Raw genomic sequence first — 72,089 nt, 5'->3', positions numbered from 1 at the left:
CTTTGGCAACAATTCATTGAAACAAACATTGATTGAATATTGTTTACACACCCATTGATATCCTAGATGCGAGGCTAACATCGATGACCAAAGAAAGATTTCTGTCCCCCACCCTCCATGGAGCTTATATTCTAGCAATAAAAACAAAGAAAAAAGTAAACATACTATAGGTAAATTACATAATATTTTTGAAAGTGATTAAGTACTAGGGGCTAACAGAATGGGATAAGGAGAATCTGGGAATCCAAAGAGAGGAGTGGGGGTTCATGATATTAAATAGAAATGACACTGGAGAGAGGCATGAAAGAGCTGTGGGTGCCAGCCAGGAGGATATCTGGGGGAATATCCTTGCAATTAGGGAAACACTCAAAATCCTGATGCCAGAATCTTCTGGGGCAGCAAAGGGGTCAAGGGCATTGGAGGCACGTAGTCAATACTAGGAAATGAAGAAGAAGGAAAGTTAACAGAGAGCCAAATCATGTAGGGCTCTGCAGATCATGAAAAGGAACTTGTTTCTAACTCTAAGAAAAATACAAAGCCAATGAAGGATTTGGAGCAAATAAATGATATACTTGGCTTTATGGTTTCAAGGGATCACTGTTTCTAGCAAGGCAAAGAGAAGTTCAACGATAAAAGCTAGAAGCCCAATTAGGAGAGACAAGGTGGATTGGATGAAATGTCATCAATAGAAAGATAAGAAAAGGTCAAAACTGGATATAATAATAGCTTGAAAGTAGAGCCAACATTATTTGCTGATAAATAGGATTCAGGATTGTGAAAGAAAGAAGACTCTGGGTTATTCTAAGGTGTTTGGTCTGGGAATCTGGAAGGATGACATTCCCATCAGCTGACATGAGGAGAAGGTTTGAGGAAGAAGACTGGGAGTTGAGCTTTGGATCTTTACATGCCAGTCTGATGATCAGGAGAGACACCTGGGCTGGAAATACTTATTTCAGGGTTGTGGGCATACAGATATTACTTGAAGTCATAAGAATGTGTGAGATCACAGAAGAAGTACGTATAGATTGAGAAGAGCAGGTGGCAAAGAATTCAGCTCTGGGGCACCAGAACATTAAAAGGTCAGAGACAAGGAGAGGAACCAGGAAAGGAGACTGAGATGGAGAAAGCAAAAGATGGGAGGAAAACCAGCCAAGCAATGTATGCTGGAAGCCAAGTGAGGAAATTCCTGGAAGGAGGAGTGGGAGACTAACTATGCTAAATGCTACTCATAGCTTAAGTTAGATGAGGATCAAGAGTTGACCGTTGTTTTAGCAGGGTGGAAGTTTTCAGTGATCTTAAAGACAGCAGTTACAGAAGGATAGTAGGGAATAAAATAAAGTCTTATTGAAGTGGGTTTGATTCAAACCGGTAGATGGAAATCAGAGAAAGAACATGATGATTCCTTTGAAGGAGTTTAGCTACAGAAGGAAAATACAAATTGTGCCTGTCCCTAGCAGGGAGAAATAATGTCAAGGTTTTCTTGTTTTGTTTTGTTTTTAAGTTGAGAACAGTAACTGGATGTTTACATGCTGATTAGAGATGGGGCAAGGTAACTCACGCCTGTAACCCCAGCCTTTTGGGAGGCTGAGGCAGGAGGACTGCTTGAGCCCAAGATTTTGAGACCAGCCTGGGCAACATGGCAAGATCCTGTCTCTACAAAAAAAAAAAAAAAAAAAAAAAGACAAAAATTAGCCAGGGATGGTGGCACACACCTGTAGTCCCAGCTATGTGAGAGGCTGAGGTGGGAGGATTGCATGAGCCCTGGAAGGTGGAGGCTGTAGTGAGCTGTGACCACACCACTACACTCCCATCTGGGTGACAAAATGAGACTCGAAAAATATATATATAGTAGAGAGACACAAATTAAAGTGATGCACTTGTGTGGGGAAAAAAAAGAATGGAATCTTATAGTCAAGTAGGGAGATCAGCTTTAAAGAAAATCACAAAATGTTCCTATGGTAAGAGGCTAGAAGAAAAAAATACATTGGTACAGATCTAGTCCATTAGTAGTGGAGGTCTGAAAATTCTCTTCTAATGGCTTCAGTTTTCTCAGAAGAGACAGAAAAATCATCAGCAGAGAGTAAGGATGACAGAAGTGGGATTGGTGTTTGAGGATACAATAAAATGGTAAAATAGCTATCCATGGAGGAAGGAAAGTGAATGAATGGAGTAGGAAAGTGGAGTATCAGTGGCTACGTGACTCACTAAGAACACATCATAGAGACTTAGCAGTTGTTTAGAATAGAAGTTTGGACTTTCAGTTGTCAAACTAGTTAGTGGTGGGAGTTCTTACTTCCAAATGATTAGAATTGGTCAAACTGGACAACACATAAAAATCAAGAAGACTTTTTCTAAGCTTCAAGTTCACCAGTATTAAGAGCAAGCATCCCAGGAATGCATCCTCACAATGTATGTGATCTTCTGCTGACCTACCATCTGAATACGTTAAGAAAACTAATTTTTTGTGCATTAAATGATACTCAGTGTCTCAGTTGTATTCGTGGACACTTACTGTCCTACTGTTTATGAATAATATATTTCTACTCCTCTGATCATAGAAAAAGAGGAAGTGCTACTTACCCATGCTCTTGTGGGTTTTATCCCTGCTACAACAGACAAGATTCCTGAACTACAGAACTGTTTGAAAATAGGAAGTAAAACAGATAAAGGAATATTAAGTCTCAACCATTTTCTTCTTGGTCCTCCCTCAATTAGCAGATATCCAGCAATAGTCATACAAACCTCCTTTTTAAATTCACATCCTAGGACACAGAATTGTACTTGATGCTGCTCACTTTATTATTTATTTATTTATTTATTTATTTATTTTGTCTTTCCATGCAATTAGTTTTATTCATTTTATTTTTTTAAATTTTTTTATTTCCATATGTTATTGGGGAACAGGTGGTGTTTGGTTACATGGATAAGTTCTTTAGTGGTAATTTGTGAGATTTTGGTGCACCCATCACCCAAACTGTATACACTGCACACAATTTGTAGCCTTTTATCCCTCACCTCCTTCCCACCTTTCCCCCTGAGTCCCCAAAGTCCATTGTGTCATTCTTATGCCTTTGCATCCTCATAGCTTAGCTCCCGCTTATAACTGAGAACATATGATGTTTGATTTTCCACTCCTGAGTTACTTCACTTAGGATAATGGCTTATGCAAGGATTTAATGACGAAGAAGCCAAAAACAAATGCAATAAAATCAAAGATAAATAGCTGGGACCTAATTAAACTAAGGAGCTTTTGCACGGCAAAAGGAACAGTCAGCAGAGTAAACAGACAACCCATAGAGTGGGAGAAAATCTTCACAATCTATACATCTAACAAAGGACTAATATCCAGAATCTGCAATGAACCCAAACAAATCACCAAGAAATAAACAAACAATCCCATCAAAAAATGGGCTAAGGACATGAATAGACAATTCTCAAAAGAAGATATACAAATGGCCAACAAACATATCATTCACTTTTTAAAAATGAACCATCAGGGAAGTAATAAATAATCAAAGCTGAATGAATACATTTTAAAATCAACCCTATGTCTTCTGATTGAATGTTGACCCAGATAATGGAAATGATTCTTCTGACTTTCAGACAGTAATCAGCAGACAAATTTCTTAACTCTCAAGCCAGGACTCTCTGCTGTACCACAAGGCAATTCATCAATACCCATTTTTCATTCAATTTTTTAAGTATCTATAAATGTAACACATAGTTATATATAAGATAATTTTTAGGACTTCATTTGTACTTGGCAAATGTGGTTTCTCTTAATCAGAAAGAGATTTTTGGCCTGGCATCAGGGCTCATGCCTGGCAATTCCAGCATTTTGGGAGGCCAAGCTGGGAGGACCACTTGTGGTCAGGAGTTTGAGACCATCCTGGAAAACATGGTGAATCCCTGTCTCTACTAAAAATACAAAAACAAAAATTAGCTGGGCATGGTGGTGCATGCCTGTAATCCCAGCCACTCAGGAGACTGAGGCAAGAGAATCACTTGAACTGGGGAGGCAGAGGGTTTCAGTGGGCAGAGATCATGCCACTGCACTCCAGCCTGGATGGCATATCGAGACCTTGTCTCAAAAAATAAATTAATTAAGTAATTAATTAAATTAAAAAATAAAAAAGTTTATTGTCTCTAATTGTTTATATCAAGAATTGTGAATCAAAACCACAGCATGCAACCTTCCAATAACCTACAAACAATATTTTTGTCATCAAACACATCTCCAGCAGTGGTATCTAAGAAATAACATACAGCCAGGGGAGTATGAATACTCACAAACACAGCACCCCAAATCGGGTAGCCTGTGTAGAAGGTGAAGAAAAAGTGCTTTTGGACGTGGTACAGGTATTGCAAGGAACCCAGAAAGACACCCAAAGCCAGAATCATTGCTGCATTCAGGATCTGGATGGCCTGAAAGAAGAAAGGGGAAAAAGGCGTAACAGTCATATACTAAAGTGGACACTGAAAACAGGCCATTTTAATTTTCCTCAGAAAGGAGATGTCGGTGCTTGAAATGGTTAAAGTGTCAAGCCTAAATTAACAGAACAAGAGCTTATCTGAAAGAGTTTTTTATTCCACGCTATCCACACCAATTCCAGTGGCAGCATTTCATCTTCACCTCTCCCCCACATTTCTGTTCATTCTCACGAACTCCTCTCAGAAAGTGGCAGGAGAGTAAAACAGACATGATTGGTAAGGTAGATGGAGTCAAAGTCTCTTCCCAGCATGCTTTTGCATCATAATATGATGAAGCCAGACAGAGGATAAGCCATATCCTACTCAGCCTTTCTCTCAACCCAATTTTTAACCCTTCTCTCAACCCAATTTTTAAATTTAAAATATAGAATATAAGCTTCATAGAGCTCAGCCTCCTCAAATGACTGGTCAAAAGGCACAAAACAAAAAATGAAGGGTCTTGGAATCTGTTCTCCAAGGTTTGATGTTTTCTACCATGAGAAAATGCCTTTGCATTTCTGCTCCCCAGATCTATAAGAAGTCCCTGTCTTTTCTCCAATCATTATTAAGTCAGTGATAAATAACTCAGAATTTCCTCCTTCTCAGCATAAGCAAGGTTTTCTACATGATACAGTTGGCTCTTGAACAACACTGGGGTTTGGAATGCCCACCCCTTCACGGTGGTAAATCCACGTAAAACTTATGACTTCCCAAAAACTTAACTACTAATAGCCTACTGTTGACCAGAAGTCTTACTATTAATATAAACAGTCGATTATCACATATTTTGTATGTGACATATTATATACAATAAGCTAGAGAAACTAAAAACGTTAAGGAAATCATAAGAAAGAGAAAATGTATTTACTATTCATTAAGTGGAAGTAGATTATCATAAAGGTCTTCATCCTCATCCTCTTCACGTTGAATAGACTGAGGAAGAAGAGGGAGAGCAGGGGTTGTTCTTGCTGTCTCGGGATGGCAAACAGAGGTGGAAGAAATCCACATGTAAGGGAATCCTCACAGTTCAAACACACATTATTCACAGGTCAACTGTATTTATTTTCTACCCTCTTAAATCAGTGTTTAAACTAAGGCTGACTTACCCCAAGAACTTGTAATTTTGCTTTCTGATAATCTGGTGATCCATCTATGGGCTGGTGGACAGAAGTATTCAGCTCATCTGGTCCCGCCTCACTGCCTGGGGTACCATGGGCAGAGGCTGACCCCAGCTCTGCATTATCAACTTCGTGGGAGGCCATTGGGGTTGTTTATGGCTGTGATAGAAAAGAAATCCAAAGGCTTCATGCTTTCCCTTTTTCCACTAGCTACTAAAATTTTGAGCGTTACAGAAGGGTTCAATTCTGTCCATACATTACAATGACTCTCCACAAATGGGACACCAGGGCAGAGTAACAGAGTTTGTACAATATTCAATTCTGTCTTGCCTTGGAGTAGTAGACATCATCGGGTCATTGTAGTAGGCCTTGGTGCTTCACTTAACTTTGGAATGGTAAAGAGCAATTTCTTTATCATTTTGCATGCACTGATATATAGTCCCTGCCTTTCTTCAAGTCAGTCAAGGGCAACCAGACATATGGTTTCTCTGAGCAGTGGTCTCTTTATAAGAATAATGGCTTTAGTCACATTCCAGTAATAATAGTAGGTGTCATTTATTTAGTACTTATTACTATATGCCAAGCACTGTCTGGATGCTGTGAATGTATTAATATACTTAATCCTGTTATAATATTATTATTATTCCCGTTTCACAGATGAAAAAAATTGAGGTATAGAGAGACTGAGAAACTTACCCAAACTCATATGGCTTATAAATCATTTCAGATTTTACTAAAAACATTCTACTCTAAGGTCCAATATTTTTCAAATCACCACATTATATAGCACTATATAGAAGACGTCTTTCTGAGTACCAACATAGCATGGTAGAGTTTAAGCACTATGGAAGATCCAAATTCAAATCCAGATTTCATCATTTACTAGTTGCATGACCTTGTAATGGGAACCTCAGTTTTCAGAGTTTAAGCACTATGGAAGATTCCAATTCAAATCCAGATTTCATCACTTACTAGTTGCATGACCTTGTAGTGGGAACCTCAGTTTTCACTTCTGTAAAAATGGGAATATTTTAATTTTATATTAACATTGCGAGAGTTGACTTTGATAATGTACGGAATTCTCAACCTGTGAACAGGTGGTATCAGCTTTTAACTTATACTCTGCCTTCTGACAAAAAGGACTTCAAGTTTGTATATATATAAGGGTCACAAAACAACCACCTCAATCATTATAGCTAAAAAATATGTATCACTAAAGTACACACAGAATGCTTACATTGGACTTCTGAATGTTGGGCAAGATAACTTCCTAATTCATAGTACCCTCCTACACAAAATAGTTGTAAAATGCTTATATGCTTTTATAACTGATGAGGGAGATAGCATGAGATGAACCATAAACAAACACATAAAATGATGCTGTATTCTGCCATAACTATCGATTGGGTTAAGAATAAGATCTTAATATAAATCATTCTACCATAAAACACATGCACGTGAATGTTCATTGCAGCACTATTCACAATAGCAAAGACATAGAATCAACCTAAATGTCCATCATTTGTAGACTGGATGAAGAAAATGTGGTACATACACACTGTGGAATACTATGCAGCCATAAAAAGGAATGAGATCATGTCTTTTGCAGGAACATGGATGAAGTAGAAGCCATTATCCTTAGAAAGCTAATACAGGAACAGAAAACCAAATACCACATATTCTCACTTATAAGTGGGAGCTAAATGCTAAGAACAAATGGACACATAGAGGGGAACAAAACAACTGGAGATTATCAGAGAGAGGAGGGAGGAGATCGGGAAAAATAACTATTGGGTACTAGGCTTAGTACCTGGGTGACAATCTGCACAACACACCCCTGTGGCACAAATTTACCTATATAACGAACCTGTACATGTACCCGTAAACCTAAAATAAAAGCTTTTTATTGAAAAAGAAAGTATAGTATCTTAATTTCTACTCTTTGTTACAAATTATATACTAGATCCATTTTTCTAATAACTTAATTTTTTGTCAAGCTAAATACACGCCACTTTCAGGATGTTTACCTTTCTGATACTCTACTCTGGGGGTGTGTATGACCCTCATTTAAGTGTGATGACAAATTTACTAAGCATTGACTTAAAGTGAGAGTCAAGCCATGTTTTATTATTACACTGGGAATTGCTATAAAAGTTCATAAAATTCTCTACCAATACTGATAAAACATTTATTATAAATGTCATAAAATTTTGCTACCAATACTCTTCATCAAAGTTTCCTACCAATATTGATTTTCATGCCAAGATTAAATTACATTCTGTATGTATTTAAGTATGGATAAATGTGAAATGACAAGGAACCCTTAACCTCCCATGTTCAACACTGCACAGAACCCAAGAGTGAGGGAAGATCAATAAAGCTTAAAGCAAACTCTATGTGAATGAGTTCCTAACGTAATTATCTGCAAAAAGTATAAATAAGAATAGCCAAAAAGCCAAGACTTCAAATTTATCCACTGGGAAATTTGTGTGTATTTTGGATTAAATATCTAATGAACTAAGATGCATGCAATATGGAGAATGTTGCTGCTTTATGACCAGATAATTTCTCGCCTACGTCTCCCGCCTCACCCCTCACCCATCCCTATCTCAAAACTCCATCCAGCCTTATTTTCTTGATTTGTCTTCCTTCAGAAGTTCTAAGCCCTCAAATGTCTTCAATCCTCTGTGCTATCCCCCATTCCTGAAAGACAAGTCCCCTCAAGCTTCACCTGGATAATTTCTGCTCTCCTTCCAGACTGAATTTTTTTTTTTTGAGTTGGAGCTTTGCTCTGTCTCCCAGGAGTGCAGAGGCCCAATCTCAGCTCACTGCAACCTCCGCCTCCTGGGTTCAAGCTATTATCCTGCCTCAGCCTCCCAAGTAGCTGGGATTACAGGCGTGCACCACCACACCCAGCTAATTTTTGTACTTTTAGTAGAGATGGGGTTTTACCATGTTGGCCAGGCTGGTCTCGAACTCTTGACCTAGGTGATCCACCCACCTCAGCCTCCCAAAGTGCTGGGATTACAGGCGTGAGTCAATGCGCCCGGCCCTTCCAGACTGATTTTCAGCCCACATGTCATACTTCCAGGACGCTGTTTTTAGTCCTGGCCAACTCTGGAAGAAGCATGCACCCCTTTGGGTTGCTCTCAAAATTTCCTCAACTTTCCTTCTCATACCACTTAATCAGCCTGAGCTTTAATTGCCTGGATACTTGTCTGTTACCTCGTTGTCTACTCATCACTGCAACTCCAGTGCCTAGCTCAGAATCATCAGATGGCAAGCACTCAGTTAACACACATGTTCAATCAGTAACCAGACTTTTGGTCCAGCCCAAGGTAGCCATCCTGATAAATGATGATGGAAAATACCTCTGCAAGCACTGGAGCCTCTCATCTCAAGAAACTCCAAGAGCATTTCTGAAGAGAGCAAATATCTAACCATATTATTTAACTTGATTTGTTTCAAATAATCAAAATAATCAGGTAGAATTTTCAGCCTCCAGGTGAAACAAACTATGTTTTCTAAAATTTGGTTAAATCAGTTATTTATTTTTTAAAAAATCAGAGAAATGGTCCGGGTGCAGTGGCTCATGCCTGTAATCCCAGCACTTTGGGAGGCAGAGGCGGGAGGATCTCGAGGTCAGGAGATTGAGATCATCCTCGCTAACATGGTGAAACCCTGTTTCTACTAAAAACACATAAAATTAGCTGGTTGTGACAGCACGCGCCTGTAATCCCAGCTACTCAGGAGGCTGAGGCAGGAGAATTGTTTGAACCCATGAGGCGGAGTTTGCAGTGAGCCGAAATCGTGCCATTGCACTCCAGCCTGGGTGACAGAGTGAGACTCTGTCTCTCTCTCTCTCTCACACACACACACACACACAAAATCAGAGAAATGTAGATTTTCTAGGAAACTGCCAGTTAAGTTCATCTCTCCAGCTCTTAGTATGTGGCAGGCATTTGTTCTAAGGGCTTTATCCATGTTTACTAATTTAGTTCTCACAACATCAGATGAATGGGTACTACTGCTATGATCCTTTCCATCTAACAGATGAAGAAGCTGAGGAACAAAGAAGTTAAGTAGCTTTCCCAAGCCCACACAGCCAGCAATTTGAGAAGCTAAAAATCAGAACCTCAAGCTATCATTACACTCCACTGTCCCCTGAGCTATGCTAAAATGCACTTTGCAGACCCCATACTTCAGGCATATCGAGACCACCCCTCATTATCAGAGCTGGCAGACAAACTCAGGTGCAGCCAGTGGGATTTAATGTACCTCAGAGGTGCGTGTGCATGTGTGTGTATCCATACCCACATTTTCCCAAAGAAATTGCTGTATTATTATGTCTAACACTTTTTATCATGTCTCCAAAGGAATCATCACATCCTAAAGACAAGCCATGTTCACAGTTAAATGTTCCAAACCTCTACATAGCAACCAAACAGAGACCTTTGCAGACATCCCCAGTAGTCCACTTGGAGGCATTTTAACAAAAGATATAAAAGAAAGGGGAATGTCTATGGAGAGGGAATCTATACCTTGGAGGCTTCAGGCTTTGGCAGACGGCTTTCCTCCCAAGTCCACCTTGTCGCAAGTAGGAGACACTCAGAAAAGATCACTACAGCATCTTTTCCTGATAACGGAAGCCTCCACAGACTTAACGTTATCTTTGCCTTATGCAACACTTTAGAGGACTTGGTGAAAGTGTTTTGCGGGCTGACTGACCAGTGTGCTAATCACATCTGCATTTGGGGCCTCGCTGATCCATTGTGTTTCCCCAGGGCTTAGTAATGATTAGGAAACTGGTGTGAGGGATAACTGTCTTCTGGCTTTCAGATGTTGCTTAACACATTGCTGGAACAGGAAACACAAGCAACAAATATGGGTAGACAAGTGGGAAGAGGTTGTGGGTTGGAGGTAGAACAATGTTAGGTGCATAGCAAGAAGAGACAAAGTCACACTGTAAGAGAAGCATCTGGAGGAGGGAGGTGGTCACTCAGGCACTTATTTTACATGATGTGCCAGCAACGGTGCTATGTGCCTTATATGCGTGATGACATTCAATTCTTACATGCTTAGAGAGGTTAATTACTTTGCCCAATATCACAGATATAATAATAATGCTAATTATTGTTTAAATGTATTAAATGGTTACTACATACAGGTCATTGTTCTGAATGCTTTACATATGTTAATTCATCTCATCCTCACAATAACCCAGGACCCAGGTACTACTATTAACCCGATGTTATGGTAGAGAAAACTATGGTATAGAAATGTTACCCAGCTTTCCTAAAATTTAACTGGAAAAGCCCTGTGCAAAATCTCTGTTTTGTACAATGGTGAAGCCAGAAGTGTGCCTGTTATCCTAATATGATTGTTAAAACCCCTCCTTTCAGTTTCTTTTTTGTTTTTTGGTTTTTTTAGGTTTTTTGTATTTGTTTGTTTGTTTCGTTTGTTTATTGAGATGGTGTCTCGCTCTGTCATCCAGGCTGGAATGCAATGGTGCGATCTTGGCTTACTGCAACCTCCGCCTCCTGGGTTCAAGCAATTCTCCTGTTCCAGCCTCCTGAATAGCTGCAACTACAGGCATGCGCCACCACTCCCAGCTAATTTTTGTATTTTTAGTAGAGACAGGGTTTCACCGTATTGGTCATGCTGGTCTCGAACTCCTGACCTCCGGTGATTCACCTGCCTCAGCCTCCCAAAGTGCTGGGATTACAGGCATGAGCCATCGCGCCCGGCCTCCTTTCGGTTTCAAAAGTGGCCAAATTATATGCTTATCCTTAATAAATGTCCTAAAATAGGTAATAGAAAGATCAGAGCCAAGTGACAAGGAGTAAGGAAGTAGGTAACGTGAAGATTCAAACCACAATCCTTATGAAGGTCACAGGGCCAGGCCTGAGAGAAAGAATGAGGGCACAGCCCCTGATCCATGCCCCAGGGGAGTCTGTGAGACAGAGAAGAATGTTCACAGCAAGGAAAGCGAGGTCCTAGTCCTACAAACAGGAGCGTCAGTGGGGACGTGATCACAGGAAAGAGAAAGAGGGCCAGTTACCAAGACCAAAACATAGTGTGTGGGCAGAGATTGTGAATATGAAATGAGCAGGGGCCCAGTTGCCAGAAAATTTCTGCACAGGTGCTTCTGCTAAGAGAGCTGGCACCTGAGCCCTAGGGCAGCGGCTCTCCAGGGTCTACATTTAGGAGCGAAGGAAGGGACTGATGAAAGAGAAGACAGAGACAGAGACAGAAGTCAGAAGGAAATAGCCAAAAGGAAGGTGGTAAAGATAAGATCCTTCCCTCCCCGTTTTATCCAGAACCATTGCAAATGGAATACTGAAGAAGAAAGAGATGACAAGAAAATGCCTTCAGCGAAGAAGAGAAAGAAATCTGAAGAAGTGAAAGGAAAGAGTGGATGCTTTCAACATGCTCTTTTTGAATTTGGAGCTGTAGAAAAAGCCATGAAAGGAAGTTACTTAAACTCTAAGACTTCGGTTCTCCCATTTGTAAGTTGAAGATCATAGTGCCCACTTTGGGGTATAAAGTGTAAATGACAGAATGCATGTAAAGGTCTTAATAACTAAGATCTTCACATGAGTTCAAAGTAAATAATAAAAATGATTGAGCTCTTTCTTCAATTCCTTAGAGAATGATTGTGAGAAACTGCTTTCAAAGGAAGATTCACAAATAAAAATTTAATATACTTACCATGTACAACATGTTTTGACACATATGTGCATTGTGAAGTCACTAACACAAAGCAGATAATCTACTGATCACATCAGATCACATAATCATCTTTTTTTTTTTTGGTGGTGGTGGTGAGAACATTTAAGATTTCCTCTCTTAACAAACTTCAAGTACATAGTACAGTATTAACTTCAGTTATGCTGTTCATTAGATCTGCAGAACATATGTATCTGACTGTACCTCATTAAAGCTGAGGGGGGAAACAGTAAAATAAATACATAAAAATTATTTTTATTTTTTATTTTATGTATTTATTTATTTGAGACAGAGTCTCACTCTGTCACCAGGCTGCAGTGGCGCGATCTCAGCTCACTGCAAGCTCCGCCTCCGGGTTCAAGCAATTGTCCTGCCTCAGACTCCCGAGTAGCTGGGACTACAGGCACACACCACAACGCCCAGCTAATTTTTGTATTTTCAAGTAGAGATGGGGTTTCACCACGTTGGGCAGGATTGTCTCGATCTCTTGACCTCGTGATCCACCTGCCTCGGCCTCCCAAAGTGCTGGGATTACAGGCATGAGCCACCACGCCCGGCCCCCTATTTTTTCCATTTTTGTAGGTACCTAGTGTATATACTTATGAGGTACATGAGATGTTTTGATACAGGCATGAAATGCATAATACTCACATCATGAAGAATGGGGTATCCATCCCCTTAAGCAGTTATCCATTGCATTGCAAACAATCCAATTACACTCTTTATCTTAAAAATGTACAGTTATTATTGACTACAGTCACCCTGTTTTGCTATCAAATAGTGGGTCTTATTTATTCTATTTTTTTGTACCCATTAACCATCCCCACCTCCCCTCCCAGGCCCCCACTACCCTTCCCAGCCTCTGGTAACCATCCTTCTACTTTCTGTCTTCATGAGTTCAATTGTTTTGGTTTTTAGATCCCACAAGTGAGAACATGTGATGTTTGTTTTTCTGTGCCTGGCTTATTGCACTTGACAGAATGATCTCCAGTTCCATTCATGTTGTTGCAAATGACTGGATCTTATTCTTTTTTATGGCTGATAAATAAAAATAAATAAATTAAAAAAATTTTAAAACAAATTAAAAAGGGAAAAATAGAAGATTCATAGACCTTTTTTCCACTTGCATGCAATATCTCCCAATGGCAAGGAGACATGATCAAGGAGAGACTGACTAGCTTTCAGTGCTGAAATACCTTAAAGAATAATCAAGTTCAAAACTCAAGTAGCAAATTTCCAAGAGGAAAAGGAAATCTTCAAGTGAATTCACCTATAGTCTAGCTATTCATTTACAAGTGCCCCATTTGACTAAAAAGCAATATATTTCTCAAGACTTGCTGGTCTTATCTACTTACTAAATATTATTGCTTGCACTGTCTGTTTTACCCCCCCATACACACTCATGCCCATGTGTGTACATATTAAAATCACATTCTTCATGAAGCAGTACCTTTATATATCTTAACACATGTATAAGCTCTTAAAACACTTAACCACCTAAGGTTTTTGACTTTGGGGTGCATTAAACATGTTTAATTCATAATTTACCAGTTTATAATGTTGCAAAAGTCACAAGTTGAAATCACGTTGAAATGGCATTAGTTACTATAATTGTAAGATTAATAAAAGATTAAGACGGACAAGGATTGTTGTTCCAAGAGGTCTTGAAATAATGAGCCATCAAATAAAATAAAACCAACAATCAGAAACTACCTTTGATTCATTCTTGTTTTGACCTCATGCTGTGTTTTCAAATAAACGAGGAAAATGGACTAGAAATCCAATCTTAGCATTTGAATGAAGGCACTGTTGTTTTAGAGGTCCTAAGAAAACTGGAAGAATTTATCATGTCATTTATTGGTAAACATGGAAATAGCCTAGATAGAAAATGCTAATACAACAGTTCTACTTTCAACTACCTAGTGGAATCTTCTGGGAAGTTTATAAGACATTAAATCAGGATATTTGTCATGAACCCAACATGAAGGTGAACTTTTTTTTTTTTTTTTTGAGACAGTCTTACTCTGTTGCCCAGGCTGGAGTGCCATGGCACAATCTCGGCTCACTGCAGCCTCTGCCTCCCGGGTTCAGGCGATTCTTGTGCCTCAGCCTCCTGAGTAGGTGGGATTACAGGGGCACACCACCATGCCCAGTTAATTTTTCTGTTTTTTTTTAGTAGAGACAGGGTTTCACCATGTTGACCAGGCTGGTCTTGAACTCCTGGCCTCAAGTAATCCACACGCCTCAACCTCCCAAGGTGCTAGGATTACAGGCATGAGCCACTGCACTCAGCCCCACACAAACCTTTTTTTAAGGTCCCAAGGTAACGCTAATGTGAAGCCAGATTGTAGAACTACTGGGTATGTCTAAAAGACCTTTATAACGAGATAGTTGGAAATAAGATAGGAAAGAACAAATGCATTTCTCTAAGAAAGATCACCTCTTCTACTAGGGTGGCCTATGTACTTTATTTTACGGTGTAAAATTGTATCTTAGTTTGGAGTTAAACAGATTTCATTATTGACAGCCATTTTAATGGGATTTCATCCTGATAAGTACATTTTCTATAGTGCAAGATGGGCTTCATGTGTAATATTACAGCTCTTTAATCTTCTTTTGCCTTGATTTGCATTCTCCTCACCAAAGGTAACCATTGAGTTCTACATGAACACATTCTTTTTTTTTTTTTTTTATGGCAAGAGAGACTTTATTTATTTTTATTTTATTATTATTATACTTTAAGTTTTAGGGTACATGTGCACAATGTGCAGATTAGTTACATATGTATACATGGGCCATGCTGCTGTGCTGCACCCATTAACTCGTCATTTAGCATTAGGTATATCTCCTAATGCTATCCCTCCCCCCTCCCCCCACCCCACAACAGTCCCCAGAGTGTGAAGTTCCCCTTCCTGTGTCCATGTGTTCTCATTGTTCCATTCCCACCTATGAGTGAGAATATGTGGTGTTCGGTTTTTTGTTCTTGCAATAGTTTACTGAGAATGATGATTTCCAATTTCATCCATGTCCCTACAAAGGACATGAACTCATCATTTTTTATGGCTGCATAGTATTCCATGGTGTATATGTGCCACATTTTCTTAATCCAGTCTATCATTGTTGGACATTTGGCTTGGTTCCAAGTCTTTGCTATTGTGAATAGTGCCACAATAAACATACGTATGCATGTGTCTTTATAGCAGCATGATTTATAATCCTTTGGGTATATACCCAGGAATGGGATGGCTGGGTCAAATGGTATTTCTAGTTCTAGATCCCTGAGGAATCGCCACACTGACTTCCACAATGGTTGAACTAGTTTACAGTCCCACCAACAGTGTAAAAGTGTTCCTATTTCTCCACATCCTCTCGAGCACCTGTTGTTTCCTGACTTTTTAATGATTGCCATTCTAACTGGTGTGAGATGGTATCTCATTGTGGTTTTGATTTGCATTTCTCTGATGGCCAGTGATGGTGAGCATTTTTTCATGTGTTTTTTGGCTGCATAAATGTCTTCTTTTGAGAAGTGTCTGTTCATGTCCTTCACCCACTTTTTGATGGGGTTTTTTTTCTTGTAAATTTGATATAACCAAAGACAAAAACCACGTGATTATCTCAATAGATGCAGAAAAGGCCTTTGACAAAATTCAACAACCTTCATGCTAAAATCTCTCAATAAATTAGGTATTGATGGGACGTATCTCAAAATAATAAGGGCTATCTATGACATACCCACAGCCAATATCTTACTGAATGGGCAAAAATTGGAAGCATTCCCTTTGAAAACTGGCACAAGACAGGGATGCCCTCTCTCACCACTCCTATTCAACATAGTGTTGGAAGTTCTGGCCAGGGCAATTAGGCAGGAGAAGGAAATAAAGGGTATTCAATTAGGAAAAGAGGAAGTCAAATTGTCCCTGTTTGCAGATGACATGATTGTATATCTAGAAAACCCTGTTGACTCAGCCCAAAATCTCCTTAAGCTGATAAGCAACTTCAGCAAAGTCTCAGGATACAAAATCAATGTACAAAAATCACAAGCATTCTTATACACCAATAACAGACAAACAGAGAGCCAAATCATGAGTGAACTCCCATTCACAATTGCTTCAAAGAGAATAAAATACCTAGGAATCCAACTTACAAGGGATGTGAAGGACCTCTTCAAGGAGAACTACAAACCACTGCTCAATGAAATAAAAGAGGATACAAACAAATGGAAGAACATTCCATGCTCATGGGTAGGAAGAATCAATATCATGAAAATGGCCATACTGCCCAAGGTAATTTATAGATTCAATGCCATCCCCATCAAGTTATCAATGACTTTCTTCACAGAATTGGAAAAAACTACTTTAAAGTTCATATGGCACCAAAAAAGAGCTTGCATCACCAAGTCAATCCTAAGCCAAAAGAACAAAGCTGGAGGCATCATGCTACCTGACTTCAAACTATACTACAAGGCTACAGTAACCAAAACAGCATGGTACTGGTACCAAAACAGAGATATAGATCAATGGAACAGAACAGAGCCCTCAGAAATAACGCTGCATATCTACAACTATCTGATCTTTGACAAACCTGAGAAAAACAAGCAGTGGGGAAAGGATTCCCTATTTAATAAATGGTGCTGGGGAAACTGGCTAGCCATATGTAGAAAGCTGAAACTGGATCTCTTCCTTACACCTTATACAAAAATTAATTCAAGATGGATTAAAGACTTAAACGTTAGACCTAAAACCATAAAAACCCTAGAAGAAAACCTAGGCATTACCATTCAGGACATAGGCATGGGCAAGGACTTCATGACTAAAACACCAAAAGCAATGGCAACAAAAGCCAAAATTGACAAATGGGATCTCAATAAACTAAAGAGCTTCTGCACAGCAAAAGAAACTACCATCAGAGTGAACAGGCAACCTACAAAATGGGAGAAAATTTTCACAACCTACTCATCTGACAAAGGGCTAATATCCAGAATCTACAATGAACTCAAACAAATTTACAAGGAAAAACATTCTTAAGATACCTAAATGCCATTGTGTTATATATATCATGGTCCTCTTTTTCACTCAGCTCTGTTAGTAATACCCAATGTTTGTTTGTTTGTTTGTTTGTTTGAGAGAAGTCTTACTCTGTCACCCAGGCTGAAGTGCAGTGGCATGATCTAGGCTCACTGCAACCTCTGCCTCCCAGGTTCAAGTGATTCTCCTGCCTCAGTCTCCCAAATACTTGGGATTCCAGGCATGCATCACCACACCCCACTAATTTTTGTATTTTTAGTAGAGACAGGGGTTTCACCATGTTGGCCAGGCTGGTCTCAAACTCCTGACCTCAAGTGATCCACCCACCTTGGCCTCCCAGAGTGCTGGGATTACAGGCCTGAGCCACTGTGAGTGTGCAGTCTGCTGTATCTAAATACTGCACTGACATCCACTATGTTTTACCTAACCACCACCCATAAATGAACACACGGGGATTGTAGCTTGATATCAGGAACCTTCTCATACCCATGTTCCTTAATTCTGTGTGAGGATTTCTTTGCAATGTATAATCAAAATCCTAATTGCTGGGCCATAGGATGTGCACATAATTAACTTGACTGAGGACTGCCAGGTAGTAAACTCTAGAATGTCTGCACCTCTATGTGCACACATACAATGCATGTAGCACTCAATATTTCCAGTTACTGCCACCCATGGCACTATTCAACTCCATTTCTTACCAGCCTAAAAGTATTTCTGGGTAAATTTAGCTAAGCTGTAACTACATTTACTAGAATTATCTTTCCTGAACAGTCTTTGGGTTGGTCATATAAGAAATTTGTGTGGGATTTGGAAGGTAGAAAGTAAGACAGTAGCCATGGTGCACCAAAATGCGTTTAGGGTGCAGGTTACACATTTTGTCTCTGGTCCTCTGGCTCACCTCCCTAGTACCGGACTATAACTGGGCCTATAATTTCTTCTGCTCTCACCAAATCTCCTTTAGCATCTCTGAGTCTTGCACCAAGTGCTTGCACAACTCCATGGCAATGGATGCCAGGTCATCCTTGTGATTAAGGTTGGAGATGAGAGGAAGATGTGGTTCCAATGTGTTCTTTTGCTTCCATGCTTCAAGGTCACTTAATTACTGTACAAAACACATAACATAAAATGTACCATCTTAACCATTTTTTCAAGTCCAGCTTGTTTTCCAGGTTGCCAGCCCTGCTGACCTACAAGCAACATCAGGCTCACAATCAGATGCAAAAGTAACAGCCTTCCCAGTTCTCAAAATTAATTACGATAAATCCCTTATCAATATCACTCAATCTGGTTCTGCTTACCTGATTGAACCCTAACTGCTACAAGGTATAAGTATTATATCATGACTCTTTTCTGGTTTTCGTTTCTCTATTAGCTTTTTGGACTTGTTTTCCTTTGAGTCATCAGTAGATTTGTTTGATTAGAACAGTATAACATACATTTCACTGAAACCAGCTTTCAGTTTTAAAATGCCTTTTCAACCTTCTCTGAAGAAGAACAGTAGATGCTAAGGAATTCTAGGGTTTTCACAGAATATAGAATCCCCTGCCCTCAGGATTACTCCTTAATTTTAGGGATGACTTTAAAATATCATTAATTTTACTTCCATTCCATTCAACATTTTAAATATATAGTTTCACATATTAAAGATTATATAACCTTTTGAAATTCTGACTATTTTGGAAGCGTCAGAGGAATACAGGATCTTTATCAAAATAATCCATCTCTTTTTTATGATGTGAGGCTTTTGCTAGCCCTACATCTTCCTAAATTTATATCCAGACTAGAAATAGGAATTGATGTATTTGTGTATCCTAATTAGTCCCAAATATTGATTGAAGATGAATCTGCAGACGTAGTAGGGGAGAGGAAGCCCTGTAGTCACTCACTTGTGGGTCCCACGTAGACCCGGAGTTACTTCTTGTGCTTTCCTCCTGGGTAAGAAGTCCACGTCTAAGACCCAGGTGCTTTTCTAGAGAGAAGCCCACACGGCTGTCATACCTTCCTGCATTTGTGTCCCCACTGTCCGTGAAGACAGATCTCATTCCCAGTGGGCCTAGGTCTGTGCAGAGACTCATACTGACTTAGCTTTTTGCAGCATACCTTCCTTCACGTTTGTTCCTGGAATGAAGACTCTAACTCCATCGCGTCACTAAAACATGATTCTAAAGAAAGAATTTCTATTCTAACCTGTCACCTTCTCCACTTCTGAAGAAAAACAGGGATATATTTTCAAGAAAAAATAAATCAGCATTTAAATATATGAAATACACTAACTCTTTGATGATTTTTAATCATACCAAGTCTAGCTTTGCCTTCTGCAAAACTGAAAACAAAGTGTCTGTTGTTTGTGTGAAATATATTGGGTTTTATAAGTATTCTTGATGAATTCATCCCTGCATAACTTACATGTAATGAAAGAGAATGAACATATACACATAGAAAGTCTCACCAGGCTACCAGCCATGAAGTCACAAACAGAGTACTTAACAATAGAGACACTGGTTATTTTATCATTTGCATCTTTGATTTCTAATAAGGACCGGTAATCATGTAAGCAACACCTCAACCAAAATGACAATGATTTTGAGACTGAAATCTTTGCATGTGATAAATAAACATTTGTTTTTTTAAGACACTGATATTTGAGGTCATGTTATTGTAGCAGAACCTAATCAGTACTGCCTGATGCAGGTAAAGAAACAAATTTATACTGCTTTATACAACTGGCAGTTTGAGACCTGAAATAATTTGAAATCTGAATTAAGTCACTCCTAGGTTTCAGTTGTTCTAATAACGGTCATTGCCCTAAACTACTATTCAAGAACAGTGTGGTGATTATAACTCCCCCAAATCACTTAAACACACACACACACACCGAGAGACAAGTTTTTGTGGGCAAATGGAGGATGGGTCAGAGATGGGAAAACAAAGGACTTGCTCAAATATTTAAATTAATTATAGAAATAGAGATGATTCAAATGTTTACCTACTTTTATACATTAGAATGAAAGAGTAAATACCGTTTAGTAGAATTCAGTCAAGAAAAATAGATCCTACAATCCTATTGCACCCCTTGCTTTCATTTTCTCAAATGCCAGTCAAGGTGGTCCTTGACTAATTATCCAGTTAATTATTACTTTGACAGTTCAGACTTATCGTGGGAAAAATGTCCTATCCTCAATCTTTCCAATTTTAGTAAATATTATTACTGTCCACACAATTGCCTAGACCAGACATCTGGTTGTCAGGCTCGATTTTCACTAATTTCTTACCTCACTTTAAATCCATTTGGAAATATTTTACAAAATACATAGAAAATGAGCCCACATATTTTTCCGTCTTCACTGCCACAAACTCAGGCTATGACAACATCATCATTTGCCTTAATTTTTATAAAACTCTTACATGCGCTCCTGGCTACTGCTCTCATCCATTTTTCACAGGGTAATAAAGAGTGATTTTATAATACAAATCAGATCCTGTCACTCCTCTGCTTACAGTGCCTGCAGTGGCTTCTTATCTCTCCAAGATAACTGTATGTTGCTGCTGGTAGCCTGATGGGTTCCCCATTATGTTTTTATGGGCATGGGCATTGTTTCTTCTTTTGGTAAATGATTGAATAAGAAATTCACTAAAGATAATATGTAAAATCCAGTATAATTCTCATGATCAGTAGATTTTTTTTAGTTTTTGTGGAGGCAAAGCTTGACTTTGTATAATTAAAAGCTACCAAAGAGTTAGCAGTAATGTATATGTTTAACTTGAATTATTTTTGTCTTAAATATATAATATTCCCTGGTTTACTTAGGAGGAAAAGAGAGAAGCTAAATTGAGCTTTGATTCAACCACATAAAATAAGCACTCTCAAATGTTTTAAACTAATATGTACAGATGTAATAGAAATAACTGAATCCATCACAATTAAAGAAGGTAGGAGAATTTGTGAAATGAAGAATGGAACTATATTTATTCTGGCTTTTTTTTTTTTGAGATGGAGTTTCGCTTGTCACCCAGACTGGAATGCAATGGCGGGATCTTGGCTCACTACAACCTCCGCCCCATGGATATAAGTGATTCTCCTGCCTTTGCCTCCTGAGTAGCTGGGATTACAGGTGCCCACCACCATGCCCAGCTAATTTTTGTATTTTTAGTAGAGTCGGGGTTTCACCATGTTAGCCAGATGGGTCTTAAACTCCTGACCTCAGGGTGATCCACCCGCCTCAGCTTCCCAAAGTGCTGGGATTACAGGCATGAGCCACCGCGCCTGGCCTGGCTTCATTCTTAAACGTTTATGTGAATTTAAGACAAATTACTTCCTCTTTCTGAGCCTAACTGGCATCACCTACAAAACGAAATGGCAGGATTTTCTCCTTTTTAAGGGCTAAATAGTATTCCTTGTGTATGTACACCACATTTTGTTTGTTGCTGGATGCTTGGGTTGACTCCATATCTTGGCCATTGCAAAGAGTGCTGCAGTGGACATGGGAGAACAGATCTCTCTTTGACATACTGATTTCATTTCCTTTAGATATATACCCAGTTATGAGATTGCTGGAGCATATGGTAGTTCTATTTTTAATTTTTTGAGGAACCTCCATAAAGTTTTCCATAGTGGTTGTACTAACTTACGTTCCCACCAGCAGTATGTAAGGATTCCTTCTTTTCTACATCCTTGCCAACACTTATCTTTTGATTTTTTATAGTAGCTATCTGACTAGAGTGAAGTACCACATGATCTTACTCATATGTGGAATAAGTAGAATAGTGGTTACCAGAAGATGAGGGGCGGGGAGGGGAGGGGAGAGGAGGAGGAGGGATGCTGAGGGATTGGTCAACAAAGCTAAAGTTAGGAGGAATAAGTTCTGGTGTTTTATTGCATAGTAGGATGATGAAAGTCAAGAATAATGTATTGCATATTTCAAAATGGCTACAAGAGAGGTTTTTGAATGTTCTCATTAAAAGAAATAATGTGTAAGGTGACAGATATGCTAAGTACTCATTACGTGATTTATATATGTATTGAAACATCACTGATAGATACTATTATGTGTAAATCATAATTTTTTAAAAAAAGAAAAAAATGAAGAGGCTTTAGAGCCACCCTTCTAAAATCCAGCCACATCACTCTTTATCTTGTACATACGTATTATCTCACACTCAATAATTTACTTTGTTTTCAGCAACCATTCACCTGCCCAATATTCTCTCAAATCGGTTTATATAAAATAATTTTACTTCTATATTCAAGAGAAACACTATTGCTCAACTTTAAGTTTTATTGAGAGTTGTATAACTGCTTGAATAGCAATTGTTTTCTAGAGAACTAAAGTTCAGCAACTTAAGATGATTCCAAGCAGTAGAGTATAGTGGCTAATGTACAAAGAGAGAGTATAGAGACAGATCTAAAGGCAGATTGCCCTATTTTAAATCTTGAACCAACACCAACAAGTTATGTGACTCAGGCAAATGATTTAACCTCTGTTTGCTTATCTGTAAAATTGGGATAATCATGATATATTTCACTCTTTAAGAAGATTAAATAATTTATCGCAATGTACTTGTACCATATTCTGACCCTTAGGAAGTCCCATAGAAGTATTACCTCTTAGCTGCATGTTAACTGGTAAAGACAGATGTTCACTATGACAGGGTCAAATTCTTTATCTGACAAGTTAACAGCTACAGACAGCATTTAATTGAAAATGGAAGAGTATCACTTTAATTAAAAATAATAATAAACAGTATCTTGGCAAAATTTGCTTCCAGGAGGATGTGGCATCCAAAACATACATTCAATAAGCTATTGAATAGCCAATGGCACAGTTCAATTCTCACCCTTGATATAAGAAATCTACCAAATCAGAAGTATTTTTTGATATATTACATATTTAGACTCCGTGTTTAAAGAAAGGAAGATAGTATAAAGTAGGTGGTAATAAATAATCATTTAATGAATGCTCTTAGGTGGCAGGATAACTCTTTGCTTAACCAACTCAACCATTCACTTATTTTGAGTGTGGAAGAACCATTCGGAGGAACAAGGGAAACCTAACATCAAATTTCAGTTACGGTAGTGGTTACTTGAGCTCTAGAAAATAAATTGAATTTAATTCTAGAATAATCTAAATAGGTTGTCACATGGCATTATTGTTAGGATTCAACTTTACTGATTAATAGGAAAGTCTACATGAATTAAAGTATCTGCACATAAAAGGATTTTGCCTTTCGTGAGAGTTAATATGTTAAATTTTACACTATGCTCAAAGTTTTGCCTCTTGCACATTTATATGTCTCTCTCTATTATTTATTCTTCCTGAAAAATATTAGAACATATTTATTGGAGGTTCTTATCAATTAGATCAAGTCATTGTCTTTGAAGACATATTTCTGAATCTTCTACACAGAACAGAAAGAACTTAAATGTATAATATGAATTACCTAATAGTTAATGTTAAATTAATCAGCCATACCCCTACTGAATACAAATATTTAGAAATACACATTCACTAATCAACTAATCAGGACCTTTACTGAAGTAGGGTTTTTAGAAACCAGAGACTTAAGGAGAGATATACACCAACTATATTTTTGCTATGAAAAAATGAAACTGTTTTCCTGCAAAATACATAACACCAGCTTCAAGTTTCCATTTCTCCTTTAGCTCAGAGCAAGTTTGGACTAGAAGATAATAATCCTAACTCTTCTGCTGTTGTCTGAAAGTCAGCAATAAAAGGACTAGGATCCAATTTTATTTCATTCTCAGTAGAAACTGGTGTAAGCCACACTGATTTCCTAAAGAAAAGGGAAACAGAAAGCAGATAGTGTTGGCACACTTGGGATCAAGTCAGTTTTACCACTGTTTAATATCATGATCATTTACAGAATAGTCATTCAGGAGTATGGCATAGAGCCAGCATACTACGCCTTCTAGATCCTCGTGGACTCTTGGTACAGGATTTGAGCAGATAGGCTTACAGAAGAACTAATTCCAGATAGTCTCCCCATGATTTCTGCATCAAACACTGAGTAGAAAGACGAATGGTCTTAGATAATTTGTGATGCTTGCATTAGAAGAGTACCAATGTACCCAGCAAAACAGACTCAGCCAAATGGATCCTAAGAACAGTAAGAAAAAGCCACCAAAAGCTTAATCTGTCCCACTGTAGTGGTGGCAAAGTTCTATATGTCAATGTGAGTACGGGAATATGAGAGAGAGAGACTACAACATTAAAATTCATGCACCCAAAACCTAAACAGACAACTTTGTTGGCCAAGTCTTCATTTTTTTTTAAGGAAAGTAGGCTTCAAGCAACATAGTAGTTACTATCAAAATAGGAATATCTATTTATCATGATTACTCTGGCAGCCTACGGAAAGGCAGTAGTTCTGAGGCATTAGATCAGAACTCTGTGTTGCTCCAAGCTTTGGGTAGTTCATAGAATTGAAAACATATGTATGTGTGTGAAAGGTAGACAGAGACAAAGAGATGGAGATGGAGAGAGACAGGGAGAAAGACAGAGAGAGAGAGAGAGACAGAGAAACCGAGAGAGAGGCAGAGCGAGAGACAGAGAGACAGACCAGAGAGACAGGCCAGAGAGACAGGCCAGAGAGACAGGGACAGACCAGAGAGACAGGGACAGAGACAGAGAGAGAGAGACAGACAGAGAGAGACAGACAAAGACAGAGAGACAGACAGACAGACGAGACAGAGGCAAAGGCAGAGTGAGAGACAGAGGGACAGACCAGAGAGACAGGCCAGAGAGACAGGGACAGACCAGAAAGACAGGGACAGACAGGGACAGAGACAGAGACAGAGATAGAGACAGAGAATCAAGGGGTGGTTTCTATTTAGAGTTCAGCTATGTTCCTGAATATCACTAAACCCCTCAGCCTTTATGAAAATAAGTTAAAGGGAAGAGTAAAAGTATTATGAAAATACTTTATGAAAATAAGTTAAAGGGAAGAGTAAAAGTATTAACAATGTGAATGGACTTAATGCCACTGAACTGTACACTTAAAATGGTATCTTAGATTATGTACATTTTACCAAAATTAAAAGATTTGTACATTTTCCCAAAATTAAAAAAGATTATGTACATTTTAACAAATTTACAACTTGTACAAATGTACAAATGTACAAGATTATGTATATTTTACCAAAATTAAAAAAAACTTCTGCCTCTCCTTGAGAAAAAGTACTATAATCACATTAAGACATTGCACATTGGCTGAGCTCTAAATTCTCATTTTGATGTCAACTATTTTCACATATTAAGCAAGGATAAAAATTTTCCCGTGGTTTTGAGATAGTTTCCAAGGTTCATCACTCAGATTTATAAAACTTAACATAAATATTTCAATGGCATGGCAAAAAAAAAAAAAGTGTATCAGCATACCTTTCCACTTAGTCTCAAAGTTCACACGAGGCTCTTGGGATTCAATATCTCAGTTCCACAAAATTGCAAGCAAAGTACATTTAATAATTAGGCTGATAAGCTCTCCCTTCATGTATTCTCCATGAGTTAGTATTAAATGAAGGATTGATTTTCTTATGTTTTTAGCCACTTACTCTTATAAGATGAAATTGAGCAATAAAATGTATCAGAAGAAATATTATAAAAGACAAAACATTGAAAGATAATATCAGTGCTTAATTCTATCACTTACTAAAGGTGACAGAGTATTTAACGACTCTGCTTTGTAGTTGAGTTATTATAAAATAACATAGTTACACTAGATTGTCTGTTAGGACCATTATAAATCTATATGTTTTTATTCTAAAATAAACATTACATTCAAAATATTAAAACATTTTAAAGTACTCATTAAAATATTTGTGTAAATACTAATTTGGGGTTTGTTTACAATTATACTTATGGGTGAATCATGTTATATTCTCTAAAATCTATGCTTCTGCAGAAGCTTCTCATAAGCAAAGGTAAAGCTAAAACATTCCAAAGGAATCAAATCTGCTGGACTTACCTAGAGGTGGAACACTCCAAATGGATTTCCTGAGGTTCATGATCTATATTCCTTGGGGTAAAGTACAGCTCGGTTTGAAAAAGGAGAGTTTCCTCAGAAACTACCTAGGAGAGCACGAAGTTTCAGTGGAAGATATTTGGAGTAACAGAGGAGGAATACACACACTTGAATAGGATGTAAAAAACATTCATGATCTCAAAAATGGCTACTGTCATTCTTAAATATAAATAAAGATATGACAACTCACTGGGACAGAAGAGGAGTGTTATCCCTAAGAGTGAATTTAAAATGCCTGGGGGCAAAACAATCTTAATTCATTGCAGCAAATTTAAACTGCCACTTACAGCCATCTTTATGATTCATTAATGAAAAGGTTTCCAACAGTTCTTTTGAGAAAGGTGATTTGTAAGTCAAATAACAGAGTGGTTTAAAGCACAAGCTTCGGAGAGTATTCATCCTGGTTTGGCATCTAAACTACCACCAACAAGCAGTGCATCCCTGGAAAAGCTGGTAAAGCACCTTCTGAAGCTCCAAGTTCCCAATTTCTAAAATAAAATACTTTATTCAAAAATGATTGTTATTATCATTGGTCACTGGCCCAAAATATTTGTGTAGTGTGAATATAAATTGCTTAAATTTGGGAATCTATGAGAAGATAATATCCCAGGATAACAACGCAATTTAGGATTTGTGCCTAGCTGAATGACAAGAGATTTCATTTCAATGAAAATCCACTATATATTTACACAAATCCTCATGGAACATGGATAGATTTCAAATGACCTAACATTGAACATGATGGAGCTTCCCAAGATTGGTGACCTTCCACATTAGAAGAATCACACAAAATTTAAAGCAGTCTGCTAATATTTAGTAAAATATAATAGTAGCCTAAGGGCAACTTAGAATCAGTTCCCTAGCCAATTTATAAATCTGTGATCTAAGGTCCTGTGCACACAGAATGACCCAATATTCAGTGAAAAATAATGATAAATTCCGTTGTCCTCTGCCCATAAATTACTACAATGAGAAGCAAACATTATTTTTTTAAAAGACAATTTTAATACTAGGCATAAAAGTCTGACAAAACATGCAGTATTTTTTACAAACAATCACTGTTCTTACCCTTGTCCTGATGCCACAATCACGAACAAGATATATAAACTCATATACATATGTATGTATCCGATTTGCAGGGCAGCCCATTCCCAGATGTAATTCATCCGCAAATATATACAGATTTCTGCTTTCTGCAATTGGGATAACTGAGACCATCAACCAGTCCAGAGAGCAACTTATTTTCACTGTGGAAAGAACCATATGAAAAGCATCAGAAGGGTGTCTATCTTAAGAAAGTGTTCAAAGAATAGTCAACTCTGCCCTCTGTGATAAATAAAAGGCATTTATTTCTCTGGCAAGGGTAACCATGGCTTAAAGGTTTTCTTACAAACACTATTAAAATTATTTTCCAAAATACCTAACTAATTATGCCCCCATGTAACTAGATTTCAGCAATTTCATGGAGGAGGTGGGAGGATCAACATGCAAGAATAAGAAAAAGCATAAATGGGCCGGGCACGGTGGCTGACGCCTGTAATCCCAGCCTTTTGGGAGGCCGAGGCGGGCGCATTACAAGGTCAGGAGATCGAGACCGTCCTGGCTAACACAGTGAAACCCCGTCTCTACTAAAAGTACAAAAAATTAGCCGGGTGTGCTGGCAAGCGCCTGTAGTCCCAGCTACTCGGGAGGCTGAGGCAGGAGAACGGCGAGAACCCAGGAGGCGGGGCTTGCAGTGAACCGAGATCGCGCCACTGCACTCCAGCCTGGGTGACAGAGCGAGACTCCAAAAAAGAAAAAAAATAAGAAAGAAAATGAAAGACCATAACCGTATAGCCCCTTAATTTTTCCTAAATATTCCATGGAGGGGGATATATTTAGGACAAAACATAAGGGGCAGAAGTGAATTGCAATGTGTTAGAATAAAAGCGATATCATCCCAGTATACTTTTTGGAAAGAGAAAGAGGAGAAAGGGTGGTTCTAGAACAGTAGAATTCTTGTCTAGAGCAGCCAGAACCAGAAACAATCTCAGCCATAAAAGGAAAAAGAGAGAGAAAGCCCTTTATTTGGGATGTTAGCTCCATGCACGTTTTGTTGTAAAACCCATCTTTATCCTCTATATTTAAATCGTCAGTAAGTCAATAATAAGCATTATTTGCAATAGATTCATTTGGAGGAACTGAGTCTTTTCAGCATTAAAAAGTACATATTTAAATTATTAATGAGCAAGTGGCCACAGAGGACTCCACCACCACTGGAGCTTGGAAGTTCCGCCTTTAGAGAGAAATCATCATCAACAAGGTAAGACAATGCACATTTCAGAAAAGGTGTAGAGGAGGCAAATGTCCTGCATTAGTGATCATAACCTTTAAATCACGTCTCTCTACGTGTTTGAAATACTGTTCTCACATCACCTAGGAAAGATGATCAGGAAGGTCCTTCCTAAAGGAAAATAAATTCCAGCAGCTAAGATTAAAGATGGATGGAAAGGAGAAGTGGACATGACACACAGAAAGCCCATACTTACGATTTCACTGCATTTTTTTCACAGTAACATTAGAAAGTCAAGTTTTTGGGGGTTTTTTTTGTTTGTTTGTTTTGAGACGGAGTCTCGCTCTGTCGCCCAGGATGGAGTGCAGTGGCGCTATCTCCGCTCACTGCAAGCTCCGCCTCCCAGGTTCATGCCATTCTCCTGCCTCAGCCTCCCGAGCAGCTAGGACTACAGGCTACAGGCACCCGCCATCACGCCTGGCTGACCTCGTGATCCGCCCACCTTGGGCTCCCAAAGTGCTGGGATTACAGGCGTGAGCCACCGTGTACCCAGCCTGTTTTTGAGACGGAGTTTTGCTTTTTTTTTTTTGAGACAGAGTCTCGCTCTGTCACCCAGGCTGGAGTGCAGTGGTGTGATCTCAGCTCACTGCAAGCTCCGCCTCCCGGGTTCAAGTGATTCTCCTGCCTGAGCCTCCCGTGTAGCTGGGATTACAGGCGCCCACCACTACACAAGGCTACTTTTTGTATTTTTAGTAGAGACGAGGTTTCACCATGTTGGCCAAGCTGGTCTCGAACTCCTCCTGACCTCTGGTGATCCACCCGTCTCGGCTTCCCAAAGTGCTGGGATTACAGGTATCAGCCACCGTGCCCAGCCAGAAACTCAGTTTTAGTCTGACGTTCTATCAAATAGCTGAGAAAAGCCTGAGAAACACACATAGATACTTTCACTGCAGCAGAATCTTCCTTTGCTCAGGCTTCCTGAAAGACAGTTAGGGCCTAAACACCCTACCCACCCTAAATAGCCAGAATTCACAGTGGCTCTTTCTCTCCATGTGCTGTTCATTTCAATAATTAACTGTTAACTGTTACCTGGTGAGCTTCACTGATCTAGGCATTCTTAAAATTCATCTTAGGTAAAATGGAAAAATATCAGGAGCTATATGTGGTCTTTGCTTCCAAAGGTATTACAGGCCAAATGGGTAAGAAATTGACGTATCAGTTTCAAAGAAAAACCCCATTTCAAATTACCAAAAAAAGTCTACAAAAAGAAACCATAAAGAACATAAAAAGTAATATTGAAATGCTACTTTACAGATTACATTTAGTCAGGCCTTGGAGCTGGCAAGCATTTGGATTCCAGGCAAAACAGAAAAGATACATTGGAATCAACTTGTAGACAGCAACGCGCTGACTTAGCTTTCTCCTATTAACTTTGCAGAACCGTTGATGAGTTTAACATGGGTGAAGTTCAGAGCAGTCTTTTTAAGGGAACAAAACAGCAATAATATCAGCATTAAGCAAAAATATGAGTCTGGAAGCAGGAAGATCAGCTAAGATGCAACTGAATATCTTACAATGTGATACAATCAAGCACCAGTAATTGGCAGGGGTTTGAAATGTTAGACTGAAAGAGAGCCAAGGACTATTCCTGAAGAACCTCTGAAAATGAGTCTCAAGTTAGAGAGAAGACCAAAACAGAGAGAGAGAGAAATAAAAGCCTGAGAACTGGGACATTTAGGCAGAAAGAGAAAATGTATCCTCCGTATATTGACACAAGTCTACTTGGCCTGAAAGCGCTTCTTCTTCTAGCCAGTTAGAATAAGATCAGATTTCTTCAGGGAGTAAAACACCTGCATGGAAAGCGATCATTATGATTAACTCCTTCAAGGAAGCATTCTCTAAAACTTGTTATTTACCATGGAGGTTCTCAGCACCAGTCCAAATCAAGACAGCGAGGAGCATCAAGACTTCTAACGCCATGGAGACCTTCGTCTGGGCAGACCTCCAGCACAGGACAACTCAGGAAACAAGGAGTGGCGACTGGTTTAAGTGATTTTTATATGGCATCCCATGCTCAGCTGCGTTCGTTTTCCTCCTTATTTGGGTAGTTCACAGGATGCTCTTATCACAGTGTCAACTACCTAAAGGCTGAGACTCTCTTGATTATCCAAACACTGAAGCTCAAAGAGACATATCAAGAAAAAAGTGTTATTTGATAACAGTCTGTACAAGTCCTGTTACAAACATCAGGAGGATGGCATGGCACACAATGCTTCCAGTAAATACTAAATTACAGGAAACTGTTCTTACTAGCTAATGTTCAGGTGTTTTAAGTTTCCATCTAATATGAGAACAGCCTAGATCTTTCATACTTGAAATCAAAAGACTATTATTTCTTCATTTCTATGGGTTTGGCTGGAAGAAGCAAAGCAGACATGATAAACTGACTTGACCAGGAACATAAATCTCTAGGAGGGGACAGGCACCCAAAGGAAAGTAAAGTCTATTGGTATTAGGAAAGTTGACAATTCCAGCTCTGTTGATTCTTTCTAAATTAAGGTGTTGGTAACTTTAGTCATTTCAAACCTGAGACAAGAGAATATTTTATATGCATATATATACACATAACTTTGTATGTATATAACTTTATATGTATAATTTTTTCAATACCGAAGTAGAATAAAAGTTCCAGCCAAAGATTTTTATTGTATTTTTTAAAAATGTTAGTCACAGCCTGAATGTGACTGCGTGGTTTTAACGGTAATTGAAACTCAAAGGCTAACAGTAAATAAAATTCAAAGAGGCTGAATTAAATGCCTATTATTGCTTTTAGTCATATCTGAATTATATTTTCAATGTTACAATCTGCTGTCAAATGACTACATGCACAGAGCTTCCCTATGCATTTAAGAAGGACTTCTATTTCTGACATTACATTCTCTTGTGGACAGTGAGATCCCCAAAGCTGTGACCCACACAGGGCTCTGCATCAGGAAAGCCTGGAGAATCCAGTCGCCCAATCACCAATGGGGAAAGAGTATTAGAGAAAGAGAAGGGCAAGTCTACATGTTATTTTTTCATCTTTCATTTCTTTAAACATTTTTCTGATGTTAAGAACATTTTCAGGATCTAAAATTTATTAACTTCATATGCAGCTTTCAAATCTTGCCTATGTAAACATCTAATATTATTCCAAAAGGAGTCATTGGCCAGTTTCTTGTATTTCAGTTTGAGAAAGTTAAACAAGCTAAGGCTGCTGTTCATACGCTGTAAAAAGGAGATATATTCTCTCTAAACTTATTGTGAATAAGACATAGCAAATGTAAACTGTCTTGCTCAAGTCAATAGCGTACAAAAAATATCTAATATATGACTATTTCCTGTATCTTGAAGCACAGTTAGTAACAGGACTTTATGCAATGTTTCAAGGATTACTCAAAGCCGCAGAATGAACAAAGTTCATTTTCCAAAAATTCCAATTTTAATACAGAATTTTACTGTGAAACAGTAATGGAATTTAAATATAACTTTAATGTAAAATGGAGATAAAGCAGAGATAAAACAAATATTTTAAAACAATTTATAACTTAGGGAAATGTTGCAACTATAGTACAAAAAAACTTTCTTTTTCCTGGACCTTTTGAGAGCAGGTTGCTGGTAAGATGTTCCCTTGACTGTAAATATTTTGAAGTATATATCCAACAAATAAGGCCATTCTTCTACTAGAGTGCTTCTCAATAATTGGAACTTAGATGATGGAGGGGTCCATGGGATCAGATCTATTTTCACAATAACACATTTTCTTTTTCATAATGTCGACATTTGCACAGGTGTGCAAAAACAGTGGTGGGAAATGCTCCTGCCTCTTGAGCACCAATCAAGGTAGTAGCATAAGAATGTGTTAGTTCGTTAGTCACCATTGTATTCTTCACCCCTGTGCACTCACAGTAAAGGGAAAAAGCCAGTTTCACTTAAGTCTTGAAGCAGTAAAAAGTATCTGTTTTATTAAATACCAACCGTTGAATGCATGCCTTTTTACTATTCAGAGTGATAAAATAGAAAGTATGCATAATACACTTTTGCTGCGTATCAAAGTATGAAGAGTGTCTCAAGGAAAATCTGTGCAGTTATTGGAGCTGTGAGCTGAACTAGCCACTTGTTACATAGAACACCATCTTTACTTAAAGAATGACTATCAGACAAACAATGATTATTCGCCCGTGGGTATTCGACATTTTTTGAAATTGAATGATGTAAACTTGTCACTTCAAAGAAAACAACTAACAACAATTAAACTCAGTGATAAAATTCAAGCTTAAAGGAAAAATTAGCATTTTGAAAAAGTTGTATTCTCTACTATGAGCTTGGAAGCTCACTGGTGATATCTTAACTATGATTTCTTGTATTGCATAATAAAATATCATCACTTAAAACATCTGCATAACTCTGAACTAAAATTTTCCCAATTATCTGCACATGATGTTACAGAAACATTCATGGGCAAAGTACAAGAGGGACCAGTGGATTTTAATGGGAATAAGTATGAAGAGTTTATTGATATATTTTCAGATCCCATGTTGCAACAAACCTCGAAGATACTGCCCCTTAGTAAGTTTTGGTGCAGTATCAAAAAAAAAAAAAAAAAAAAAGCCACAATTATCTGAAAAGGCTTTTAAAATACTCTCCTTTTTTCCAACCACGTATCTGTGTGAGGCAGGGTTTTCTTTATGTACATTAACCAAAGTGACATATTACAAAGACCGAACGCAGAAGCAGATATGATAATCCAATTTTCTTCTAGTTAGCCAGACAAGAGACTTGCAAAAATGGGAATATAAAATGATGTCACTCTTTTTTTGGAAAACAGTAATTTTTCACTAAATGTTCACTATTTTATGTTAACACCTGTTGGGTTTATTAGCTATTTTAATTATTCAATAAATATTTTTAACTCAGTTTTAATTTCTAATGTGGTAATGTGGATGGATAAAGCCCATATAAATAAAAGCTCTTTGTAATTCAATATTTTTAACAGTCTAAAGGAGTCCTGACATCAAAAATTCTGAGCAGCATATATACCCCAAAGTAACGAAATCAGTATATTGAAGAGATATCTACACTCCTGTTTGTTGCAGAACTGTTAACAATAGCTAAGATTTGGAAACAACCTAAGTGTCCATCAACAGATGAATGGATAAAGAAAATGTGGTACATATAAACTATGAAGTGCTATTCAGCCATAAAAAGTATGAGATCCCGTCTTTTGCAACAACGGGGATGGAGCTAGAGGCCATTATGCTAAGTAAAATAAGCCAGGCATAGAAAGACAAACATCACATGGTCTCACTTATTTGTGGGATCTAAAAATCAAAACAATTGAACTCATGGACATAGAGAGTAGAAGGATGGTTACCAGAGGCTGGGAAAAGTAGTACGGGGGAGATAGGGATGGTTAACGGGTACAAAAAAAATAGAATAAGACTATTTGATAGCACAAAAGGGTGACTACAGTCAGTAATAACGTAATTGTACATTTTAAAATAATGAAGAGTGTAATCAGATTCTTCATAATGCAAAGGATACATGCTTGAGGAGATGGATATCCCATTCTCCATGGTGCAACTATTATGCACTGCATGGCTGTATCAAAATATCTCAGGGACCCCATAAATATATACACCTACTATATACCTGCAAAAATTAAAAAGTTTTTAAAGTCTAAGCAGCCAGCATTATTGCATTGTGGCTGCAAAGTTGTTTAACGGCTACAGAGTTACAGTTTTACAAGATGAAGAGTTCTGTTACATGACAATGTAAATGTACTAAACACTACAGAATTGTACACTTAAAATGGTTAAGATGGTAAATTTTATGTTATATAGATCTTATTAAAAATAAAATTAAAACTATTACATTACATATCTAAATGTGAAAAGCAAGACTGTAATTTTTTAAGAGAAATACGTAGGACAGAATATCTTTGTGACATTCTGATAGAGAAGGCAAAAGGTGGAGGTTTGGAGTGGGAAACCTCCACTCCACAAACCTCCAAATAGGAGCATTCATGTTATACATACTTTGGTTAAACAGTGTTTTGAACAGCCACGTGAATATGTTGTAGAGGAAAATGAATAACTGAGTCTGCATTTCAGGGGTGAAGTCCAGGATAGAGATGTAACTTGAAGCCATCAGCACAGGGATGTTAGTTAAAACAATGAGATTGAATGAACTCTCGAAGGGAGTGGATATGTAGAGATGGGGTGAGCAGTTCAATGTCCAATCCCTAGGAACCCCAATAAGCTAGAAAAGAAGAGAAATATCAACCACAGAGGATCTACTAAAGACAAACAGTGATCACTGAGAAAGGATGCTATGGCAGAAGCAAGATTTTTTAAAAATTTGGCCGGAAGAATTAATATATCAATAATACACCCAGAGATACATCATACTGAGAATAATTATTTCTATTAAAACTAAGCACAAAACAAGGCCTCTAACTTTGCTATTGCAGAAAAAAAAAAACTTATTGCACTCCGACAAGAGACAAAAAGTTTATATATTTGAAATAGTTACTTTTTGTTTGAGACAGGATCTCACTCTGTCACTCAGGCTGGAGTGCAGTGGCATGATCATGGCTCACTGCAGTCTCGACCTCCTGGGCTCAGATGATCCTCCTACCTCAGCCTCCTGAGTAGCTGGGACTACAGGCACCCACCACCATGTCTGGCTAATTTTTGTAGAGATGAGGTTTTGCCATGTTGCCCAGGCTGGTCTCAAACTCCTGGGCTCAAGCAATCCACCTGCCTTGGCCTCCCAAAGTGCTAGGATTACAGGTGTGAGCCACTGTGCCTGGCCTGAAATAGTTAATATCAATATTAGTTTCAGCTGATATAATCAACTTATTAAAAAAAGAGAATCAACTAACAAATTATTAAACTGATTAAAAATTCAACAAGCATGATGGATATTACTACTCAAAAAAAAACTTAAAGCAGTCATATGTGCTAATTTGGATTCATTGATCCAATTCAAAAAAAAAAAAAACGAGAATAAAAGAATCCCATTAGTAATTGTTCCCGAGTTTTCATGAAACCCTGTAGAGGGCCTCATATTGGCAGTTGGTTGGCCCCATTCATTGTGTTCTACAATTTTTAGGGATACCTGATCACTAAGTTCTAAAGATAACAGTCTGTGTGCTTTGTTTCAATATATTGGTTGCACTGTCTGTTTGTGTAAGATTTGGGGCAACTCAAACTATACCACCACTGTGACCTTATCCCAATGTAAAACAACCTTTCTATGATACATATGCAGAATAAAGCAAGTGCATAAGGAAATTTTAAAGTTGTTATACACACTTTGTTCAGAGTATTCTTGGCAGAGACCACACGTGTAATTATTTGTATTACCCAAAGCATATCTTAGCATAATGAACTCATATGTGTAAATAATTGATTAGCTTTATCAAAATTAAACAATAAATATTACAGCAGTTTTCTCTGTAGCTATCTAGGTTACACTGTATATGCTAGAAGTAAAGGGATGGGAAGACTGCATTACTTAAATTCCTTTGTTAGGATTATTCGGGTGCCAGCAGTTGTAGAGGCCATCTCTGATCATACCTATCTGACACCTACCTGTGCCCCACTTTGTCCCATTCTCTGACCAGGGCACCCACAGAACTGACTTTCAGTTTGCCTTTATTCTACATTTTGTCACAACTACTAAGGAGGACAAAACCTGCTAACTCCCCTAACCACATTAAGTTTGAGTCCAGCCTTTTTTGGAGTGATTAGCAAAAATCCCATCTGAATACTGATGAAGAACGCAAGATAGAAAGAAAACCACAAAAACTGCTAAACTTAAAAGATGCTAAATGTTTAAGCTTGCACAAACATTAAGTGTTGACTCCCAAAGAAATCTTTCCCATCTAAGTAGCACCACAAGTCACCCACTTATAGCCCCCAATCACAGGAGACATGCTCGATTCCACTGTGTTTCTCACACTCTGTGTCCATACCATTTGTATGTTTTAATATCCTGCAAAATATATCCTCAATTGTACCACTTCTCTTGACCCTTGGCTCTAACCTTTCAAGTCAAAAACAATTTTCACCAACTTTCTGGTCAGCCTGTTACTGCTATGTCTCCAGGAAATTAACAAGATTCTTTAACCCAGAGACATTGTTTCTTCAATTTCACAGTTGCACAAATCCTTGTCAAAAATAAAACAGATTGTTATCCATCTTATCTCCCTTTGATACACTGTATATCCCTGAAATCATTATTATTGGAATTAGTGAATACTTATATTAAAAGTTAATTTTAAAAACTTAAGATTTTTCAAAGTATCAGACATTAAATGTCAAAAATTAAGATCTAAAACCAAAAGTATCTGGATCAAAACCTCATTCTGACATGTAGAGATTTTGGTCAATTGAATTCACCATTGAGACTTTTTAGGTTGAGTTAATGAGTACCTGCTTCATTACTGTAGTGATTGTTAAATAAATGCATGTATCCTATTGCAATGAGGGCAACAGATGGCTATTTTTTAATTTTAGGTTCAGGGGTACATGTGCAGGTTTGTTATATAGGTAAACTGCGTGTCACGGGGCTTGGTGTACAGATTAGTCACCCAGGTAATAAGCATAGTAACTGATGGGTAGTGTTCTATCCTCTCCCTCCTCCTACCCTCCATCCCTCAAGTAGTCCCTGGTGTGTGTTGTTCCCTGATTTGTCTCCACGTGTACTCAAGGTCTGGCTCCTACTTATAGATGAGAATATGCGGTATTAGGTTTTCTGTTCCTGCATTATTTCACTTAAACGATTATGGCCTCCAGCTCCATCCATGTTGTTGCAAAGGACATGCCTCATTTTTATGGCTGTGTAGAATTCCATGGTGTATATGCACCATATTATCTGTACCCAGTCTACCATTGATGAGCATTTAGATTGATTCCATGGCTTTGCTATTGTGAATAGTGCTGGGACAAACATGTGTCTTTATGGTAGAATGATTTATATTCCTTTGGGTATATAACCAATAATGGGATTTCTGGGTCGAATGATAGCCCTAAGTTCTTGGAGGAATTGCCACCCTGCTTTCCACAATGCTGAGCTAATTTACATTCCCACCAGCAGTAGGTAATTGTTCCCTTTTCTCTGCAACCTGGCAAGCATCTGTAATTTTTTTAACTTTTTTATAAGAGCCCAAAAATATTTTTTAATTGGGATTTATATTTCCAGGAGTAGTCAAAAATCTACTAGGGTTTATCGAAATGAAAGATTAGGCCAAGTGTCCTCACCCCTGTAATCCCAGTACTTTGGGAGGCCGAGGTGGGTGGATCACCTGAGGTCAGGAGTTCAAGACCAGCCTGGCCAACATGGTGAAACCCCATCTCTACAAACATACAAAAATTAGCCAGGCATGATGGGTGCCTGTAATCCCAGCTACTCAGGAGGCTGAGGTGGGAGAATCATTTGAACCCGGGAGGCAGAGGTTGCAGTGAGCCAAGATCGTGCCCATTGAATCCCAGCCTGGGTGACAGAGTGAGACTCCATCTCAAAAATCAAATAAAAAAGAAAGGTCAGGCCAAGTCATGCTGCATCTTTAATTTTACTCAAGGTGGAAAGAAATAAAAATAGTAAAAGAATCACATATATTCAGATGACAAAATTTTACTGTCATTTTCATTTCAAAAACAAAAGTATTCAGTCCCTTCAACCAATCCCAGCTCTTTTCCAGCTTCAGCTGTCTTGGGAAGGATTGAAGGTCAGGAAACTGACATAGTTAGGTACCTGTTAGTCAACCAAGCCCAGCAGCTCAGCTAAGTTATTTAGCAGTTCTAGACAACTCAAATTTAGATGTCTTTGTATTCTCTTGGAACAAAAATCCCCATTTCTAGAGGGGAAAGAGAGGTACTTTCAGATTTAGCAAAAATAAATTGTGTCTAAAGAGGTGGAGAGAGACCTTTTTCACATTTTCTTGTGTCCATGAGTTTTTCTCCCTCCCAGGAGCAAGAAGTCTAGCCATAAGAATGTTCTGCCCCAACTATGTTTTCCCTGTGGAAGAAGACTGACCTTGCTTTGAGTAAAGATCATTTGTGTGCATGCATCCCTGCTCATGTATGTGGTACTTTCTGGTTCAGGCTCCCTGGAATGAATTTGGCACCTGTACTCTTTTACAGTATACTCAAAGGCACAAGACTTCACTTCCAGAGATATACTAAGCAATTTAAATTAAGAGAAGAATTAGATATCTTTCCACCTGGGATGCAAGCTGTGATCAGCATGATCTGAGTTTTGAGCACTTTTGTGTTGGAATAAGCAGCTATTGTGGAGCCTGCCGTCCCTCTAAGGGATTTTCACTGGGCCTGGGACACTGTGCCATATGGAAGCTGGGAGCCAAGTTGTCACTCGGTTCCAGGTTCTTTATTAGAAGAAATCATTTCCCTGTTCTGGGTACACAAGGCACATTCCCTGTATTGCTTAAGGTGTGGGTGTCATATGGCACTTGGCTGGTATCGGTATAGGTATACCCACCCCCTGTGGTAAGGTATCAGGGTCTTTGCCTACAGCTCCAGAGGGGTGCATGCATCCCCCACTTTGCATTGGCTATCAGGAGGGACCTACATGGGAGACTAATACACACAACAAATGCTGATTTTGCTTCATCTTTTCTCCTTGCTTCACCTTTCCTTCTTTCCTGACACACAAAAAAAGACACTGGTTCCAACCAGTGCCTTGTGTGTGCCAAGTCATCCTTGGCAACTCCAAGATAGATTCAGTGGGTCTAGATATGTGAGCTCCCACTCCTGGTGCTTGGCACTATTATCTTTGCCACCCTCCATGCAATGGGAATTCTTATTTGGGATTCATAGCTGGATCTCCCTACTCGACATTTTGCCAATCAATTCAGGAGCCTCAAAAGGAAGAGCAAGTCATCTTGTTCACTAAGAAAATCTCCACCAAAGCACTGATGGTGGGAAGGGTGGTGTGACAGTGTAGTTGTGGCCCTGTATGGTTACAACACTTTCAGAATTAGGCCAAAAAGCAATTGAAATATTTTCTTCTAGGTTCTTGCTTTATCAAGGTAATAGAAAAGAAATGCACAATGTCAAAATAAGTTTACAATGTTTCCTCATGAGACATTATCAGGAAACAGAAAAGAAAAAAGCAGCATAGAAAGCCATAGATGAAGGGCTCATGGGAAAATCCTCCTTTTGAGTGCATTATAAAAGAGGGAGACTTCAATATATTTCACTGAGACACGGTTACTAAGCATAATGGGTAAAACTAAAGTGAGCAACTAAATCATAAAAATGCTGAATGTTAATTCAGAAAAGAACACACTGGGTATGGGCAAGCTTTATTATGTATGAGCTTGATTTCAGAGTTAGAATGGCAATTTCACTTAAAATTAACTCATTAAAAAGTGTGAATATCATGGTATAGATATGTTATTCAAAACTCCAAAATGTAGTGAAACTGGTAACAGATGTTGCTACTCATCTTTGTGCAGACACATCAACAGTATTGATGAAACTGGTTTTCAGACAAGATGTATCACTTGTTCCCTTGCTTTAGGGAGGAGAGGGTGTTATAACACAGGCATTATTGATACAGTGACTTCTTGGATAGTTGCTCCTGTAGGATAGGGGGGAAAAGCAGTTAAGAGCTGCTTAAATATAACCTTACCTAAAAAGAAAACACGTTCAGAGAACTCATGGGTGCTCAATTAGAAGTAATGCGGAAAAAAAGAAATCACATTTCTACCCTATAATGTAATCTATGGAATTAACCAGCTATATCAAATATAACCATTAGATATTATGCTATTAGAAGTGATTAGCATCTATGTGTTGGCTAGATGACTGCCTTTCTGAGACTATCAAGTAATTACATCATACATTTCAACTTTGATTTTAAGTGGTTTTCAGATCTCTAGAACAAAGCTTATTTCTTTATGAAATGTCAACTTCAAGGCTATTGTCAATATGCACAAGTTTTCTGGCATCCTTTTAAAATAAGCTCAGTAGAAAAATCCTGATTAAAAAGAGTGTTTTCTACAGGTATTAATCTTAGGAAAAGTGCGAATTAGATGTAGTGACTTCCTCTGAATTTAAGCCTAGTTTACCTATCTGCCTACTTATTTTATACACATATATGTATATAGACATGTTTTTCTGCAAATATTAGTATGAAATTAGAGATCTGGTATGGGCCTTCTATGACAACAATTTCATTTTGTCACAGGCTATATTGAAAATGAACAGTTTAGTACCTGAGAGAATAGGTAAGGAAACTGACCAGTATGGAAGCTATTCATGTTCATGTGCAACAAGAAAATTATAACTATATCCAAGTACAGACTACGGTACCTAATTCTACAGGGTTCATATTAAAACCAGAGCAATTTCAGCATGCAGCATTCAAATAGGAATTTACATTATTGCCTTCCTTGAAGTTATATTTAACAAATTGTGGTTAACTATAAAATAAACAACCTTAATATTCTCACCTTATTAACACTGTTAAAATTAAGTGTCCATGTTTTACTTTGTGTGGGAGTTGGTGACTCTTGTCCTTTTGTTTTTTGAGGGATTTCTTTCAAGGTGTGGGCATCAAACCCACTCATTCCAAAATGCATCACAGAGGGGAATTTAAGCCTAAATGCAGAGCAAACAAAAGAAAAGCACAGGATTAATAGCTGTACAGATTTTTTGTGGGAAAAATATGTATTAGATAGGTTCGTTATAAGTGATAACCCAAAATAACTGACTTGTGGAGGAAAGGCAAAGTAGCTCAGTAAATCTAAATAAAGAGTCTGTAACAGAACCTTGAATAGGATGGTACTTAGTGATCCAGAATTGATCGTTGACTTGACTTTGAGGCTCCGGGGTCAATAAAAGTTTTGAAAAGCAAAATGATTGTTAGATGTGACAAACATTCTATCTATGCTGAATGGACTATGACTCAGCCAAGCCAGGCCACACACACACATCCCAAGATTAGAAATTGAAAACAGAGACCCATACGTATGCAAAAAGATGCTACTACCAAAATCTTAGGCAGGAAATAGAGACATAGACACACCCCATTCCAAGGTTAAAAAGGATTTCACCACCTTTAACTACCATCTCAACCCTTCCCCAACCTATCTTAGGAGTTGTAGTGTTTATTCCCACTGCTGGTCTTTCCTTCCCTGCATGTAAGAAAAAGGAATGTGGTTTGCTCGTCTCCCAAAGCCAGCATGTAGGCAGTTCCAGGAGAATGATTCAGATTCACAGTACATGTGTAAAGGGAGGCTAAAATCTCATTCAAATTTTCTATATCTCTTGTTGGATTTAGAAGGGCTAATATGTCCTGGCCTATTTGATCTGGGAGAAAAATGGACTGCGAATAGATAAGGCATAATAATTGCCTTTACTTCTATAATCTGCTATTGAAACCATTTTTTTTTTGAGAGCTCAGTGGATGCCTATATAGACGGCAATATAGTTCAATCCCATCTGCTAAGATTCCCCTTAAGATGGCCAGCACCAAGTGAGAAATCCAAGGATCAAATCTGATGTTCATGATAGACCCACTCAAAAAGTCATTAAGTGAGGAAGACCGGCATTTGGACCCACCGTGGAGAAGGCATCTATGCTCAGTGTTGGCCAAAAGACCCCTACAACAATTTCAGCAAAGAGATATTTTCTCTTTTCATGTCTTAATACCATTACCCTATCCCAGCAAACACAGGAAAAGTAGGGGAAGAGAATAGATTTTAAAACCACAAAAAGATCACATTTAAGAATCTACTCCAAAACTCAAACCCCAGCGTAGCTGGAACTGGAAAGAAGGGAAGGAAGAAAACTAAGTATGAAAATCTAGTATTCAGTTGTATTCCACTAGGCTTCACAAGTCTAATAACCAGAAAATGAACTTCAAGATGATGTCAAACATTGAGGAAAAATTTACATTGCATAAAAGCAGTGATTACACGCCAGGTGCAGTGGCTCATTCCTGTAATCCTACCACTTTGGGAGGCCAAGGCAGGTGGATCACTTGAGGTCAGGAGTTCGAGACGAGCCTGGCCAACATGGTGAAACCTCATCTCTACTAAAAATGTAAAAATTAGTCTGGCATGGTGGGGTATGCCTGTAATCCCAGCTACTCTGGAGGCTGAGGCAGGAGAATCGCTTGAACCCAGGAAGCGGTGGTTGAAGTGAGCTGAGATCGCACCACTGCACTCCCGCCTGGGCAACAGAGTGAGACGCCAGCCGTCTCAAAAAAAGAAAAAAAAAAAAACAGTGACGAAGAAACTACTTTCTGCAAGTTTAGACTATCTGATAATTAAAAGGTGAATATGACAATAACAACTGCAAAAAGGCAACTAGATCTCAGGAATCAGAAGTAGGAATTTAAATGACATGTAACTTATCACCACATTTATATGCTCATTGCCTTGACTCCATTGCCATAAGTACCACTTCTTTCCATGATCCAAAAGGAGGAGACTAACGGCTTTTTTTTTCAAAGACAATCTCACTCTGTCACCCAGGCTGGAGTGCAGTGGCGCTATCTCAGCTCACTGCAACCTCCACCTCCCAGGTTCAAGCGATTCTCCTGCCTCAGCCTCCCAAGTAACTGGGATTATGGGCATGTGCCACCAGGCCTGGCTAATTTTTGTATTTTTAGTACAGACAGAGTTCCACCACATTGGTTAGGCTGGTTTCGAACTCCTAGCCTCAAGTGATCTGCCTGCCTTGGCCTCCCAAAGTGCTGGGATCATCTTTTTTTTTTTTTTTTTTTTTTTTTTAATATCATAGCCTTTACCTGCTTAGAGGCTGACAAGTTTACAAAGGCTGTTTGAAAAACTAATTGGCATTGTCCAAGTCAGGTGCTAACCCCTGGGTCAATAAAGTGGAAGAGGATAGGAGGTGCCTATAACAATATAGCAGCTAATATTATAGACAGAGGTTGAGAAGACATTGGGGGCTGGAAGAACAAACATACTTTCTCAGATTAAAAGAGGATACAACAGAGGTACATTTTCTACCCCGTTCCAGGAAGTATGGGGGACTCATACCAATTTGTAAAAATTCCTCATGGTCAGGGAAGCATGTTCTTTAAAAAAACAAAGACTACCACCAAAATCTTAGCCAGGCAAGAGAGGGAGACACCCCATTCCAAGGCTAAAACGCAGTTAGATTCCACCACCTTTGGCTATCATTTCAACCCTTCACCATCCTACTTTAGGAGCTGTAGTGTTCATTCCCACTGTTAAATCTTTCCTTCCGTGACAGTGAGGAAAAGGAATGTGGGGGCGGGAGTGGGGAAAATGAGAAAATTACCTACTGGGGACTATGCCCAGTACCTGGATAGCAGGGTCAATAGTATCTCAAACCTCAGAATCATGCAATGTACTTATGTAACAAACCTATATATGTACTCCCTGGATCTAAAATAAGAGTTAAAATTTAGAAAATTAAAAATAAAGGTTAGAACCACTTTAAGATCAACATGAATGTTTATGATATTTAGCTACTGTCTGGTTAACAATTGTGTTTATCCTGATGTAGCAACACTGTCCATTAGTAAATCTTTATTACAGAAAATTCTAAGTCTACACTGTGCAAATGTTACCACTAACCACATGCTGCTACTGAGCACTTGAAAAAATAGCTCGTGCAACTCAATTTTTTGTTGTTTTAATTTTAGTAATTTACATGTAATATTACCAGTGGCTACTGGTTACTATATTAGACAGCAAAGGTTTAGAGATGACTGGCGAAGTTTGAAGAACAGAGGTTCCTTTTAAAAGCTGATTTCAAGTCATTCCTTGCAGGGTGCCTTAATTTGGTCTGACCTTTTCCACCCTTCAAGAAGTGAGAATTATATATTATAATTATATATATAATAAGGATATATATATATTATATATATAATAAGGATATTAATATATATTATATATATAATAAGGATATTATATATATATTATCCTTATATAGTGAGAATTTGTTTGAAATCATCCTGAACAGCTGAAAATGGCATTGCTAAGTTGCAAATGAACTTAGGTAGTCAAGATAAAGATCAAATAGATCATTAAGACATAAATAAGAGCCCAGAGAAATCCAAGCTTATAAGGTCATTGATATAACGAAAGAGTCAGAGCAATTCAAGGATGAAAGAAATTTCATTTCAGTTAATGGTACTGTATCAACAGGATGTCCCTATGGAGAGGGAAGAATCTTGACCTTTCTTACACTACATGCAAAAATTAAGTTCAGATGGATTATAAACCCAAATATATTCAAAACCATAAAACTTCTAGAAGAAAATAAGACTTGGCAGTAGCAAGGAATTTTACGACAGAACAGAAAGCAATAACTAGAAGGAAGAGTCTATAAATTAAACTCCAAAATTAAAGACGTCTGCTCATCAAAAAACACATTAAGAAAATTAATAAGCAATGTGGGGACTGGGGCGAAATACATCTGACAAAGTCCTGGTCTTTAAGATATGAAGACCACTTACAACTCAAGACAGATGATGCAGAGTAAAAATGAACAAAAGACATGGCTCACAAGAGACACAAAAATGGCCAATGGGCACTAATAATTAGTTATCAGAAAATGCAAATTAAATACGACTATGCACCTATTTAGATGGTTAGAATAAAAAACTGACATCAGAGGGTGAAACCACTGGACTCCCATACATTCCTCGTATTAGTGCCAAAAAGGACACCTTATTTTGGGAAAATATTCATCATTTCTTACAAAACTAAACATACTCTCCCTATGATCAAGCAGTCCCATTCTTAGGTATTTAAAGGAAACAAAAACATACACCCAAAGATATGCAAACATATGGTGATAGCATATTTATTCATAATAGCCAGAGACTGAAAACAGCACAAGTCTTCATCAAATAATACGTATCTAATGAAATATACCACTCGGCAATATAAAGAAACAAGCTACTGGAATATACAACATAAACGAGTTTCAAACATTCTGCTGAAAGAAATAAGCTAGACACAAAAGCATACATGCTGCGATTCTATTTCTACAAAGTTATAGAAGAGACAAGAACAGTGAGGTGTGGCTGCAGGAACCAACTGGGAAGATCCACTTTCTGCAGCAATCAGTCTTACTCATGTCAATAGGGTTTTATGTTAAACATAAAGCTCAATTGACAAATGCATTAACTTGTGTAACATTTATATATTAATTGCATGTGAGTTTTTCTTCAAATAAATTATTGATCCTTAATTCATGATACACATGCTGAAGCACTTAGGGAAAAGTGTACTCATGTCTTCAATTGGAAGTGCATCAAAATTGATAGATGGGGAAATGATTGTGTAACAAAGTTTAGCAAAATGGTAGAATCTAGGTACTATATATAAATTCCTTCAATTCTGTACATTTGAACATTTTCCTTAGAATTAGAGAAACTTTAGAAATTTGTGCCATACACATCCCTCCAGGGCATTTTTATACCTGCATTCTTAACAGAAACATCTATCAACCAAATGATAAATTTAAGAATGTGTAAGAGAAGTAGCTACTCATACCTCTTCACAAAGCAAACCACTGGAAATTCATAGGTAGTATGCAACCTTGGTTTGTAACTGATCTCTGATAATATGGCGTCATCATTTGTTTGGAACATCTGAAACAATTGAGAGTTTTAATACTAGAAGGCATTAAATTCTTTTGGTGGCTTAATGATCTTAATAGAATCTGCTTTAGGAAAATCTGGAAATGGCATTTTACATTAATTTAACAGATATAAAATAGTAGACCTCATGAGAAATACTTTATTCTCCTTTTTCTCCTGGTCCTTCAACTTCTTTGCCCCCATCTCTAATACCAGATGGGGGATAGGAGAAAATAATTGTCTCTGGGTCTGTTTTAAAGTATATGTGCTTTTTCCAAAGTAGTACAATTGCATATATTCATAAACAATGTTCCCAGCTATTAAAATCTGACAGCAGATGGAGGTAGTAAAACTGAGAAGGCACAGGCCGTACCTTATGACTTTGAGACAGAGTTTCACTTATCACCCAGGCTGGAGTGCAATAGTGCCATCTCAGCTCACTACAACCTCTGCCTCCCAGGTTCAAGCGATTCTCCTGCCTCAGCCTCCCAAATAGCTGGGATTACAGGTACCCACCACCACACTCAGCTAAATTTGGTATTTTTAGCAGAGACTGGGTTTAACCATGTTGACCAGGTTGGTCTCAAAATCCTGACTTCAGGTGATCCACCCACCTCAGCCTCCCAAAGTGGTGGGACTACAGGTGTGAGCCACCATGCCCAGCCCCTTATGACCTTTTTAAAGTCCCTTATCTGAAATGTCCCAATTAAGTAGATAAGCACCTGGTCCTATCTAACAATTGATCACTGCAAGAGATAGGAAGATGCTTGAAAATTTTAATTAGGAAGGAACTTTTGATACTATGTAGCCCTGAAAAAAAAATTCAGTATATGTTTTAGGGAAAAGCATCATGGCACTTACAATTTTCTTGATCCCACAAGAAGTGATAGGATAAGAAAACTCGTAGTTAAATGACAACAGTCTTGTTACAGGACAGTTATCTCTCAGGTGTATGTCGCCAATTCTAATTTCTGTGTTGTTATCAAAAGGCCTTATTTTCATTCTGACTAACAACCAATCATCAGAGCACATTGCAGTTATTGCTAAAAAAAAAAAAAAAAAAAGAAAAAATCCAAAAAGTAATATGGTAGCATACTTCCTCTCAAGACATTACACTATCAGTGCTGACAGACAAATATAACACAAGCTACATGGGTAGCGTTCAGTCTCCTATTAGCCATGTTCAAAAATAAGCAGGTATAGGCCAGGCACGGTGGCTCATGCCTGTAATCCCAGCATTCTGGGAGGCCGAGGCAGGTGGATCACCTGAGGTCAGGAGTTCAAGACTAGCCTGGCCAACATGGTGAAACCCCATCTCTACTAAAAATGCAAAAATTATCCAAGCATGGTGGCGCGCCCCTGTAATCCCAGCTACTTGGGAGACTGAGGTGGGAGAATTGCTTGAGCCCAGGAGGCAGAGGCTGCAGTGAGTCGAGACTATGCCACTGCACTCCAGCCTGGGCAACAGAGTGAGACCCCCATCTCCAAAAAAGACATTAAAATTAAAATTTAAAAAAGCAGGTATAGTTTAAAATATATTTCATCTAAGCTAATATATCCCAAATATGATCATTAACATGTAACAAAACAAAAATTGAGATTACATTTCTTATACTAATTTTCTGGAACTGATGTGTGTTTTGTATTTGTAGCACAATTCAAATTGGCCACACTTCATGTGCTCAAAAGCCCCTTAAGGATGGTGGCTGCTGTGCTACTCTGTACTTTACACAGCTGCAAAAATCCACAGAGAGGTTAGTTGGTTATTTAATTTCTTTGCAACCATTTATTCATATTTAGAGTGAATGTAGTCATTACTATCTACCTTTTAGGGTTCTGTGATGATTAAATGAAATAAGGCATATAAAAGATCTTGGAACACTGCCTAGAACTTAAATGCTCAATTAATGTTTATTAAAGTAAAAACAATTTAATGGTCTTTATATAAGACACTACCACCACCAATTCCTTCCATAGAGATAGATCTCCATCCATCCATCCTCAGTATCAATTAAACTAAACCTGATCAGAATTTAATACTATATAAAAGATTAGGTTTCAGAGTCCAATCTTCTCATATTAACCTGAAGAAGCTGTGGCTATATCCTAGGAACATTTTTACAATATCAGGCACACAGGGACATTTCACATTTTACCATTATCTCTCCCCACCCCTAGGGGAAAAAAAAAACACATCTTCATCTCTTTATCCCCATATGGCATGTATTTGGTCTTCAGTATGAATTTTAATTAAATAAGTGACTAGTCCAACCACATAAGACATTGACCCAGGTTTTAATCTCAGGACAGTTGGCAGTATCCAAGGATCTACAGAACTCTGTCTTCCATAAAATGTTTGGCTTAGAATGAGCCTTATTTGGCCTAGAAACCTGAGGTTACCAACTTGATACATGCTTTTTGGGACAGCTAGAAGAACAGAGACACAAGTACAACATGGAACTCAGCATTTAGAATTTTGAGAAACCATTTTCCTAGAGAGATTAATAGCATAAGTTATTCATATAAGAAAGTTGATAGATACTGATAGTAAATACAGTGATGACAGCTGCAGAAGTGAAGTTTAGGGTGAGGAAGAAAAAAATCTGCAATCCACTTACCTCATAGCAGCAGGACTATGGTACAATGTCCTTCTTGGTCCATGTCGAAATGGGAATTGTAATTAGTATCAAGTCCCTCCTTTTATTCAGACTAAGAAAGGAGCTGTAGCCTATGTATTTTCTGTTTGTATCCCAAGGATAGATATATTTATCTTAAAAAGCAAAGCTTTCAGGGCCAGGCTGTCATTGAGGGGTTAATATGTTAGACCACAAGCCTGTTCCCATGGGGATTCCCACATTTATTGTCACCACATTAAATAAGAAGTTCTGCTGTTTATGTACCAATTCCTAGGTCAAATTTCACCACATTCTTTTTTTTTTTTTTTTTTTTTTTGGAGACAGAGTCTTGCTTTGTCACCCAGGCTGGAGCGCAGTGGCAGGATCTTGGCTCACTGCAACCTCCACCTCCTGGGTTCAAGTGATTCTTTTGTCTCAGCCTCCTGAGTAGCTAGGACTACAGGCATGCGCCACCACACCCAGCTAATTTTTGTATTTTTAGCAGAGACAGGGTTTCGCCAGGCTGGCCAGGCTGGTCTCAAACTCCTGACCTCAGGTGATCCACCCCCACCTTAGCCTCCCAAAGTGCTGGGATTACAGGCGTGAGCCATGGCACCCAGCCTATGTTCTTGTTATTGAGTCTAACAAAGAAAACCTGAGATAGGACAGATAATCTCTTCATTTTCCAGATAAGAAATTAAATGCTCAAACCATTAAATTACTTGAAGAATCTTAAGTCTGGTACATAACATGGCTGGCCCTAATACCAATCAGACAGTGATCTAGGCCATCAGTAGTCAACTCAGTCATTGCTGCAATCTAAACAGTGTCTTCTTTGTCCACTGAACATCTGTGTCTTAGGAGAGGTAGGAGTGAAAAAGTGAGAATTAGAATAACAGTAAGTGCCCGACTCAGGTTTCAGTTAATTATTCTCTATTCACAGAGAATTCTCTATTCTCTATTAATAATGCTAGTTGGTGAGTAATTTGTCTAAAGCCTTACTAATCAAAGTCTGGTCCACAAATCAGTAACATCAACATCACCTTAGAACTCATTAGAAATATTGAGTTCCAGATCTCATCTCTAACCTATTGACTCGGTTTGCATTTTAATAATAAGATGACTTACATATACAAAGTTTGAGAACTGGTCTAAGAGGTACCAACATTCAGAGCTGCAAGATGACCACTGAATATAATAAAAGCAGATAAAAACATGTGAAGAGAAGGATAGATGAGAGGCCAGATTTCTTTCACATAGCCATTCATTCAATTTTTATATAACTAACACTTTCCAGTGCAAGGATGGAAGATGCTGTGTGTGCCAAGCATTATGGCTAGACCACAGTTACAAAAATGCCATAAAAAATAGATTGGTAGTACTCTGGGAGCAGGAGCTAGGTTTTGTTTTGAAAGATGGAGTCTCCCTCTGTCTTCCAAGCTGGAGTGCAGTGGTGAGATCTCAGCTCACTGCAACCTCCACCTCCTGGGTTCAAGTGATTCTTCTGCCTCAGCCCCTGGAGTAGCTGGAACTACAAGCATGTGAGAGGTGACAGCGTGCTGGCAACCCTCACAGCCCTCGCTCGCTCTCTGCGCCTCCTTGGCCTTGGCGCCCACTCTGGCCGCGCTTGAGGAGCCCTTCAGCCCGCCGCTGCACTGTGGGAGCCCCTTTCTGGGCTGGCCAAGGCCGGAGCCAGCTCCCTCAGCTTGCGGGGAGGTGTGGAGGGAGAGGCGTGGGCAGGAACCGGGGCTGCTCACTGTGCTTGCAGGCCGGCGCAAGTTCCGGGTGGGCGTTGCCTCTGCGGCCCCACACTCGGAGCCGCCTGCTGGCCCCCGCCCACGCCCGGGCAGTGAGGGGCTTAGCACTTGGACCAGCAGCTGCTGTGCTCGACTTCTCGCTAGGCCTTATCTGCCTCCTGGCGGGGCAGGGCTGGGGACCTGCAGCCCGCCATGCCTGAGCCTCCTCCCCCACCATGGGCTCCTGCAGCGGCAGGAGCCTCCCCAACAAGCGGGGCCCCCTGCTCCAGGGTGCCCAGTCCCATCCACCATCCAAGGGCTGAGGAGTGCGGGCACACTGCCTGGGACTGGCAGGCAGCTCCACCTGCAGCCCCAGTATGGGATCCACTGGGTGAAGCCAACTGGGCTCCTGAGTCTGGTGGGGACTTGGAGAATCTTTATGTCTAGCTAAGGGATTGTAAATACACCAATCAGCACTCTGTATCTAGCTCAAGGTTTGTAAACACATCAATCAGCACCCTGTGTCTAGCTCAGCGTTTATGAATGCACCAGTCCACACTCTGTATCTAGCTACTCTGGTGGGGACTTGGAGAACCTTTGTGTCCACACTCTGTATCTAGCTAATCTAGTGGGGATGTGGAGAACTTTTGTGTCTAGCTCAGGGATTGTAAATGCACCAATCAGCACCCTGTCAAAACGGACCAGTCAGCTCTCTGTAAAATGGACCAATCAGCAGGATGTGGGTGGGGCCAGATAAGGGAATAAAAGCAGGCTGCCTGAACCAGCACTGGCAACCCGCTGGGGTCTCCTTCCAAACTGTGGAAGCTTTATTCTTTGGCTTTTTGCAATAAATCTTGCTGCTGCTGTTTGGGTCCATGCTGCCTGTATGAGCTGTAACACTCACTGCGAAGGTCTGCAGCTTTGCTCCCGAAGCCAGCTTGACCACGAACCCACCAGGAGGAACAAACAACTCCAGACGCGCTGCCTTAAGAACTCTAATATTCACCACGAAGATCTGCAGCTTCACTCCTGAGCCAGCGAGACCACGAACCCACCAGAAGGAAGAAACTCCGAACACATCCGAACATCAGAAGGAACAAACTCCGACACGCCACCTTTAAGAACTGTAACACTCACCGCGAGGGTCCGCGGCTTCATTCTTGAAGTCAGACCAAGAACCCACCAATTCTGGACACACATGCACCACCACACCTGGCTAATTTTTGTATTTTTAGTAGAGATGGGGTTTCACCACGTTGCCCAGTCTGGTCTTGAACTCCTCAGCGCAAGTGATCTTCTCGCCTAGGCCTCCCAAAGTGCTGGGATTACAGGCACTAGGTTTTTTTTTTATTTTTTATTTTTTTTTCTGAGAAAGAGTCTCACTCTGTCGCCCAGGCTTGAGTGCAATGGCACGATCTCAGCTCACTGCAACCTCTGCCTCTCAGGTTCAAGTGATTCTCCTGCCTCAGCCTCCTGAGTAGTCAGGATTACAGGCACGCACCACCATGCCCGACTAATTTTTGTATTTTTTTGTTTAGTAGAGACGGGGTTTCGCCATATTGGTCAGGCTGGTCTCGAACTCCTGACCTCACGTGATCTGCCTGCCTCGGCTTCCCATAGTGCTGAGATTACAGGCGTGAGCCACTGCACCCGGCCTACAGGCGCTAGGTTTTTAACTCATTTTACTCCCTAAGTTTCCCTAGATTCATGTAATGTGACTAAAGTACACTTAGGTCTCAATCTCATCCCTAACTACATACCCTAATTTTGTTCTCAGGGAATAGTAATAGAGAAAGACCCACATACAAAAAAGACATTAAGGCATTGAAATCTCAAAGAAAGATCAAACAAACTCCGGTGTAACAGAGAAGCCAAGTCTGATTATGAGAAAGGTAATCGCAGGTTTGAGATTTGATACTGGGTAGCCCCCCACAAATCTTATTCACTCTGAGAAGTACAAAGAGGCAGTCATTAGCTTCGGTTGTTAGAAATCAAGATTATATGAAACGCAGCAGTGGTTTCAGCTGGTTTCAGGTCTGGCACTGGTTTTCCTTAGAAAAGGGGTCTCACAAATATGTGCCTTAAAGTGCTTCTAAGCTGAAATAAAACACAAGGCTGGGTTTCTCAACTCAGCCCTATTGAGATCTATAACCAAAGAGATTTTGTGGTTGTTGGCTATACATTGCAGAATGTGTAGTGGCATTCTTGACCACTATCCACTAGATACCAGTGACAAACGCTGTTGTGACAGCCAAAAATCCCTCTAAACATTGCCAAATGTCCCCTGGAGGGCAAAACCACCCGCTGAGAACCAGTATTCTAATGTAAAGGTAGAAGAGAACCAGTGCATGGTTACAGAAACAGGAGAAAGTCCATAGGCTGCTTTATTTGGCAAACCTCTCACACTGACATTAGACACAGCCGACATCACTCTGGCGCACTGAACCAAACAGCTATTCTCTCATTACCTCACGGTAATTCCAACACTAAGATTTGAGTGTTTTCATTTCACGGGGCCTCTCATCATCTTATTTTAAGACACTATACATTCCTAGTAATTTTTTCCTGGCAGCCAAAATTAGAGAGACTTCAAAAGTAACTTGCCCAAGTTCATGCAGCTAACAAGTACAATGCTGGGGCTCAACTGTTTCCCAAACTTCAGTATATAGAGGAAGCAATTAGAACTCATCCAAATTCAGCTGCTTACTCTCTATATAATTTTCATTCTATCTCTCCAGCACCATGGATAGGCCAAGAGAGCCTGTAACCCTCCCCAGAAACCCAGAGATCTCTAAGGTAGTCCTTCCTTTCCCTGGTTCTTTCAAATTATAGGAGCCCCAGTTATGTTAGAAACATGGGTCTCACATAAGAAGAGGGATAATGGCATAAGATAAACTAAAACTGGAGAACTTTCAAATTGGCTTATAGATAAAGAAAAGTGAGCACAGTTTATGTGACCAGAAAGAGTAATTTTTTCTTAACTGAGTAATAGAAACAGGCAGCCCTACCTGTTGGTTTATAATCAGGGGGAAAAAAAAAATCTCAGCTTTTTACACAGCAGTGTTTTAGAAAGTAATCTTATCAGTTTAAATCACCACCTCTGAAGATACTTCTTATGCATACCTGGGTTGAATCCAGAAGAATTCCAAAACAATAAAGAAAAGAGGAAGGACCTACCTAAGAGCACAGAGGTCTTCATTGCTCCAGACTCCAAGACACAACATAGGAAACAAGAAATGGCAAGGAGCTGGGGGTTCCTTGAGTGCTTATAAACCTTTGGCCACATTCAGCTGTCTGCAATTACCCTCTGCTGGGGCAGCCCAGGGAAACCCCTTAGCATCTTCTCAAAACATGGCCCATCAGCTGGCAGTAGCTGCAACACTTCACCTGTGCCATAGGCAACCCGGGAGCTTGTTAGACGCAAAATAACAGGTTTCACTCTAGACTTACAGTATCAATCACAAACTGCATTTCAACGAGATTTCCAAGTAGTTCACCTGCATATTAAATTTGAGAGGCATTTTTCTTAGCATAGCTTTAGTCTGGGCCACTTGACTACCGACTTCTTAAAAATTATTTTAAAATTAGAAATCATGATGTAAATAAAGTTACTCAATCTATTATACATCTCTAGGTATATGGATGTGTCTCAGTGAAGTCCTACACACCTACCTATGATACTTATTAATTAAACTGTAAGGAACAAGAGCCCTAGGATTTAAAAAGCATCAGGAGACTGACACAGGTGACACATTTGTGATTTCATCTCACCATCATTCTCTCATTGTGGTTCAATTTTAAATTTCCTGAACTACTAATGAGGTTGAGCCCCTTCTCAAACATTTACTGACCATTTGGACACCCTCTATTGTGAAATCATTTTCCAAATTTTCTATTTCGTTGTCTGTATTTTTAAGGTTAATTTGCAAGAGACTTCTATATATTCTGAATATGAATCTCCTGGTTTATGTGTATTGTGAATATCTTCTACCACTCTGTACTGTGATGGTTAATTTTATATGTCAATTTGATTGGGCCACAAGGTGCACAGATCTTTGGTTTAACGTTATTCTGGGGGTGACTGTGAAGGCGTTTTTCAGTGAGATGAACATTCAAACGGGTAGACTGAGTAAGGCAAACTGCCTTCGCCAATGTGGGTGAGCCTCATTTAATCTGTTGAAGGCCTGAATGGAATAAAAAGGTTGAGAGAGGCAGCATTCACTCTCTCTGTCAGACTGTCTTCAGCTGGAACATTGGTCTTCTCCTTTTCCTGACTTGAATTTAGACTAGGACTTACACCGTCACCTCTGCTGGTTCTTAGGCCTTTGGACTTGCACTGGAATGATACCCTTAGCTCTTCTCAATCTCCAGCTTGCTGACTGCAGATCTTGGGACTTCTGAGACACTGGGAATCACAGGAGCCAATTCCTTATTGTATATGTGTGTGTATACGTGTGTGTGTGTATATATCTCACATATATATGGTATATTATACAGACATATACATCTCATATTGATTCTATTTCTCTAGAGAGCCCAAATAATACAGTAGGTAACCTTGTTAATTTCCTCATGGCGTATTTATTTAATGATAATAAACAGAATAATTAAGTATTACTGTGGTCTAATTTTTTCCTTTAGAGTTTGTGCACTTTATGCCTCTTTTAATGTCTTTATTGATCTGAAATCCATGACAATTGTTTCCAGTATTCTCTTCTAAAAACTTTATAATTTTGCTCATCATATTGAGGTTTTAAATCTACTTGGAATTGATTTTTGTGAATAGAAAAGCATATTTGACCATATGGATAGCCATCTGGGGATTGAAATAATTTATTTATTTAAAAGTCCATCTTTATCCACAGTTCTGAAGTCTGTCTTTCATAAGTCAAGGTGTGTATGCCTATTTCCAGAGCCTCTATTTTATTCATTTATCTATTTATTTATTCCTGTATCAATACAAATATATCTTGTTTACCATAGATTTATCTTGATATTGGTACAGTAAGTCCTCCTTCTTTTTTCTAAGTGTTCCCATTTTTTTGACCAATTATGTAAATTTTAAGAACAGCTTGCCAAGTTTTAGAAAAAGAAAAACCTATCGTTCAAGAGAATGAGAAGGCAAGACGTACACTGTTAGAAAATACTTGCAAAAGACATAACTGATAAAAGACTTTTGTTCTGCAGTGGGCAGATCTATGCAAACCGACACCAAAGTCCAAGGGAGCTGAAGGGGCAGAAGAAAGTGGTTGACAAATCCAGTTTCTTAAAAAGAAACATTTAATAGGGGCTTAGAAACCATGTAGCCATGTTGTGCCTCAGTGGAAATGAGACCAGATGGTGGATCCCATGCCTTTTTCCCCTAGATCCAGAGGTGTATACCATAGGGAAGGGAAATACATGATTCAGAAGAGATGTGTAGGACAACTGAAGTATGATGACATGAAGGTTGTTTTGACCTAAAGGCAGGATTTACACACTCTTACCTAGGGAGCAATAGATAAACTGGAAATCTTAAGAGGCCTTCTTGGAACCAGGGTTAATCAAAAGTCAACATGGCAAATTAGCATTCAAGATGTAGTTGCTTTATCTCCACAACTGTTATCCAAAATATACAAAGTACTCAAAGTTAACAATAAAGAATCAAACAATGCAATTAAAAATGGGCCAAATACCTGAACAGACACCTCACCTAATAAGATATGCAGATGACAAATAAACATATGAGAGGATGCTGCATGTCACATGTCATCAGGGAAATGCAGATTCAAAGAATGAGATACCACTACACACCTATTAGAATGGCTAAAATCCAGAACACTTGCAACACCAGTTAGTTGCTGGTGAGGATGTAGAGCAACAGAAGTTCTCACTCAGTGCTGGTGGGAATAGGAAATGGTACAGCCGCTTTGGAAGACAGCTTGGTAGTTTCTTACAAAATTAAATAAACTCTTAGTGCCTGCTCCAGCAATGTGCTCCCTGGTACTTAACCAAAGAAGTTGAAAACTCATGTCCACACAAAAACTTGCACACAAATATTTATAGCAGCCTTAATCATAATTGCCAAAACTTGGAAGCAACCAAGATGTCCTTCAATAGGTGAATGGATAAACTGTGGTACATCCAGACCATAGAATATTATTCAATGCCAAGATGAAATGAACTATCATCATACCATGAAGAGACATGGAGGAACCTAAAATATTTGCACATTACTTAGTGAAAGAAACCAATCTGAAAAGGCTACATATTGTATGATTCCAACCATATGATATTCTGGAAAAGGCCAAATTACAGGAATAATAAAAATATCAGTGGTTTCCAGGAGTTGGGTGGAAGGAGGGATAATTAGGCAGAGCACAGAGGATTTTTAGGACAGTGAGACTATTCTGTATTATACTATAATGGTGGATATACGTCATTATACATTGATCTAAACTCATAGAATGTATAACACCAAGAGTGAACCCTAGTGTAAGCTGTGGATTCTGAGTGATAATAATATGTCAATGTAAGTTCATCAATTGTAACATATTTACCACTCTGTTTGGGGGTGTTGATAATGAGGAAGGCAATTATATGTGGAGGCAGGGGAAATATGAAATACCTTCCTCTCAATTTTGCTGTGAACCTAAAACTGCTGTATAAAGATAAAATGTTTTTAAAAATGGTTGCAATTTTTATTGTGATTGGAATCAATCTATATCCCACAAGACTGCCAAATCATGAACATATTATCCCTCCATTTCTTTACGTCTTGTTTAGTGTCCGTGAGTAAAGCATTATAATTATCCCTTTACATTCTTACAAAGGTTCTGTTAGATTTATTCAAAATAGTTATTATTTATATGCTATTGTAATTTTTTAATGTTTTCTAACTACCAGGTATATTTGATGGAACCTTTATCAAAATAAGGGAATTTCTTTATGTTAATAGTTTACTCATTTTTTTATTATATTTTAAGTTTTAGGGTACATGTGCACAACGTGCAGGTTAGTTACATATGTATACATGTGCCATGTTGGTGTGCTGCACCCACTAACTCGTCATTTAACATTTAACTCATCATTTAACATTAACATTAACATTAACTCGTCATTTAACTCCTAATGCTATCCCTCCCCCCTCCCCCCACCCCACAACAGTCCCCGGTGTGTGATGTTCCCCTTCCTGTGTCCATGTGTTCTCATTGTTCAATTCCCACTTATGAGTGAGAACATGTGGTGTTTGGCTTTTTGTCCTTGTGATAGTTTGCTCAAAATGATGTTTTCCAGCTTCATCCATGTCCCTACAAAGGACATGAACTCATCGTTTTTTATGGCTGCATAGTATTCCATGGTGTATATGTGCCACATTTTCTGAATACAGTCTATCATTGTTGGACGTTTGGCTTGGTTCCAAGTCTTTGCTATTGTGAATAGTGTCACAGTAAACATACATGTGCATGTGTCTTTATAGCAGCATGATTTATAATCCTTTGGGTATATATCCAGTAATGGGATGGCTGGGTCAAATGGTATTTCTAGTTCTAGATCCCTGAGCAATTGCCATACTGACTTCCACAATGGTTGAACTAATTTACAGTCCCACCAACGGTGTAAAAGTGTTCCTATTTCTCCACATCCTCTCCAGTACCTGTTGTTTCCTGACTTTTTAATGATCACCATTCTAACTGGTGTGAGATGGTATCTCATTGCGGTTTTGATTTGCATTTCTCTGATGGCCAGTGATGATGAGCATTTTTTCATGTGTCTTTTGGCTGCAAAATGTCTTCTGTTGAGAAGTGTCTGCTCATATCCTTTGCCCACTTTTTGATGGGGTTGTTTGTTTTTTCCTGTAAATTTGTTGGAGTTCATTGTAGATTCTGGATATTAGCCCTTTGTCAGATGAGTAGATTGCAAAAATTTTCTCCCATTCTGTAGGTTGCCTGTTCACTCTGATGGTAGTTTCTTTTGCTGTGCAGAAGCTCTTTAGTTTAATGAGATCCCATTTGTCAATTTTGGCTTTTGCTGACATTGCTTTTGGTGTTTCAGACATGAAGTCCTTGCCCTTGCCTATGTCCTGAATGGTATTGCCTAGGTTTTCTTCTAGGGTTTTTATGGTTTTAGGTCTAACATTTAAGTCTTTAATCCATCTTGAATTAATTTTTGTATAAGGTGTAAGGAAGGGATCCACTTTCAGCTTTCTACATATGGCTAGCCAGTTTTCCCAGCACCATTTATTAAATAGGGAATCCTTTCCCCATTGCTTGTTTTTGTCAGCTTTGTCAAACATCAGATAGTTGTAGATATGCGGCATTATTTCTGAGGGCTCTGTTCTGTTCCATTGATCTATACCTCTGTTTTGGTACCAGTACCATGCTGTTTTGGTTACTGTAGCCTTGTAGTATAGTTTGAAGTCAGGTAGCGTGATGCCTCCAGCTTTGTTCTTTTGGCTTAGTATTGACTTGGCAATGCAGACTCTTTTTTGGTTCGATATGAACTTTAGTTTTTTCCAATTCTGTGAAGAAAGTCATTGGTAGCTTGATGGGGATGGCATTGTAGTTTACTCATTTTTATCACCACTGAATATTGAATTTTATCAAATTTTTTACTGTGCTCTACTAAGTACATTATTTGTTAATGTGGTAACAAACTTTAATACATTTTTAATACTAAATCTAAATTTCACCATAGACACAAACCCAATTGATCATATGTTTTTTAATGTATTTCTGGAGTTGATTTTTCTAATATTTTATATAGAGCTTTTACATCTATGTCTAATTGAGGCTTTCTATTGTAGTTTGTTCTTAGTTTAATTATTTACCTCTCATTCTTGGAATTCATTTCTTCAAATGTCTGTTAATGGTTGTTTAGTACTATACCTTTCAGCTCTTCTTCTTTTGTAATGTATAATTTTACACCATCAATTTCTCTAGTTGTAACCTACAACCAAAGGATAACCGAAAGTGTTATTGTTTTTATTCAAAATGCTTTCTAATTATTATAGTGATTTTTTGATCCATTGCTTATTAAGAGAGGTCTTACCCAATTTCTCTACATGTTGAATTTTAAAATAGTTGCATTATTTTATCATTTATCATTTATTGTTGAACTCCAATTCCCACCTATCAGAAAACATACAGTATATTATTTCAATCCTTTGAAACAAAACTTGTCAACTTTTTGTAAATCTATGTAAGATTTAAAAGATTATATATTCTACACTCAGGATATGGTCATCTATAGATGTCACTAGGTCAATTTTGTTAACTGTGTCATCCAAATTGCCAAAATCCCAAAGAATTGTGAACGTATCATTGTATCATTTACTGTGAAAGGCGTGTTAAAATTTTCCTCTTACACACATGCATTACTTAATGATAAGGATATATTCTGAGAAATGAATCATTAGGCAATTTCATCATGGGTTAACATGATAGCATGTACTTACATAAACCTAGATGGTATAGCCTACTACACACCTGGGCTATATGGTATAACCTATTGCTTCTAGGCTACAAACCTGTACAGCATGTGACTGTACTGAATACTGTAGGCAATTGTAACACAATGGTAAATATTTATGTATTTAAATATAGAAAAGGTGCAGTAAAAATATGGTATATTTGAGACCAGGCTGGGCAATGTAGTGAGACTCCACCTCTCCAAAAAAAAGAAAGAAGAAAAAGGATAAAAGATTTTAAAATGGTACCCCTGTGTCTGAAGTGGGCCTCCAGCAAACTCCAGAAGATCTGCAGAAAAGAGGCCTGACTGTTAGAAGAAAAACTGACAAACAGAAAGCAAGAACATCAACATCAACAAAAAGGACCCCCACAAAAGAAAAAATCCCATCCAAAGGTCATCAGCCTCAAAGATCAAAGGTAAATAAATCCACAAAGATGAGGAAAAAACAATGCAAAATGCTAAAAATTCCAAAAACTAGAATGCCTCTTCTCCTCCAAATGATCGCAACTCCTCTCCAGCAAGGGCACAAAAGTAGATGGAGAATGAGACTGATGAGCTGACAAAAGTAGGCTTCAGAAGATGGGTAATAACAAATGCCTCTGAGCTAAACGAGCATGTCCTAACCCAATGCAAGCAAGCTAAGAACCTTGATAAAATGTTGCAGGAACTGCTAACTAGAATAACCAGTTTAGAGAAGAACATAAATGACTTGATGGAGCTGAAAAACACAACATGAGAACTTCATGAAACATAAACAGGTATCAATAGCCGAATTGATCAAGCAGAAAAAAAGGATATCAGAGATTGAAGATCAACTTAATGAAATAAGGTGTGAAGACAGGATTAGAGAGAAAAGAATGAAAAGGATGAACAAAGTATCCAAGAAATATGGGACTATGTGAAAAGACCAAACCTACGACTGATTGTTGTACCTGAAGTATGAACAGAATAGAACCAAGTTGGAAAACACTCTTGAGGATATTATCCAGGAGAAATTTCCCAACCTAGCAAGACAGGCCAACATTCAAATTCAGGAAATACAAAGAACAGCATGAAGATACTCCTCCAGAATAGCAACCCCAAGACACATAATCGTCAGATTCTCCAAGGTTGAAATGAAGGGAAAAATGTTAAGGGCAGCCAGAGCGAAAGGTCAGGTTACCAACAAAGGGAAGCCCATCAGACTAACAGCGGATCTCTCTGCAGGAATCCAACAAACCAGGAAAGAGTGGGGGCCAATATTCAACATTCTTAAACAAAACAATTTTCAACCCAGAATTTCATATCCAGCCAAACTAAGCTTCATAAGTGAAGGAAAAATAAAATCCTTCACAGACAAGCAAATGCTGAGGGATTTTGTCACCACCAGGCCTGCCTTACAAGAGCTCCTGAAGGAAGCACTAAATATGGAAAGGAAAAACCAGTACCAGCCACTGCAAAAACACACCAAAATATAAAGGCCAATGACACTATGAAGAAACTGCATCAACTAATATGCAAAATAACCAGCTAGCATCATGATGACAGAATCAAATTCACACATAACAATATTAACCTTAAATGCAAATGGGCTAAATGCTCCAATTAAAAGACACAGACTGGCAAATTGGATAAAGGGTCAAGACCCATCAGTATGCTATATTCAGAAGACCCATCTCACACACAAAGACACACACAGACTCAAAATAAAGGGATGGAGGAATATTTACCAAGCAAATGGAAAGCAAGAAAAAAGCAGGGGTTGCAATCCTAGTCTCTGATAAAACAGACTTTAAACCAAAAAAGATCAAAAAAGACAAAGAAGGGCATTACATAATGGCAAACAGCTCAATGCAACAAGAAGAGCTAACTATCCTAAATATATATGCACCCAATACAGGAGCATCCAGATTCATGAAACAAGTTCTTAGAGACCTGAAAAGAGAATTAGACTCCCACACAATAAAAGTGGGAGACTTTAACACCCCCACTGTCAGTATTACACAGATCAACAAGACAGATGAACCCAGCTCTAGACCAAGTGAACCTAAGAGACATCTACAGAACTCTCCACCCCAAATCAACAGAATATACATTCTTCTCAGCACCACATAGCACTTATTCTAAAATCAACCACATAATTGGAAGCAAAACACTTCTCAGCAAATGCAAAAGAACAGAAATGATAACAGTCTCTCAGACCACAGTGCAGTCAAATTAGAACTCAGGATTAAGAAACTCACTCAAAACCACACAACCACACAAAAACTGAACAACCTGCTCCTCAATGACTACTGAGTAAATAAGAAAACTAAGGGAGAAATAAATGAGTTTTTTGAAACCAATGAGAACAAAGACACAACGTACCAGAATCTCTGGGACACAACTAAAGCAATATTAAGAGAAAAATTTATAGCACTAAATGCTCCCATCAGAAAGTGGGAAAGATCTAAAATCAACACCCTAACATCACAATTAAAAGAACTAGAGAAGCAAGAGTAAGCAAATTCAAAAGCTAGCAGAAGACAAGAAATAAGTAAGATGAGAGCAGAACTGAAGGAGTTAGAGATATGAAAAACCCTTCAAAAAAATCAGTGAATGCAGGAGCTTGTTTTTTGAAAAGATTAACAAAATACACAGACCATTAGCCAGACTAATAAAGAACAAAGAGAAGAATCAAATAGACACAATAAAAAATAATACAGGGGATATCACCACTGATCCCACAAAAATACAAACTACCATCAGAGAATACTATAAACACCTCTACGCAAATAAACTAGAAAATCTAGAAGAAATGGACAAATTCCTGGACACATACACCCTCCTAAGACTAAACCATGAAGAAGTCGAATCTCTGAATAGACCGATAGCAAGTTCTGAAATTGAGGCAGTAATTAATAGCCTACTATCCATAAAAAAGCCCAGGATCAAATGGATTCACAGCCAAATTCTACCAGAGGTACAAAGAAGAGCTGGTACCATTACTTCTGAAACTATTCCAAACAATAGAAAAAGAGGGACTGCTCCCTAACTCATTTTATGAGGCCAGCATCATCCTGATACCAAAACCTGGCAGAGACACAACAAAAAAAAGAATTTTAGACCAATATCTCTGATGAACGTTGATGTGAAAATCCTCAATAAAATACTGGCAAACCAAATCCAGCAGCACATCAAAAAGCTATCCACCACAATCAAGTCGGCTTCACCCCTGGGATGCAAGGCTGGTTCAACATTCACAAATCAATAAACATAATCCATCACATAAACAGAACCAATGACAAAAACCACATGATTATCTCAACAGATGCAGAAAAGGCCTTTGATAAAATTCAATGGCCCCTCATGCTAAAAACTCTGAGTAAGCTAGGTGACTGCATTGAATTTGTAGATTGCTGGAATTGATGGAACATATCTTAAAATAATAAGAGCTATTTACGACAAACCCAAGGCCAGTATCATACTGAATGGGCAAATGCTGGAAGCATTGCCTTTGAAAATCAGCACAAGACAAGGATGTCCTCTCTCACCACTCCTATTCAACATAGTATTGGAAGCTCTGGTGAGGGCAATCAGGTAAGAGAAAGAAATAAAGGGTATTCAAATAGGAAGAGAGGAAGTCAAATTGTCTCTGTTTGCAGATGACATTATTGTATATTTAGAAAACCCCACAGTCTCAGCCCCAAAACTCCTTAAGCTGATAAGCAACTTCAGCAAAGTCTCAGGATACAAAATCAATGTGCAAAAATCACAAGCATTCAAATACACCAATAATGGAGTCAAATCATGAGTGAACTCCCTTTCACAATTGTGACAAAGAGAATAAAATATCTAGGTATACAACTTAAAAGGGATGTGAAGGACCTCTTCAATGAGAACTACAAACCACTGCTCAAGGAAATAAGAGAGGACACAAACAAATGAAAAAAAAAATTCCATGCTCATGGATAGAAAGAATATCATGAAAATGGCCATACTGCCCAAAGTAATTTATAGATTCAATGCTATTCTCATTAAGCTAACATTGGCTTTCTTCACTGAATTAGAAAAAACTACTTTAAACTTCATATGAAACAAACAAACAAAAAAAGCCTGTATAGCCAGGAAAATCCTAAGCAAAAAGAACAAACCTGGGGCGATCACACTACCTGACTTCAAACTATACTGTAAGGCTAACCAAAACTGCATGGTACTGGTACCAAAACAGATATATAGACCAATGGAACAGAACGGAGGCCTCAGAAATAACACCACACATCTACAACCATCTGATCTACTACAAACCTGACAAAAACAAATAATGGGGAAAGGATTTCCTTTTTAATAAATAGTGCTGGGAAAACTGAAACTGAACTCCTTCCTTACACCTGATACACAAATTAACTCAAGGTGGATTAAAGACTTAAACATAAAACCTAAAATCTTAAAAACGCTAGAAGAAAACCTAGGCAATACCATTTAGGACATAGGCATGGGCAAAGACTTCATGACTAAAACAACAAAAGCAATTGCAACAAAAGCCAAAATTGACAAATGGGATCTAATTAAATTAAAGAGCTAGGCCTCAGCAAAAGAAACTACCATAAGAGTGAACAGACAACCTACAGAATGGGAGAAAATTTTTGCAATCTATCCTCTACTATCAAGAATCTACAAGGAACTTAAACAAATGTACAAGTAAAAAACAACCCTATCTAAAAGTTAGCAAAAGATATGAACAGACACTTCTCAAAAGAAGATATTTATGCTCCAACAAACATGAAAAAAGACTCATGATCACTGATCATTAGATAAGTGGAAATCAAAACCACAATGAGATACCATCTCACGCCAGTTAGAATGGCGATCATTAAAAACTCAGGAAACCCCTCTCCCTCTCCCTCTCCCTCTCCCTCTCCCTCTCCCCACGGTCTCCCTCTCCCCATGGTCTCCCTCTCCCTCTCTTTCCATGGTCTCCCTCTGATGCCGAGCCGAAGCTGGACTGCACGGCTGCCATCTCGGCTCACTGCAACCTCCCTGCCTGATTCTCCTGCCTCAGCCTGCCGAGTGCCTGCGATTGCAGGCGCGCACCGCCACGCCTGACTGGTTTTCGTATTTTTTTGGTGGAGACGGGGTTTCGCTGTGTTGGCCGGGCTGGTCTCCAGCTCCTAACCGCGAGTGATCTGCCAGCCTCGGCCTCCGGAGGTGCCAGGATTGCAGACAGTGTCTGGTTCACTCAGTGCTCAATGGGCCAGGCTGGAGTGCAGTGGTGTGATCTCGGCTCGCTACAATCTCCACCTCCCAGCCGCCTGCCTTGGCCTCCCAAAGTGCCCAGAGTGCAGCCTCTGCCCGGCCGCCACCCCATCTACGAAGTGAAGAGCGTCTCTGCCTGGCCGCCCATCGTCTGGGATGTGAGGAGCCCCTCTGCCTGGCTGCCCAGTCTGGAAAGTGAGGAGCGTCTCTGCCCGGCCGCCATCCCATCTAGGAAGTGAGGAGCGCCTCTTCCCGGCCGCCATCCCATCTAGGAAGTGAGGAGCGTCTCTGCTCGGCCACCCATTGTCTGAGATGTGGGGAGCGCCTTTGCCCCGCCGCCCCGTCTGGGATGTGAGGAGCGCCTCTGCCCGGCCGTGACCCCGTCTGGGAGGTGAGGAGCGTCTCTGCCCGGCCGCCCCGTCTGAGAAGTGAGGAGACCCTCTGTCCGGCAACCGCCCCGTCTGAGAAGTGAGGAGCCCCTCCGCCCAGCAGCTGCCCCGTCTGAGAAGTGAGGAGACCCTCTGCCCGGCAGCCACCCCGTCTGGGAAGTGAGGAGCATCTCCGCCCGGCAGCCACCCCGTCCGGGAGGGAGGTGGGGGGTCAGCCCCCGCCAGGCCAACCACCCGGTCCGGGAGGGAGGTGGGGGGTCAGCCTCCTGCCCAGCCAGCCGCCCCGTCCGGGAGGTGAGGGGCGCCTCTGCCTGGCCGCCCCTACTGGGAAGTGAGGAGCCCCTCTGCCCGGCCAGCCACTCCGTCCAGGAGGGAGGTGGGGGGTCAGCCCCCCGCCTGGCCAGCCGCCCCGTCCGGGAGGGAGGTGGGGGGTCAGCCCCCCGCCTGGCCAGCCGCCCCGTCCGGGAGGTGAGGGGCGCCTCTGCCCGGCTGCCCCTACTGGGAAGTGAGGAGCCTCTCTGCCCAGCCAGCCGCCCCGTCCGGGAGGGAGGTGGGGGGGTCAGCACCCCCGCCCGGCCAGCCGCCCCGTCCGGGAGGCAGGTGGGGGGGTCAGCCCCCCACCCGGCCAGCCGCCTCGTCCGGGAGGTGAGGGGCACCTCTGCCCGGCCACCCCTACTGGGAAGTGAGGAGCCCCCCCGCCTGGCCAGCCGCCCCGTCCGGGAGGGAGGTGGGGGGGTCAGCCCCCCACCCGGCCAGCCGCCCCGTCCGGGAGGGAGGTGGGGGGGTCAGCCCCCCACCCGGCCAGCCGCCCTGTCCGGGAGGTGAGGGGCGCCTCTGCCCGGCCACCACCCCGTCTGGGAGGTGTGCCCAACAGCTCATTGAGAACGGGCCATGATGACAATGGTGGTTTTGTGGTATAGAAAGCGGGGAAAGGTGGGGAAAAGATTGAGAAATCGGATGGTTGCCGTGTCTGTGTGGAAAGAAGTAGACATGGGAGACTTTTCATTTTGTTCTGTACTAAGAAAAATTCTTCTGCCTTGGGATCCTGTTGATCTGTGACCTTACCCCGCAACCCTGTGCTCTCTGAAACACGTGCTGTGTCCACTCAGGGTTAAATGGATTAAGGGCAGTGCAAGATGTGCTTTGTTAAACAGATGCTTGAAGGCAGCATGCTCGTTAAGAGTCATCACCACTCCCTAATCTCAAGTACCCAGGGACACAAACACTGCGGAAGGCCTCAGGGTCCTCTGCTTAGGAAAACCAGAGACCTTTGTTCACTTGTTTATCTGCTGACCTTCCCTCCACTATTGTCCTATGACCCTGCCAAATCCCCCTCTGTGAGAAACACCCAAGAATGATCAATTTAAAAAAAAAAAAAAAACTCAGGAAACAACAGACACTGGAGAGGATGTGGAGAAATAGGAATGCTTTTACACTCTTGGTGGGAGTGTAAATCAGTTCAACCGTTGTGGAAGACAGTGTGGGGATTCCTCAAGGCTCTAGAACCAGTAATGGTATTTGACCCAACAATCCCATACCTGGGTATATACCCAAAGGATTATAAATCATTCTACTATAAAGACACATGCACACGTATGTTTATTGCGGCGCTATTCACAATAGCAAAGCCTTGGAACCAACCCAAATTCCCATCAATGATAGACTGGATAAATAAAATGTGGCACTTATACACCATGGAATACTATGCAGCCATAAAAAGGATGAGTTCATGTCCTTTGCAGATACATGAATGAAGCTGGATACCATCATTCTCAGCAAACTAACACAGGAACAGAAAACCAAACACCGCATGTTCTCACTCAAAAGTAGGAGTTAAACAATGATAACACATGGACACAGGGAGGGGAACATCACATACTGGGGCCTGCTGGAGGGTGGAGGACAAGGGGAGGGAGAGCATTAGGACAAATACCTAATGCATGCAGGGCTTAAAACCTAGATGATGGCTTGATGGGTGTAGCAAACCACCATGGCACATGTATACCTATATAACAAACCTGTACATTCAGCACCTGTATCCCAGAACTTAAAGTAAAATTTAAAAAAAATGGTACCCCTGTATAAGTCACTTACTATGAATGAATCTTGCAAGACTGGATGTTGCTCTGGGTGAGTCAGTGAGTGAGTGATGAGTGAACGTGAATGCCTAGGACATTACTGTAAGCTACTGGAGACTCAACACTTACACTTAGGCTACTGTAAATTCATTTTAAAATTTTTTCTTCAATAATTAACCTTAGCTTAACTTTATTACTTTATAAAATTTTTTTTTTTACTTTTTGACCATTTTGTAATAACAGTTAGCTTAGCTTAAAACACATACACTGTACAGCTGTACAAAAACTCTTTCTATCCTTATTCTATAAGCTTTTTTCTATATTTAAAACTTTTCATTTTTTACTCTTTAAACTTTTTTCTTAAACGGTAAGAAACAAATATACACACTAGTCTAGGCCTATGCAGGGTCAGGATCCTCAATCTCACTGTCTTCCCTCTCCACATATTGTCCCACTGGAAGGTCTTCTTAGGCAATAACACACAAGGAGTTGTCATCTCCTGTGATAACAATGTCTTCTTCTGGAATACCTGCGGAAGAAGCTGTCTGAGGCTGTTTTAGTTAACCTTATTTTTAATAAATAGAAGGAATACACTCTAAAACAATTATAAAAAGTAAATACACAAGCCAGTAACATAGTCATTTGTTATCATTTTCAAGTATTATATACAGTATATAACTGTATTTCTATACTTTTATATAACTGGCGGCACAGGTTTATTTGCAACGGCATCACCACAAACATGTGAGTAATGCATTGTGCTACAACGTTATGACAGCTATGCTTCACTAGGCAGTGGGAATTTTTCAGCTTCTATAATCTTTTAAAATTCTTTTATTTTTAATTATTATGAACACATAATAGCTGTACATCTTTATTGGATACAGGTGATATTTTGATACAATCATACAATGTGTAATGATCAAATCAGGGTAATTAAGACATCCATCGTCTTAAATGTGTATTATTTCTTTGTGTTAGGAAAAAAATGTTTATTCTAACATTATCCATGTTTTTCAGCTCACATGCTCATCTATAAACCCCAGCCTGCCATTACCAGAAACTTTAACTCTCTTTTGCATTTTTTAAAATTTTTCTTAAAATTTATTTATAGAATTAGAAGAAGCTTAGGAAAAGGGCCAAATATTTACATTTTGGTAGCTATATCCTATGTGCCTTCAAATAAATGCGTGATCTATTTTCACTTTGAAAATCTAAATTCAATTTATAAACATTGGTTATTGTCTATGTTATCAAATTTTGATATTCTGTTAAACAAACTAGTTCTACTTTTTAAAATAGTTTCATAGCTTTTAAAAAATGTCTAATTAACAAATAATATTTATATATTTATAGGGTACGATGTAATATTTTAATACAGGTATACATTATGAAACAATTAGATCAAGTTAATTAACACATGCATCACCTCACATACTTATTTTTGTGGCAAGAGCACTTGAAATTTACTCTTGACAATTTTGAAATATACATTTTTTTCATAAATTATTGTGAAATTTCATATAATGATTTGTGAAATTGTGGTGCACCCATCACCCAAGTCTGAGCTCAGACTCTCCTTGGGCAGGTCTTGCTACAGCTGCTGTAGGGGATGGGAGTAAGGTTCCCACGTCAATGGAGTTGTGTATCTGGGAGGATTATGGCTGCCTCTGCTGAGTCATGCAGGTTGTCAGGGAAGTAGGGAAAAGATGGCAGTCACAGGTTTCACCCAACTCCCACACAAACCGAAGAGCTGGTCTCACTCCTATCATGCCCCCATTAACAGCCTTGAGCCTTTTTCCAGGTGGTGGGCAAGTTGGGCTTCAGAACTTGCCCCAGGCTACCCACCTCCCAGCTGTGAAAGAAAATAGCTTGGTTCTTCCCCCTCCTGTGGAGTCTGCACATCAGATTTGCACCCTTTCCCGAATTCTGGCCAGGAGGCTTCTTGCCTGGTTCAAATTGTTACAAAATTCAGCTGGAGACTTCCTTCTCCCTGTGGTGTTTTCCCCAACTTCTCTGTCTTCCATCCTGATGGATACCTGTGGTGCCAGGCAGGAATGGCCTGCTTGGGGACACAGCGAGGTCCCAAAGCATTTCCTACTGCTTCCTCTACCCCTATATTTTGCTTGGCTCTCTAAACTGACTCAGCTCTAGGTAAGGTCAGAAACTTCTCTTGCAAACAGACCTTCAGTTTCTCCAGGGGTGTGTGTTCAAGAGAGGAAGATTTCCCTCTCCCACTTCTGCAGTTGGAGCACTCACAGTATTTGGGGTGTCTCCTGTGTCCTGCAGGAGCAGTCCACTTCCTTCAGAGGGCCTGTGGGTCCTCTTGGGGTTGCTGGTTTGTTCTTGCAGTTGATTTGGAACTAAAATTCACAACGCAAGCCTCTGCACACTGCTCTGTCTGTGTGAGTTGGAGCTGCAATCTAGCCCTGACTCCTGTCTGCCATGATCTCCAAGAACAGCCCAAAATATACATTATTATTTAACTATAGTCACTATGCTGTGCAATAGATTTCAAATCCTTATTCTTCCTAACTGAATGACATCTCTCCATCTCTCCCTCCCATCCACTCTCCAGCTTCTGGTAATAACCATTCGATTTTCCACTTGTATGAGTGACTTTTTTAGATATCACATGTAAGTGAGATCATACAGTATTTGCCTTTTTGTGCCTGGCTTATTTCACTTAGGATGTTATCCAGGTTCATCCATGTTGTCACCAATGACAGAATTTCCCTCTTTGTTAAGGCTGAATAACATTCCATTGCACATGTGTACCACATTTTTCTTTATCCATTCATCCATTGATGGACACTTGGGTTGATTCCATATCTTGGACATTGTAAATGCTGCTGCACTGAATATGAGAATGCAGATATCTCCTCACCATACTGATTTCAATTCCTTTACATATATACCCAGAAATGGATGGCTGAATCACATGGTAATTCAGTTTTTAGTTTTTTGGGGAACCTCCATAGTGTTTTTTATAATGGCTGTCCTAACTTATAGTCCAACCAATAGGAATGTAAGGGTTCCCTTTTCTCCACATTCTTGCCAGGATTTGTGAATTTTCATCTTTTTTATAATAGCCATTCTAACATCTCATTGTGATTTTAATGTGCATTTCTCTGATGTTTAGTAATGTTATTTTTTTTCATATTCCTTTTGGCCATTTGTATGTTTTCTTTTGAGAAATGTCTATTCAGGTCTTTTCCCCATTTTTTGACTGAGTTATTTTTCTTGTTATTGAGTTGTTTGATTTCTAATAAGACTGGGTTTTTTAAATGGTTACTACTCACCTATGTGGATCATTTATATCATTTTATTATTTTTATATTAAATGTTTATTCTTTTATATAGGTATAATTTTTATGATCTGGATATGAAGCTTTTAAAATTATACTTAGTGATAGTTTTCTGTCATTTATCTTCAAACTTTTTGTTATAAAACTATAAAGATATATTTTCTTAATGATTCCTGGATATTGACTCTTGCTTGAAAAATATCATCTATACCAGTTTACTTTATAATGTTATAAATATTTATGTTGTAAATATATACTATATATAATTTATGTCATTTATTTTATAAATATTCTGGTTTTCAAAATATTTTTACCTCTTGAAGTCATTATAATTTTTGTGCAGAGTGTAGAGATGTACCTAAAAGTGTAGTCCACATGCCTTATGAACTAATCCACACTTTCTTTCATCACAAATTAATCATACACCTATGTATAGGTCAATTTCTAAAACCTGTTTCAGCATCACCATTTCTATTCTGGTAAAACTATACATTAATACAGTTTTAGTTTATGTTCTTATAATTAGGTGAATAATTACTACAAATTTTATTTTACTTTTACATGTTTACTACTAAGATTTCTCTAATATGGAGAAGCAGTAAAACATAATTGTTAAAAGCAAAAGTTCTGAAGCTCTGCCTAGCAGTGGTATCATCTAGGACATGTTATTTAACCTCTATTTGCCGCAGTTATTTCCTTTGTACAGAAAAAAATAGTCAATATACTATAGAGGGGTTGCTGGCTGTGTGGATTGAAGTGTTAATTCACATGATTAAAGGGGTTAATTACTTGGAGCATGTCCTCGCAATGAAAAATTCTTTTTCTCACTTGAATCTGTTACTATACTGAAGTACCTTAATAGAATGCCTGTTAATATTACTTTGAATTCTTTCCTGATTATTTTTAAAGATACTGCATTTAGTTTTCTAATTATATATTTCTGAATCTCTTCCTATATTTTTATATACATATATTTATATATAGGT

General features: G+C 39.1%; 3 protein-coding genes across 4 annotated transcripts in view; all 3 read right to left on the bottom strand.

Annotated features, from left to right (window-relative positions):
* Window positions 1-10,205, bottom strand: part of MS4A3 (membrane spanning 4-domains A3) — a 14,428-nt gene extending 4,223 nt beyond the window's left edge. Inside the window, exons 1-4 of the mRNA XM_001136457.7 lie at window positions 10,130-10,205; window positions 5,577-5,747; window positions 4,291-4,425; window positions 2,581-2,637 (exon numbers count right to left, since the gene is read on the bottom strand). Of these exons, the coding sequence (XP_001136457.3) occupies window positions 2,581-2,637; window positions 4,291-4,425; window positions 5,577-5,732 (348 nt within the window). The 5' untranslated portion in view covers window positions 5,733-5,747; window positions 10,130-10,205. The remainder of the gene's footprint in view (window positions 1-2,580; window positions 2,638-4,290; window positions 4,426-5,576; window positions 5,748-10,129) is intronic.
* Window positions 10,206-22,606: 12,401 nt separating this feature from the next.
* Window positions 22,607-30,838, bottom strand: OOSP2 (oocyte secreted protein 2). Of its 2 annotated transcripts, none has more exons than XM_001136364.5 (4): window positions 30,572-30,838; window positions 27,452-27,630; window positions 26,327-26,430; window positions 22,607-24,136 (listed from the first exon to the last, which is right to left on the bottom strand). In XM_001136364.5, exons 1-4 carry the CDS (start codon window positions 30,633-30,635, stop codon window positions 24,007-24,009), a joined length of 477 nt encoding a protein of 158 aa, XP_001136364.1. In that variant the 5' UTR covers window positions 30,636-30,838; the 3' UTR covers window positions 22,607-24,006. The 2 variants fall into 2 exon arrangements, with proteins under 2 accessions (XP_001136364.1, XP_016776445.1); XM_016920956.3 differs by lacking the exon at window positions 30,572-30,838 and adding an exon at window positions 28,912-29,146.
* Window positions 30,839-40,010: 9,172 nt separating this feature from the next.
* OOSP4B (oocyte secreted protein family member 4B) lies at window positions 40,011-54,074 on the bottom strand. Its single transcript, XM_054661748.1, has 5 exons — window positions 53,842-54,074; window positions 47,175-47,356; window positions 46,228-46,325; window positions 41,179-41,326; window positions 40,011-40,304 (listed from the first exon to the last, which is right to left on the bottom strand). Exons 1-5 carry the CDS (start codon window positions 53,948-53,950, stop codon window positions 40,272-40,274), a joined length of 570 nt encoding a protein of 189 aa, XP_054517723.1. The 5' UTR covers window positions 53,951-54,074; the 3' UTR covers window positions 40,011-40,271.
* Window positions 54,075-72,089: the final 18,015 nt, after the last annotated feature.

The sequence above is a fragment of the Pan troglodytes genome, chromosome 9 (genome assembly GCF_028858775.2).
Source record: "Pan troglodytes isolate AG18354 chromosome 9, NHGRI_mPanTro3-v2.0_pri, whole genome shotgun sequence".
Classification (NCBI taxonomy): Eukaryota; Metazoa; Chordata; class Mammalia; order Primates; family Hominidae; genus Pan; species Pan troglodytes.
This window is presented reverse-complemented; position numbering and strand designations above follow the sequence as displayed.

Excerpts from the sequence above, each read along its gene's own strand:
- OOSP2 (XM_001136364.5), bottom strand. The coding sequence starts at position 30,635 with ATGGCGTTAGAAGTCTTGATGCTCCTCGCTGTCTTGATTTGGACTGGT. Across the intron at positions 26,431-27,451 it reads ATTGTGGCATCAGGACAAGG|GTAGTTTCTGAGGAAACTCT; the intron begins GTAAGAACAGTG and ends GTGCTCTCCTAG. Across the intron at positions 24,137-26,326 it reads TTGGAGTGTTCCACCTCTAG|GAAATCAGTGTGGCTTACAC; the intron begins GTAAGTCCAGCA and ends CCTTTTCTTTAG.
- OOSP4B (XM_054661748.1), bottom strand. The coding sequence starts at position 53,950 with ATGTGGCCAAAGGTTTATAAGCACTCAAGGAACCCCCAGCTCCTTGCC. Across the intron at positions 46,326-47,174 it reads CTTGTGGGATCAAGAAAATT|ATGTTCCAAACAAATGATGA; the intron begins GTAAGTGCCATG and ends CAATTGTTTCAG. Across the intron at positions 40,305-41,178 it reads ATTTTAACAGTGTTAATAAG|GAGCAACTATCCAAGAAGTC; the intron begins GTGAGAATATTA and ends CCTATCCTACAG.